The sequence below is a fragment of the Arachis hypogaea genome, chromosome 17 (assembly GCF_003086295.3).
Source record: "Arachis hypogaea cultivar Tifrunner chromosome 17, arahy.Tifrunner.gnm2.J5K5, whole genome shotgun sequence".
In the NCBI taxonomy this organism is placed as follows: domain Eukaryota; kingdom Viridiplantae; phylum Streptophyta; class Magnoliopsida; order Fabales; family Fabaceae; genus Arachis; species Arachis hypogaea.
The window spans coordinates 27445171-27517259 of NC_092052.1; the positions used below are offsets into that span (position 1 = coordinate 27445171).

The window sequence follows — 72089 nt, forward strand, 5'->3', positions numbered from 1 at the left end:
ACAGCTCCGGCCGCCACCAGCCAGCCAAACATGTCATCTCCGACCAGTACAGAAGATCTCATCCGAGATCGACCTACAGTTTCAGGTAACCCTCGAAACATTGGCGCCGTTGCCGCGGAACCTGGAAGTCATCTCATCACCATGGCGGACAAACAGGATAACGACCACAACTCAAATTTAGAGGACAGAACGCCGCACAAAAACACGGGTGCCACACCAAAAGACACTCCAGAATCTAACGGAGACAAAAACTCATCACATCCGGGAGTAATAGAAGCACTTCAAGATCGCCTAAAGCAACTCGAAAAAGAAAGCTAGTACCAGCAAGAAGTCGGCAAGGATCTACAAAGAGAGGTAAGGCGACGTCGAGAATTAGAAGATAAACTTCTACAATTTGAAGCCGATCTCAAAGCAAAGACTACCCGGACAACCCCTGAAGACAACTCTCGCAAAGATCAGGATCCATTCATTAGGGAAATCATGAAGACTAAAATCCCTAAAGACTTCAAACTTCTGGATATGACTTTGTATGATGGCACTACAGATCCCAACCATCACCTCAGCAACTTCAGAAGCAGAATGTACCTCACCGACGCCTCAGACGCCATTCGCTGCAAAGCTTTTCCAACGACTCTCACGAAGACAGAAATTAGATGGTTCGACAACCTACCTCCAAAGTCCATCTCCAACTTTGACGACCTGGCCAAAAAATTCTTGGCCAGATTCTCCATCCAAAAAGACAAGGCTAAGCACGCCCCCAGTCTACTAGGTATCAAGCAAGGAGATCGGGAAAGTCTCCGCAACTACATAGAAAGATTCATCAAAACGTGTCTAGACATACAAAGCTTACCAACAGAGGCTGCCGTCATGGGCCTCATCAACGGCCTACGAGAAGGACCCTTCAGCCAATCTATATCAAAAAAATATCCCACATCCCTAGATGAGGTACAAGAGCGGGCTGAGAAGTACATTAACATGGAAGAAAATTCTCGACTTGGAGAAGCCTCGAAATCCGGTTTCACCTACCGAGATAAAGATAAAGAATCCAAGAAGAAGGAAGATCGAACAGGCGAAAAAATTAAAAAGTATCATAATTACACCCCTCTTCGGGTGTCCCTTGTGGATATTTACAAAGAAGTCTGTAACACAGAAAAGATACCCCCAGCTCGACCACTCAAAGGCAAAAAAGAAGGAGAAAATCGGAACGGATACTGTGAATATCATCGGGTCCGAGGACATTCCACCAACGAGTGCTTCGACTTAAAAAACATCATAGAAAAGTTAGTAAGGGAAGGAAAACTAAATCGGTATCTAGCCACCCGAGATGATGAACAAAGAAAAAGACGAAGAGATGAAGACGTCGGACGAGCTGAGCGATCACCTCGTACGCCAGAAAGACATGTCCATATGATACACGAAGGATTTGCAGGAGGTGGAATCTCCAAATCATCCTGCAAAAGATATCTCAAAGAAGTATATCATGTCGAAGGGAAGGAGGAAGCACCCGACATCCCTGCAATCACGTTCACCAAAGAAGACGCATCCGGTATCATCTCAGGACACAACGATCCCATGGTCATCACCATCATACTGGCAAACGCCAATCTCCACCGCACATTAAAAGACCAAGGGAGTTCTGCCGACATCTTATTCAAAACTGCCTTCGACAAACTCAGCTTAGAAGAAAAGGAGCTTAGAGCATACCCGAACAGCCTGTTCGGACTGGGAGATACCCCAGTACAACCACTGGGATACATGTCACTACATACAACCTTCGGAAAAGGGAACCAATCCAGAACACTCAAGATAGACTACATTGTGGTCGACGTGAGTTCAGCCTACAATGCCCTAATAGGTCGGACAACACTAAATCAACTCGGCGCAATAGTCTCGACTCCACATCTATGCATGAAATTCCCAACTACAGAAAGGATAGCTACGATAAAAGCAGATCAAAAGATGGCATGCCGCTGTTATAATGAAAGTCTAAACCTCAGAGGTAGAGGAGAAGAGTTCCATACAATTGAGCTTGGTGGAGTTCAGAGACGTGAAGAACTCCGTCCACAACCCAAAGGAGAAATAGAGAAAGTTCAGATCGGGGATACCTCGGACAAAACAACTAATATTGGCACGATCCTGAAGGGATACGCAAAAGAATTACTAGTACAGTTCTTACGAGATAATGTCGATCTCTTCGCATAGAAATCCGCAGACATGCCAGGCATAGACCCCAAGTTAATGAGTCACAAGTTGGCGGTCTATCCAGGATCTCGGCCGGTACAGCAGAGACGAAGAAAACTTGGGCCAGAACGATCCCAAGCTGTGGAAGAACAAGTACAAGCACTACTGGAGGCAAGATTCATAAGAGAAGTCAAGTACCCACTATGGCTAGCTAACGTCGTCTTGGTGAAAAAATCAAATGGGAAGTGGCGAATGTGCACCGACTACACCGACCTCAACAAAGCCTGTCCCAAAGATCCTTACCCACTCCCAAGTATCGACGCCTTGGTAGATGCTTCCTCCGGATATAGATACCTCTCATTTATGGATGCATATTCCGGATACAACCAAATTTCCATGTATCCACCAGATCAAGAAAAGACATCGTTTTTTACGCCAAAAGCAAATTACTGCTACATTGTGATGCCTTTCGGTCTCAAAAATGCGGGAGCTACTTATCAAAGGCTAATGAATAAAGTCTTTTCAGATCATATCGGAAAAATCATGGAAGTCTACGTGGACGACATGTTAATAAAGACACAAAGCGAAGAAACATTATTGTCCGACCTAGCCTAAGTGTTCGACACTATAAGGAAGCATGACATGCGACTCAATCCCACAAAGTGCACCTTTGCAGTAGAAGCGGGCAAATTCTTATGTTTCATGCTCACACAAAGAGGAATTGAAGCAAATCCAGACAAATGCCAAGCTATACTCAACATGAAGAGCCCAACTTGTGTCAGAGAGGTACAACAACTTAACGGGAGATTGGCAGCCTTATCCAGATTCTTAGCAGGATCAGCGATAAAATCTCTCCCCTTCTATGCCACTTTAAGGAAAGGAAAGAAGTCCGAATGGACAACAGAATGCGAGCAAGCCTTCCAGGATTTCAAAAACTTCTTGGGACGACCACCTATCCTAGCTCGACCACGAGAGGAAGAACCACTCGTATTATACCTTGCAGTAGGAAGTCAGGTAGTAGCCTCAGCACTGGTTCGAGAGGACGACAAAGGGCAACAGCCTGTATGTTTCATCAGTAAAGCGCTGCAGGGATCCGAGATGAACTACCAAAAAATAGAAAAGTTCGCCTACACTCTCATACTGACATCTCGACGACTTCGCCCGTACTTCCAGGCCCACACCATTAAGGTTCGGACTGACCAGCCCATAAAGGGAATACTGTAGAAAACAGATCTAGCAGGCAGAATTTTACAATGGGCAGTCGAGTTGTCCGAATTCGACCTCCAATATGAAGCTCGGACAGCCATCAAATCACAATACTTGGACGACTTCATTGCAGAATTCACAGATACCCTGAAAACCCCCACAGAAAGGAATCTCTACGTGGACGGGTCTTCAAATAAGACTGGAAGCGGCGCAGGTGTGATAATAGAAAGCAACCAAGGAACCCAAGTTGAGCTTTCCCTCAAATTTGGGTTCCCGGCCTCAAACAACCAGGCAGAATATGAAGCGTTACTAGCTGGTTTGAAGCTGGCTAAGGAGGTTGGAGCTCAAAAACTCAACATCTTCAGCGACTCATAAGTAGTCACCTCACAGATAACAGGGAGTTACCAAGCCAAAGATCCCACCATGAAAAAGTATTTGGATATAACCAAAGAACAGCTCGGACAACTTAGGGAATATAGGATCTGCCACATACCCGCGAACAAAACGCCCGAGCTGATGCACTCTCAAAGCTAGCCAACACCAAACAGGGGGCAACAATAGAAGCCTCATCCAGGAAATGCTACAGAACCCGTCAATCTCGGAAGCAGAAAAAGTCATAGCTATAACAAGTCAGGATCAAGGATGGATGACCCCCATAATTAATTACCTCAAAAAAGAAACACTCCCCACAAATGAGAAGGAAGCAAAGAGGTTAAAACGGGAGGCTCAGTACTACACCATCATAAACAACACCCTATACAAAAGAGGAATTTCAATACCATTGTTAAAATGTGTGCCGACCTCTAACACAAGGGAAGTTTTAGAGGAAGTACACAACGGTATTTGTGGCAATCATCTCGGAGCACAAGCGCTCACTAAAAAGGTACTTTGGGTGGGATTTTACTGGCCAACTCTACAAAAGGAAGCTACAGAATTTGTAAAGACATGTCCCCCATGCCAGAAACATGCCAACTTTCACATCGCCCCGCCAGAAGAGCTCATCAGCTTAACTTTGCCTTGGCCATTTGCAAAATGGGGACTTGATCTTCTCGGACCCTTTCCCCAGGGATCAGGACAAGTCAAATTCCTCATAGTCGGAGTAGACTATTTCACAAAGTGGATTGAGGCAGAGCCCCTAGCCAATGCCACTACTCAAAGAAGCCGGAAATTCCTATATAGGAACATTGTCACAAGGTTCGGGGTTCCATATTACATCACCACAGACAATGGCACTCAATTCACAGATGCAGGCTTCAGGAAATTAGTAGCCGACTTGAACATAAAGCACCAGTTCACCTCCGTCGAACATCCTCAAGCCAACGGGCAAGCCGAAGCTGCCAACAAAGTCATATTGGCTGGGTTGAAACGAAAACTGTAAGATGCGAAGGGAGCTTGGGCTGAAGAACTTCCACAGGTCCTATGGGCATATCGAACTACGCCACATTCCACCACAAACGAATCACCGTTCCGATTAGCGTACGGAGTGGAGGCAATAATCCCAGTAGAGGTCGAAGAAGGGTCGCCTAGAGTAGTCCACTACAATGAAGAAGCCAACTCTCAACTTCAAAGAGAAGAACTCGACCTACTTCCGAAAATCCAAGAAAGAGCTCGGATCAGGGAAGAAGTGCTAAAGCGCCGAATGGCTTCAAGATATAATCAAAAGGTAGTGCCAAGAGTTTTCGCAGAGAATGATCTCATCCTAATCCGAAATGATATTGGAACAACTCGACCCGGAGAAGGAAAGTTGGCAGCAAACTGGAAAGGACCCTACCGAGTCATAGAAGTACTTGGGAAGGGCTACTACAGACTGTCCGAACTCGATGGACGAGAGCTTCCCAGATCGTGGCATGCCTGCAATCTAAGAAGGTACTATAGCTAGAAAAGGTAAAAGATCTCATCATAGGATGCACTCTTTTTCCTGAAAAAGTTTTTTAATGAGGCACCAAGTTGAGATCCAGATATTATCCGACTTAAAAGGATGAAAAACTCCAACATGTATATATTTGCGCTTTCTTTTGAATAAAAAAAATGTTTTAGATATTCTACAAATTCTCAAGACGCATTAATCTGAAGCATTCATCGTCCGATTATAAAGCAACAGATCGGCAGAAAGTGAAAAACAGATTCACTGCACGATCACGATAAAAAACCAATAAAGATGAAAATGCAATTCATCTAAAGGTCGACCAAAGAAAGATAGAAACCACCTTCTACAAATCGGCAAAGATGAACACAGAATAATGCAAGAAGTTATCGAAAGTGATCCGAAAAAAGAACCTGACGAGGTCTTATGGATTGCTAAATAATAACTTAAAGACTGGCCGACGTTGAGAAGTCGGACCAAGTCAACCCAAGTTATCAGCAAATCCCTGGAAAGAGGTCTGGCCAACCCTATAAAAGAGGAATTGCTATAACTTAGAAGAGATCGACCTAACGAAGTCGGTCTCCTACAAAAATAAGTTATATAAGTAATCCCTGAAAGAGACCTGACAAAGGTTCATGAAAGAGGATTACAAAAATAACTTAGAAGAGATCGACATAAAGAAGTCGGTCTCCTACAAAGACAAGTTATAAAAGTAATCCCTGAAAGAGACCTGACAAAGATCCAAGAAAGAGGATTACAAAAATAACTTGGAAAAGATCGACCTAACGAAGTCGGTCTCCTACCAAGACAAGTTATAAAAGTAATCCCTGAAAGAGACCTGACAAAGGTCCAAGAAAGAGGAATACAAAAATAACTTGGAAAAAGACGACGCAAAGAAGTCGATCTCCTGCAATTAACAAAGTTATAAAAGTAATCCCTGAAAGAGACCTGACAAAGGTCCAAGAAAGAGGATTACAAAAATAACTTAGAAAAAGATGACGTAAAGAAGTCGACCTCTCACAAACATGTTATAAAAGTAGTCCCTGAAAGAGACCTAGCAAAGGTCTAAGAAAGAGGACTACAAAGCTAACTAAGACGAGGACCAACGTAAAGAAATCGGCTATGGATTGCTAGAAATACAAGCAAGAGCAAGAAAATCGAGAAACAAGTTGGACCCGCCCATTCACGACCCCAAAGGAGTCAACCCACAAGCAACAGGTGCAAAGCGATCCAAAGAGGCCGAGAAGCAAGGCTCCAACATCTCCAAAAAGTGCTAAGACAAGCGCAAACGAGCAGGATATAAAATACAATATTATAACGAGCTTCAGGGTCAGCCCCAAAAGCTTGAAAACTACTTGTTATTTTTCAAAAATAAAAGTTGCTAAACAAGCAACCCAAAAGAATATCCACAGTCGAGCAAAATATTCAAACTACAAAAAAAGAGTTCAGAAGCCCACAAGCCGGGCTATTCACACAAAATATCCAAGAGAAATCAGCAAAGATCGGGAGCCTTTTCAGCATCAGTACAAGGAGAAGGAAGGCGAGTCTGAATAGGCACAGCATCCACGGTTCCATCATCCCGGTTCAGAATCTGGCAATCCAGATCAGACACAACTGGAGGAACTGAAGAGGTTGACACTTTGACAAAAGACACAGGGGGAGGTTCAACATTATCATCATCCTGGTCATCAGGGACAATCTTACCATCCCTCACAACATTATCCAGGCTGAAAAGAGTAAGGTCGGCCTCGGGAGCAGTAATCTGAACCTGCTCCTTCAGGTTCTCATAGGCAGCAGTTACGCTGCCAACAAGATGACCATGGAGCTCAGAGTAATTAGCTCGGGCATTCTCCAACTCCTCCCTCAGGCGCACCACCTCCCGATAAGACGTAACATAACCGTCCTTATGCCTCAATGTCATGTCCTCGGCCAACCGCACAGAAGCCGCCAGAGCAAGGGAACTCGCCTTTTCGTTCTTCAGATCCTTCTCCAACTTGGCTACCTTTACCTCATGCTCTTCCTTCAGGCCCTTCATCCGGTTGAACTCTTGTTTAGCCTCCTCCATAAATTCTTTGGTAGCATGGAGAGGAAGATTCTGAGCAATTTGATACAGGGCAACCCCCATATATGCCATTTTAACACTATTTCGAGTCATAAAATCCAGATGGCGAAGGATTGACACATCATCCATGGGGAGGGTACCGTAGGGACCGATTTGCTGATCTACGAACTCGATTGCATTAAAATTAGGGGCGTCAAGGTTAAAGGCCTCAATTATTTTCTGTTTCTTGTTGGGAGGAGCACCAGAAGTAATGGCAGAAGTCTGTGGAGGATCAGTCAAACGAACTCGAGGAGTGGGGATCACCTTCCTTGGCCTAGGAGAACTCGGCACAGGTGGCTTCACTGGAACTTGAGAAGATCCCTCTCCGGCCGCCTTGGCCGAGATGTTTTGAGCAGCAGCAGCCTTCTTCGCCTTCTTGTAGGCCTTCATGGAATCATTGTTTTTTGACATCTCTGAAAATACAGAATCAACCATAATGATGAGTTACAACATAGGAGAAGAAAAACTAAGAAACAAGTATAGAAACAAGTCAGACAGTACCCAAAGCAGTTCAAACCAAAGATGGATCACTCAAGAATCTTTTTGTATCCAGATGGGGTGGTTCCCCTCACAAATCTTCAAGAACAACTACAAAAGCCCGCTCAACCTCACTAAGCATCTCCCATGTATAACGTGGCACTCTCACATTCTTTTGCCACTCTAGAGGAAAAGCAGGCTCGCCATTCTCATCAAGAAAAAAGGCGCGGACCCCCTCAACAGCATGGACTCGGAAGAAATAATTCTTAAAATCTTTAAAAGACTCATCATACATGGCAAAAACTTTATGCCCCTGGGCCGATCTGAAATAAACCCAAGAAGCTTTCTTTTTGGAAGAACCTCCAGGCTTGGCCAAGACAAAAAGATAGAGGAAAAGAGTTTGAGAAGGTGTTATGCCTAACTCTTGGCAAAGCAGTTGAAATATCTTGATAAAACCCTAGGAATTTGGATGAAGCTGGGATGGAGCAATGTTACATGACCACGACAAGTCGATCTCGAAAGCAGTAAAAGAAAAAGTAACGTCCAACTGGCTAAAGAAATATTCATAGGCGTAGAAGAAGGGACGCTCCCCCTCGATGAAAGTAGGAAAACAAGCCCTCTCATCAGAGTCAGGAGCTACAAGCTCATAATCCCTCTCCCGAGCACTGGTACCACAAATCCTATGATGTTTTCTCAGCTCTACACAAAATTCAGCATCCACGACAGAGACACACATTAGGACAAGGGAGTCCAGCCAATCGGACATCCCCTCAGGAACTTTGGAAGACATCTCTACAACGTTATTGCGAGAAGACATGAGGCCAACTAATCCTATAAAAAGAAAAGAAGATTGGATTACTAAAAAACATCTCAGAGGAGGGGCAAAGCAACTCGACTAATATGATACAGACGAACAAACAGAAAAGAAAAACCCCAAGACTCAAACCAAAGTCCTGGGGCATCCTTTGGAGGCAGTGACAAAGCAAGGTTTCAAGAAAAATCTACAGCTTACGTCTCGGCATCTCCCAAACAAAACAGAAAAAGTACAAAAAGTCATCAAAGCCACTATCTTTTTACAAAAAGCTTCGACAACACCAAACATGCCAAGCAAAGAATCGTCAAAGACACAGCCTTTTCTCCAGAATCAAACAAAAACCATCATCGAAAGCACAAGCAAAAACGGTGATAACATGCAAAAGCCCTAAAAGCATCAAGCAACAGGAAAGACGAAAAAATTCATACAAAAGACGAAGAAACTCCAGAACACGCAACAATCAGGCGCAGTAAAAGCAGAAAGATCCAAACTTTCTCCAAGCAAAATCAAACTCAGACAAAAAAAAACGACAGAGGAGGAAAAATCGAACCTGGAAAATAGAAGAAAACCTCAAAAGAAAGCTGAAGAGCAAGAAGCGACAGAGCCACCCCTCGAACGAAAAATTCGCCGGAAGAAAACGGAGGGAGAAATCCAGAATCACTCCTTTTCCACAGAAAGCAGTAGTAGAGCAGGCGTCGCAGGAAGAAACTGTGAAGAACAGAAAACGAGAGAGTAAAGGGAGAAGTTACGAAGAGGAACGAAGAAGAGAAACCGTTTCTAATGGCAAAGTTCAAAATAAAACCCAAGGGAAACGGGGCAGTTGAAGCCAATTAATGAGGGTATTAAACCCTTGCACGTTCCCAAAGCGCCGATATAAAAGCGCGCGCTTTTAAAGGAAAACGTTCCACATTCAAAAAGGCTCTACAAAGAAAAGAATCGACAAAATGCTTGAGTTCAGCTTTACTGGAGAAGGACCGAAGTCAAGGACTCGACCTCAGCAAAAAAGACCGAGCTCAAGCAGGGGCACTGTTCACACCCTGGGTCGAGCTATCCGACCTGGGATGATTGGCGACAAAGCAACCGACCTCTTCAGGTCAGGCTACCCGACCTCTTCTCAAAGAGGTCGGCCAAATCGATAGGAAAGCCCAATAAAAGGCCCAAATAGAGGAACACGACCCAAATCCAAAGGCAGTCCAAGCCTAAAGAGATAAAGGCGGTTCCCTTGAAGATAAGCTGACCCCACCCAAAGATAAGATAAGATAAGATAACTAACTTATCTTATCGAAAATGTCAGCCCACACTACTATAAATACACTGGAGCACCCAGGTATAACTCATACTCTGATTCTACAATAAACCTGCTTAATACCCGTGCTAACTTAAGCATCGGAGTCTCTTGCAGGTACCCCCCACCCTCCGGTGACCAAGGATCAGAAGTCAGCCAACAAGTCGGACACAACAGCTCCGGCCGCCACCAGCCAGCCGGACACGTCATCTCCGACCAGTACAGAAGATCTCATCCGAGATCGACCTACAGTTTCAGGTAACCCTCGGAACACCTTCCAACCCCTAGTCAAGTACATCTAAAACTTCTTGATTTTACCCCACCTTAGACCCATTCGATAGGAATGCTCATTCTGAAAAATAACCAAAACAGAACCACGCCTGCTAGGGAATGATTTTTCTGCAAATCTTGAAGGAAGCGACTAATAGATGCAAAAAATAATAATCATTAATTACACATAACTGAGGCATTAAAGAATTGTTCAATATATTATAAAACAAACACAAAAATTACCAATGAGCATCTCTCTAATTGATTAGAGGTGAGGAGCTTCTCACATGTAATGACCTCAGGCTATGGCTTGATTGAATTGGTAGATGGCTGCTGAAAAGGGCTAGACATGTAACAATGATTAATTTTCTTCAAGGAATCTTCGACAAGTAACTGAAGCTTGTGATTGGAGTTCCCAAGAGATACAAAATTAAAACCCAAAGGATCACTATGCTGGAGTGGGAAAGGGGACTTAATTGAATTTTGGACAGGTGAGTAATTCATAATAGGATAAGCATGAATAAGTGGATTTTGTAAAACATGCTGTTGTTGTCCTTGATGAAAATTGTTCAAAGGATTATTTATTGAAACTAAAGAAGTATTAACACCATCATTAATAGGACCATTCGAAGGGATGGAATTAATAACATCCATGTCTGACATGACACCATCAATATAGAATTGGTCAAGAAAGGATGGGACATCAGAGTTCATGCTAGAATCTGATGAAATATTAATTACAACATTAGGATTGGGTTGTAATGACAAAACATTCAATGAAGGATCAGTGACGTTATTGTTAACAAAAGGATGGCACATAGGATCAAGAAAAAGCTTAGTGGGTGGATAAGGAAGGTGCTTCTTGAACATGCTAACATCTTTAACCTTGGTGATGATAAAGACAGTTTCACCTACATAGATTAACTTGAGCCAGCCACCATTCTCCAAATCAAACAATCTAATCAGATGATCGAATCCAAATAAAATATATCCAGCAGATTGGCACATTCCAATAATCAACTCAACCAAGTTCTCATTAAGGTCAATGAAGAAAACTCTCTCACTAAGTTGATCCTTATATCTCCTATAGAATATTAAAGGAAATTCAGGCTGAACCTACATGCAACAAAAAATAGAAATTCAAAATAAATTTGAACTAAATCAATTTTAATGAGATAATGATTGAAAAAAAATTATAAAATTGTATAAACATAGTATAGAAATATTGAAATAACTTAAACTGACCTCACTATGATCAACTTCAAAGTAAAAAATCCTATCATCTTGAAAATCAGCAGGAAGAAATCGTCGCTTATCTATTTCTATATGCAATAGATTGAACAAAAAAACATATCAAGAAGAAGATCATTCACATGAACATGATAAAAATAAAAATGTTTGATATGTTTAGAAAAATAAAAAACTTACTCTATTTGGAGGCCATTGTGTATATGCCGGTAGGCTGGGAAGTGTGTTGAATATTGGGAAAAGATATTTATAGACCTTTGAAATTAATGAATTACAGAAACTTCATAAGAAAGCCTCCTAAATTCTACGGTTAACATTAAATATAATTTAAGATAGCATGGGCATGAAAATATACCTTTTGATCCATTGAGAGATTTTTGCATGATTTGTCAGGTAAATCACAGTGTAATGAAAGCTATAATTGGACATAGATGTTGGCTATTGAGTAAAAGAAAATAAATATAAAGAGAGGATTAGAAACTACATATCACTCCTATTTTGACTCTTTATCCAACTCTGTCAGTGAGTGTTTCTCCACATTTATATGTTGCAACATTGTGCAAACCTTTTCTACCTTTGTCTGATTAATAAATATCATATCTAAATATTAAATGGAACATTTTTTAGCTTATTTAAAATATCTATTTAGTGAATAATAACACAGACAAAAAAATGTTATGCTTAAAGCAACCTCTGATGATAAGCAAAAGTGTGTAATGTTAGGCATGAAATAACTCTGCACGATTATAAAGGGGACTTTCTGCATATTCTCATTTTTTTTAAATTGTACATGAGGAAGAAAATTGCATTTACATGACAACTAAAGTAATACTCAGTAAAATATATAAAGGATATTGAAGGTAGACTAAACTAAACGTGAAAAATAAACTTCAGCAAATGAAATAATATATAAAAATCTATAAAGAAACATTGATTATTAACTACAACATCTATTAACATATATATGCTAAAATAAAGGGCATACATTTATTGATAAGGTAAGGACACAAATAAAAAATATTAATACGAAGTTCAAGATACATTTATATTGAGCGTTAATTTTTTTGCTATGGAAAAAATAGAATTAAATCTAACAGATGTAGATACCTAATAATAGATATATGCATGCAAAGAGTATTAACAATCGAATATCAATTTAATACAGAAATATAAAAGAACATCTAATTGATCATTAATGCTTCAAAGTACATTACAATATTGCCAACCTACATGTAATATCAAATAAAAAAAAAAGACAACATTGCACACATGCATAGAGAACTTAACTACAACAAAGTCATGCTAAATTAGCATGCATACATGCTTTATTCAAAGCAAAACCTAAAAACATACATTTATTTAATGGAAATTAATTACAATGTAGATGGCTAAAACATGAGAGATCCTTGAATCTAGTCAACGTGCTCTTTGCCGACAGAGATAGTAGGCTCCTTTGTAATTCTTCTGGATTTAGAGCATGAAAAGTTATCCAGATCAGAAAAACACTTCAGATAAATTTTTTGAACAATCTAACAACGTTATAGAACGCTTAGGGTAACAATGTCTTGAGTAGAATCAAGATTTATGATTTCACATTATTGGGAGCTATTGTTCTACAAAAATGAAAATATAGTTAGACACATATTTGATAAAGACAAATTTAAAATATAAAAAATATCTATACAGCTAAACTTATTATAGGAGTAACATCGAATTCAGATTGAGCCCTCTGTATTTCAGAGTTCTCTAGAGGCATGTTTTCCTGACATGAAAAAATAATTAGACATAATCATAAACAACTTAAAATATAACAAATTAAAAGCCATACATCATAAATCTTGTATTTAGATGCAAATAAAGTTATTAATTGCAAATCTTCACATAGCTTCAAAATCGTGATCTTGCATGGTTGAAAAGCATTAATGTCATCTAACTTTACAGAAATTTTAAACAAAAATTTCTTCCCTCTAAATGAATTAATCTCATCTAGAATATCATCCTTAGAAGATCCCTTAAAGACATGAAAAAAAAACAATAAAATGAATTACATTGTGAAAAGAAATTGATAATTGACGCATAAAACATGAAAATGTAAATAATGAAACCTTAGACAGCTGAGAAGCACGAATATCTGAAGCAGAAGTGCCAAGATAGCGAGAAGCTTCTTTGTCATATATGACAAATACTGCATTATCAGTATCATCACATATCCTGACTTGGACACAATCTGGATGGAAAAGTTTAATCAATTAGCATGAATACATTTACTTAAATATGATAAATGATGTTTGATAAGAACTGAATAACACAGTTTTTTAAGACCTCGGGACATGAGTGTTTGGGAAGGAATCATAAAACATGCAGTAATAAGAACTCTCATCCTCTTTCAAAGCACGATAGCACAACTTGCAACCCTTATACCACCATCCATTCTTGTTTTCAACAGAAATAACCGTACCAATAGTACAGTAAAATCCACCCTGAAAAAAATATAAGTCCATCAATTAAAGTATCAATAATAAATTAATAAAAAACCTATCTAAAAAAATACATAATAACATACATCAGTTAATTCCTTAATTTCACAAATAGGCTTGTAAGGAGTTCTATTCAGCAAATCATCCTCGATAGAGTATGCGGTGTGAGAAGTAATTTGAGTTAATGCATTTCTGGGCTGATCATTGCACATTATGAAATTGAAAATAAATAAAAACTACATTTAGAATCACTAAAATAAGAAGTAAAAAATAATAATATAATGTAGCTGATACATGTTGAACAATAATAGATTACCTCTGCCGAAAATCCTTCACTTCCTTAAAGTCAAGATTAATATACAATAAAGAATTATAATTGGTGTTTGATACACCCATAGCACCTGATATGAATATTAAAAAAATTATAATATATACATATGGTGATAATGGTGATAATATCCATTAAAACATATCTAAACAATAACACCAAAATATTACATATTCTTAAATAAATTAAACTTTGCAAACTAAATAATTAAAATGTATTCAGTAGTTGGATTATCCTGTATGTGCTGAACAAATTGAGTAGCAAACTCTTCCCAAAGAGTACATCTAATGGTACCATTTCCCCTGAAGATTAAAGACTCATAATTAAATTGAGTACAAAAATAAAAAGATGAAATACAACACTGTTGAATAGGAGAAAATAAAAAATACTTACTGCATGTCATCAAGCTCTACAACAATATAGATTGACTTCTTATCATTTTTAGAGAATTCAACTATGTCCCCTTTGGCAGTAATAAGACCCATAACATCTACATTTACAATTCAAACATAAAAGAAAATATAATCTACTAAAATATATAGTAAACTAAAAAATATTAAGAAAATTAAGTTAACAAATATGACAGAATGAGTTACCTATCAAGTGGGATTGTGGATTCTGTTGAGAGAGAATGAGTTCATTTGACACAAAATGAAACATATTAGTTGGGAAATTAATATCCTCCACATGGCGTAGCTGAGTGTCCCTCTTAAAATATATACGAAGAGAATGAGTAGTGGGCTTATATTTTTATCATTAATAGCAAGAGAGAAGTTTGATATGGAGTAGAGTCTTTCCTCAATAATGTCGTTCTCAAAAAGCCTTCTATGGGGGTTCCTAATGGAGCACTGGATTTGATGACCTTGAAATATGTTGACAGAAAGCTTAGAGTGACTTATTCTAAATGTTGTTGAAATTATTTTGCATAATTAAAAAATTTGTAAAAACAATAATATCAATTACCAGTTGGTCCATAACAATTAACTCAATCATTGGTTTCCTGTATTTGTCTTCAACAGCAAATAATGACCATATCTTAATCACTCTAACCTTGATTCGTCAATTCTGCTGGTCATAGGACACATCAAGATCCTGAAGCATATGGATGGAAGTTGCCATAAGTGGTGAAATGATGAAAATTTATGAAAGAAAAAGGATGTATAGAGTAAACAATGTTCAGAAAGTAAGAGTAAGCTCTAAATCAGCTATGGACCAACTGGAGAAGGAAAGAAGATTATTTATAGATACAACTACTGCACTTAAATATCAATAAACCTTAAGATTTAAATAATATATTTAACAAAGATACAAAGATAAAAAAAATAAAAACAATGTGACACATCTAATAAAGGTCACGTTAACAGTGAAAATCAGGAAATTAAACCTCTGAACACATGACCATTTATGACATAGTTGGTCACCATAGCAGAATGACATTATTTTTCTAATAGGAATAAGATATAAAGTAATCATAGCATGAAAAAAAAAGGAAAAGAACTTAAATTGTTAAAGTTGATAAGGGTAAAAAAAGGGTAACATCCAGGAGAAAAATTATAACCTTACCACATAGGTAATAGCTAAATGTATCATCACAAAACAACAAAAGATATAATCTATCTCTGAAAATGAAGAAATACAACATTAGCAGACGTGAAAAAGCATGCAATTGAGTGTAGCAGACAGCCAATGAAAAAGATATATTCAACTTGTAAGAAAAAATAATGATAACTATGCATTGTAAGGTGGAAACAAATCAAAATTTACTGAAAATGTAAACTTTAAGAACAAATTCATTGGCTCCATAAAAAGAAATTACATTTAAGATATAACTTATGCATAAAGAAAATAGTAAAATTCGTTGCATATAATTTTTTAATAGAAATTTTGAATATTAAAATGGAAATGGAATTCAATTTTAATTAATTCATAATTAATTATGAACCACTTATAGAAAAACATTATGATATGGAGCATACATATGCATGAAGAGAAATGGTAATTCACATTGTGATCATAATTTAAACTTCTAGACTATATAGAAAATTGGAACATGAGTGAGCTTTCTAAAGCTTTAACTTGTTATCAGGACATGAGTGAACTTCCAATCAATGTTTGTTAATTTTTTAACGAAAGCTAGGATAAATAGAATTTAATAGAAAAAAAATTAAAACCAGACCAATTCAAGCTTTGTATAATTCACTTATACCTGGATTATATCATATTTAAAACGGTTGAGTAAAACACTGCAAATAAAACATTATTATATCTATTTGATATCATGAACATGCATAATACTTAAACCTAAGATAAATACATGATTCTAAAAAACGTGAACTGTACTAATAAAAAAAGGCAAAACTTTATTATTCTTTATTGCATTCAATGTGAAACTATTGGTGAATTATCTGTTACAGCAGATAAACATTATGTTAAGTTTAGAAATTGCTACTGGTCAAAACCCCAATTGGTTAGAAGCACATCAGAAAAGGTAATGATTAGCATAGAGCACTGCAAAAATTAGTTGAATTTGAAAAAGCTGGGAAGTTCAACAAAAGAGCAAGGTAAGATTTATGAATAAATAAATGGTAAAAAAAGATAACATTAATTAATTTTTTTTTGAAGCAAAAAAAGCTCAACACATTAGAGTGGAGCAAAACAAACCAGACAACACAGTACTGCATACAAATTCATAAATCCCTTGTCATCTCCGGCATTGCCATCAACAACCAAAAGGATCACTGCCAGTCCATTCTTTGTAACTCAAAAACGTCCTCCTTTATATGATCTCAACACCTACTTCCTTGTTATTGAAAATCCTAGCATTACGTTCCAACATATCATCTAAAAATGTTGTATTAAGCTTTTACTCATGTAATACTAATAGTTAGAGTTATTTGTGATGTGAAAAATATATCAACTATAATAACTGCTATCTAAAATTAAATACACCTTATTAAGAAAAGTAAAAATATAGAGTGAACTTATTAGAGTTCCAACTTGAATCTGTAACCAAAACTATTTTATACAAAAAATTATGTTTTGGATAAAATCAAAGTGAGTTTCTCTTAAATATAAAGATTAACGGTCTGATGAAAGTATTGCAGTTAATGAAAATGCAGGCATTGAAAAAAGGTAATGTGGTAAAGCTATATATATAGCAAGACATGTAAAAAAAATGTATTTCATTATAACTGTGCATTATAAACACATGTTAATGCATGATAAAATGTATATAATGAAATTGAATGAAAAATCATAGAATGCAAAAAAAAAACATTGATCTGAAAAGGTACATAAGAATATAAGAATAAAACTAAAAAACACTTATAGAGCTAAGAATAAACTAATAAAACTATAGAAAAATGTGACATGTGCGAATAAATGGGTAAGTTCAAAGGAATAAGCAAAATAGAGTTTTATTATCTATATAAAGTAAAAATTAATATCACTCCTCTAATCAAGACAACGTGCAAAAATGAAAAAAAAATGGCAAAAGTTGAATATTTGTCAAACAACATAATAATCATGTAAATGGATAAAGCAGATAATTGTTAATTTTGTGGTCTAAATATGATAAGAGTAAAAGTTATTAATATATTAAAGCACTGAGAGGTTTAACTATTATAAAGTATTTGCATAGGTTCAGCTGAAACTTCTTGATTTTACCCCACCTTAGACCCATTCGGTAGGAATGCCCATTCTGAAAAGCAACCAACACAGAACCATGCCTGCTAGGGAATGCTTTGTCTGCAAATCTTGAAGGAAGCAACTAACAGATGCAAAAATTAATAATCATTAATTACACATAACTGAGGCATTAAAGATTGATTAGACAAATATTACACAATGCGCATATCTCTAATTGATTAGAGGTGAGCAGCTTCTAGCATGTAATGACCTCAGGCGATGGCTTGATTGAGTTGATAGGTGTCTGCTGAAAAGGGCTAGACATGTAACAATCATTGATTTTCTTCAAAGAATCTTTGACAGGTAACTGAAGCTTGTGATTGGAGTTTCCAAGAGATACGAAATTAAAACCCAAAGGATCACCATGCTAGATTGGGTAAGGGGGCTTAATTGAATTCTAGACATCAGGTGAGTAATTCAGAATAGGATAACCATGAATAAGTGGATTTTGTAAAACATGTTGTCCTTGATGAAAATTGTTCAAAGGATTATTTATTGAAACTAGAGAAGTATTAACACCATCATTAACAGTAGGGGTGTGCATGGCCCGGCCCGGCCGGAAGGCCCGGCCCGGCCGGAAGGCCCGGCCCCGAACACTTTAGGGGTTATTTTGGTGTGATTTCACTGGGTCTAGGGTTGGGTAAGGGTCTCAAAAATAGACCCGGTTATTATTTCGGGTCGGGTCCGGGTCATGGCTCGGGTCACCCGAAGTCGGCCCGGTGGTCCGGTCATCATACACAATTAATATTTTGTGTTATTAGTGATGGATGATGGCTATTCTTATGTGGAATTTAAGTATTGTAAAATTAATATTTTGTGTTATTAGTTATTATAAGGCTATAAGTTAATGTTTTATGTTTAAAATGCATAAGATTTTAGACTAATGCATAATATTGTGTTATTTATATTGATTTAAATATTTGGTGTTATTAGACAATATTAGTATTGATTATGGTTATGCTTTAATTTTAGAGAAGAGTTGGTTCTTGTTATATTTTTCTAAGTGAATTTTACCATGTCAAATAATGGTTGAAGTTTTGGAAATTTGGATATTTTCACATGCTAGCTTATAAGAAGGTATCAAGGTAATGTAGTGTTAACGGCCCAGTTTTCACCCGGTTTTTACCCGGTATAATCGTGGCCCGAAAGTGTATAGGTTTCATCGGGTCTAGGGTCGGGTTCGGGTCTAATAAATAGGCCTAGTATATATTTTGGGTCGGGTCTGGGTCACATTAAACCCGGTTTCACCCGGCCCATGCACACCCCTAATTAACAGGACCATTCGAAAGTGTGGAGTTAATAACATCCATGTCTGGCATGACACCACCAGACCAAATCAAGCTTTGTATAGTCACGAAAAAAAATCAAGCTTTGTATAATTCACTGATACCTTGATTATATCATATTTAAAAGTAATTGACATGAAAAAAATTTACATCTTTATATATGTTGAATTGAAATTAATGATTAACAACATGTTGAATGATTAAAACATATTAATTAAAGACAAATTCGAAGAACATATCCAAAAGACATAATGAAAAACATAGGGAGCTCACAGAAAAAACACATAATTAGATCAAATTAATACAACTGTTAAATTAACATGAAACTTCATTACATGAATAGAAAGTTAAAAACATATTCAACTGGAGAAAAACCATTGGACATTGATAAGAAACAAAATAAACATCTCCAAATGGTTACAAAAAAAAAGATACATCAACTTTAGTAAAAATCAAAGGCATGTAATATTAATTGACCTCGTAGTCTCATCAATGGATGACACACTAAAATGCAAGACGCTTCCTTCCACCAGCTTATGATTCCTGCAAAACTTGTGTTGTCCTTTTGTGAGAAACACCTCGTTGAGCCTAATACCATGCCATCGAAGCTTCATCCTTATAGACGGACCAGTTAGTTGAATAACATTTACAAAATCCAATTTTCTAGGAAACGCTCTGACAGCAAACCTGGCAGGAAGAAGCTGGAAATATACGAACATGATTAAATCAAAATTTAGCAAAAAAAAAATAATCAATATGCACTAATGATAAGAGTATATAAATGGATAAATGGATAGAAAACAATACCATTGCATAATGTTTAGATTGAAAAGGAGATAGGACCTTAACTATTGAATACACAACTGGAGAAACAATTGAGGACAGATGGGGAGGGGGAGGAGGAGGAAATTCATTCGGTGGGTTGGGGTTATGTGCAGGAACAAAATCATTGACTGAGTTCGAGATGTCATTGCCAATAGCGAAAGAATAATCATCATGAGAAAGACATCTAGTCTTATAAAGATCAAGAGAAAAATTAGACTGCTTCTCGTTATGAATAAAAGGAAAATGAAGAGGTTCTTGCTGGAATTGTGTTGGGTTATTACTGTAGTTAGCTCTGTCAAAAAGGTTGTCATTGGCAATGATGGAACATGAGTTGTGTTAAGAATTTGTGGTGTGCTTTGAACTTGAAGACAAATGTCTAATGGGACTACACTATTGTTATAAGATGGAAGGAGGTTTGTAGAGTTAACAGTATAAAATGATTCATGGATGGAATAAGGTTGAAGAATTTTATATGATAAATCTTTAACATGGACAGAGCTCAAGAGAGAAGAATCTTCAGATATATCAATGACACTATCAGACCCTACAGTGAGTTTAATATCTAGTGAAACCTTAAAAGGAGGAGATGAAAACTCCTTAACTTTCATGTTATGATCAATGACTTCATTAATTATGAAGCGGTTAGAACCTAAATAAGAAACCTTAAGCCAACCACCAAGTTTAAGGCCATAGAAGGATGAAAAATTCCGAAAACCATTAACAATAATGCCCATTCGGGGACTTTTCTCAATCAGAACTTGCAACTCATTGCCAGCACAATCAGCAAACGTTAACAATGAAGTGAGATCATCATGAAATCTCCTGTAAAAATTGCTTGGAAGCTCACCCATGTCCTGATAACAAACATTCAAAAATACAGTACAGGAAATAAGCATTTGATACAAAAAAATGACGCTCATAATAAATTTTGTTTAATAAATTTAAATGTTTGAAATAATAAACGATAGCATGAACCAAAATTCATACCATCTCAGAAGAAACCTCAAGAAAAAATGAACGCCCTTCCGTCGTCACCCCAACGCCGCACCACTGCCCCCTTGTCAACAACGTGCCGTCGCATTTCATCCTCAACCACCGCGCGTCGTTGCTCTTCTCACTAACCCACCTCAATTCTCTCGTTGCTTGGACGCCGCACCACGTCCGCTGTGTCACTGTTGCGCAGTCGCGTCTTCTCCCCATCCTTGGCGCACCGTTGCTCTACCCATTTCGAAGCCCACGAAATGACATCGCACAGTCACTGAGCCAGAGGTCTTGTTCTGCCGCTGCTCCAACGTTGCACCTTTGCCCTTGCTTCCAAGCCGCTGCATTGTGCCTTCGCCACTTCCATCGCGTGCCGCTTTGTTTCGTTCACGCAAATGGTATGACCCAAATAAGCATCCACATCTTAATGAAAAGAACTATCCGCATAACATAGTAAAATGAACATCTTGTGGAGCATGTGCATATAGAATCAAGCAAATCAAGTAAAATACTAATAATATACTCAAATAAACATTCATTTTAGAATGAAAAAAACCATTCACATACACAGTAAAATAAATATCCGAGTTAGTTGATAAGAAATAAGTAATAAGACAATAGCTACAGGGGCACCGGAGTCGCGATACAGCAACGGCGGCGGCAGCACAGAATTGCGAGAGAGCAGTTGCGGCAAAAAAAAAATCAAAATTATGATTAAACCTAATTAATTCAAATATTGATTTTTAAAATTAAAATTAAGTTTCTTTTTTTAACCTATTATTTAGGTTGTTTAGAAAAAAACGTTGTTTTCCTATAATTTCTCTAGTTTAAAAGAAGAATGTTAGAAGACTAGTAAAATTTATTATTTTTATCTAGTAGATAATGTTTATATATGTGGGTCAAAAGTATATTATTAAACTATTAGACTAAAAAATTAAATTAATGATTAAAAATAATGGTAAAAAATAATAAATTCTACAAATCTTTAAGTATTTTTTATTTTAAAATTAAAAAAAACTTTGGTATAAATTCATAACTCAGACACAACATGCATTCAAATATATTTATTTTGAATATATTATTTTTGACAAAATAAAAAATGTATAATTTAGATCAGGGATAGTAATGGAAACATATAAGAAAAGTTAAAATAAGAAATTCACTAGAAAAATATCTTGTAATAACTAAAAAATCACAAAAAAATAAAACAATAAAAAACCCATGAATCTCAAGCTGTTATTATTCCATTTTTTTTTGTTATATTATATATTACTGACCCTATATACTCATGTGCGTTCCTCTCAAAACATTTCATGTTCTTCTAGCCATAGCCGCTATAAGTCTCTATAAACCTCTCTTTCATCAACCCTGAAACAGAGCCACCACCATAACCAAAACAAAAAGATGGCAGTGTCCCATGTTGTTTATACCAATGGACACAAAAAAGAAAATGATGAATTTGATGCTAGTGCTCCTCCTCCATTCAAGATAGCAGATATAAGAGCTGCAATCCCAAGGCATTGCTGGGTCAAGAATCCATGGAGATCCCTCAGTTATGTTCTAAGAGATTTGGTTCTTGTTGCTACATTGTTAGCTTCAGCAATTCACTTCAATAGTTGGTTCTTTTGGCCAATCTATTGGCCTCTTCAGGGAACAATGTTCTGGGCACTCTTTGTTCTTGGTCATGATTGGTATGAACATTATTAAAAAAATGTTACATTAAAAAAGTATTCAAACAATATTGTCCGGTTTAGATTCATTCAATTTTCAGTATATATAGTATTTTATTTATGTTTTACCTTTGTTTTTGCTAATAATGTTATGTTAAATGTTATACATTTTCTATTGGCAATGAACAGTGGGCATGGAAGTTTTTCAAACAATGCAAAGCTGAATAGTATTGTGGGCCATATATTGCACTCCTCAATTCTTGTACCATACCATGGATGGTTCGTTCATTATTCTTAGCACCGTTGTGTTCATCTTCTTCATTTATTTAACAAATTTTTTTGTTTTATGTATTTCTTAATTTGATTTGACAATGAAACTGTGGAATTTTAATATTTTTTTCAGGAGAATTAGCCACAAGACCCACCACCAAAACCATGGACATGTTGAGAATGATGAGTCATGGGTTCCAGTAAGTGTTTTCTAGCTTCAACCTTGGTTTTTCATTGTATAGCAAAGAAAATTTATTATTTTCTTTTTTTTTTAATAAAAATAAATATTTTTATTACTTTCTTTTTTTTTTTTTTGTCATGTGTTAGTTGCCAGAGAAGATCTATAAAAGCCTAGACAATGTGACCAAACTCATGAGATTCACTGTACCTTTCCCTATTTTTGCTTATCCCTTTTACTTGGTAAGTGCTTTAATTTCTTTTTTGATTTTCATAGAAAGTAATAATAATAAACAAAGTTTGTGATATTTATTTATTTTAATATGAGAAATTGCATGTCTTATTATTTTCAGTGGAGAAGAAGCCCTGGAAAGGAAGGTTCTCATTTCAATCCATACAGCAATTTGTTCTCACCAAATGAGAGAAAAGATGTTATGATTTCAACAATGTGTTGGGTTGCCATGTTTTCTCTGCTTCTCTTTCTGTCCTTCATTGTCACTCCACTTTCCATTCTCAAGCTCTATGGAATCCCTTATTTGGTAATTTCATTCTTACTTTTTTTTTTTTAACTTTATCGTTTTCATCTCATTCCCTTTTCGTAAAATGGAATTTCATACCTTAATTTAAGGTCCAAACTTTTATTTTTTCTTACATTTTAGTGTATAAATAATAACAGTAATAAATTAATAATAATAAAATTACATTTTATTAAAAAAAGTAATACTTAAATCACATTTTGTATACTACTTAAAATATACATCCTTTTTAAAATAAATAATTGATGCAAATAACATATCTCTAAAGCCAATTCTTTCTCACTTGGTTTTGTTTTCACCGTGTATGTAGATCTTCATCATGTGGCTTGATTTTGTCACATACTTGCATCACCATGGTTACAAGCAGAAATTACCTTGGTACCGTGGAAAGGTAGTAATATATAACAATATAATCAAGTTGTATCAAATTTTGGTACTTGATATTATATTCTATTAATCTCAAATTCATGACCGTTACTCCTCAATATCAGGGCTTCTCTGTTTTATTCATCAACTTTATAATAAGATTAATGTTTGTATATGCGAATGCACATATCTCTAAACTTAGAAGTGTGTGCTGCTGCCTAATATCAAATATCAACAAGAATGTGTTACAATTTTGCAGGAATGGAGTTATCTAAGGGGTGGCCTTACAACGGTGGATCGTGACTATGGTTTGGTTAATAATATTCATCATGATATTGGCACTCATGTGATCCATCATCTTTTCCCTCAAATTCCTCACTATCACTTGCTTGAAGCGGTACTTTCTACTTTTCATCTTAATTTAATTTAATATAATAATGCACCGTGATAGATCAGAGTATATATATCAGCTTAATTAGATTGTACCATTTATTATTATATAGTCATTAATTATATTTTAAATTGAATGGACTTAGAGCATGAACTACTTTAGGGTTTCTATCGATTTCTTTATACTACTATTTAAAATACTAATTAATAAGTGTAAATATTATTTATTTTTGTTAATATATATGACAATATATAATTAAATATTGATATAAATTTTTTTTATATACATCAATCATTCTTTTATGATAATGGTTTCAAAGTCTCGACTCAAAATGATTGAGGAGCTCAAATACAAAGTTACATACATCCTCATATACTTTTATATATTTTCATCTAGTTGTACTCAATCTTTCAGAACATATGCTATTTTAACTAAATTAGTTATTTATATAAAATACATATTAAATATATAATATATATTAAAAATAATTAAACATTATCATATATATTTTAAATATAAATATATAATAACACATAGCTAATTTAGTGACGATTTTTTTTTAACAAATAACAATTATATATATTAATAATATGTAAGAGTAAAATAAGGGACTTCTTTTATTTGTATAAATATATCTTTTGTAACTAAAAAGGAGTTGATATTTAAAGAGAAAGATACTTTTAAAATGAATAATTTAAGCAAACAAAATAGAAGATAGACAAAGTGACAAACTCATAATGACAAATAATATAAAAATGTGGATACTTTGCAATTTGATAAAGATACGAAAAAAGAAAAGTCCAAAATTGAAATAATTGTTGTTATTAGTCCAAGAAAGTGAGTCCAATATTTTAATAATAAATTTGCAGACAGAAGCAGCAAAGCCAGTACTTGGAAAGTATTACCGGGAGCCAGAGAAATCTGGGCCACTTCCATTTCATCTCATAAAGTATTTGCTACAAAGCATTGGACAAGATCACTATGTCAGTGACAATGGAGATATTGTTTACTATCAATCTGATCCTTACCTTCTCAACAATAACAAGTCCAAGTAGTAAAATTTTATTTTATTTAAATGCTTTTTATTCTTGTTAATTTCATCTATACGAGTTTAATGTGGCTTTAATGCTAGGTGGCCACATGATTTTGCTTCTATTTTTCAGTGAAATGGGTCTCACTCTCTGATTTATTTCATTTACTATAATGGGACACACAAGAGTATAGTTGGCCTCATTGCTAAGAAGTACTTGTAATAACCTAAAATGGTAATAAATATTTGAATTGTCAGCTTCATTTTTTGAGTGTGATATGATTTCCACCACTTGCGCTGTAGCAGCACTCACATGACACATGTAGCTACTTCTAAATAAATAAATCTAAATCACCATGCCAATATGCCATGCCACTCAAATTGGAAAAAACAAATTAACATAATATTAACTACTTTGTCATTTACAAACATTACTCTACATTAATGTTATTTCTCATATGCTAAGCAAAGGAATATTCTTTTTTCTCTTTAATTTTTTCCCCTCTTTATTAGTAAAAAGTTTAATTTATTATTAAAGTTCAACTGCGTTTTCTAAGAATCAAAGTGGTGAGGTTCTTAGAATAATCAATTTTAGCATGTTTTATTACTACATAAGATTTTTTATATGTTACCAAACATTTCCGTTTTTATATATATAGAACATATATACATATACATCCATATGATTTATTTATTTATTGGGGGACATAAGCTTAATGGTATCTCAACCATAAAGATAGTAGCCATTGAAGTCTTGGGCCCTCGCTGTTATAATTGAAGGTTGGTGGCGTATATATTTGACTATTAGGGGCTATGAATGTAATTAATGTTGGTAATTACTTCAGTATTAATTCCAAACTATATATCAACCACTGGCGTGATTAACTACTTAACCATTATTTGGCATCTTTTTCACAGATATTACTGATAAATAATATACTATATGAGTTTCCTTATATGGGAAATGGATAGGTATTTGGGTATAGCGTAGGGTACCATATCAAGTTATCAACATAATTAATTATGTGTTATTAGTACCCCCTTTTTTGTTTAGGTTATTAGTTGGTTACAAATTAAAACCCTCCTCCTTGCATATACTAATATAACCCTATATATCTATAAAAAGAATTTGGAATTTACAACTTACCTGCTACATCATCTACTCCTTAACAGAGTTCTTACAAAAATTATTAGAATAAGTAGGAAAATAGATATGTAGCACTTTAAAATTTGATTTGGTAAAATTTTTATTTTTTGAAAGTAATTTATAAAAGTTATTTTTTTAAAGATAATTTTTAAAAATTATAACACTTATATTTAGTAAAATCTAACAAAAAATAATTTTTAATAATCACAAACACTACAATTGTATTTGATAAAATAACTTTTAAAATTAAAAAAAATCATAATAATATATAAATATAAAAGTTAAATTTAAAAATTAATTTATGTATAAAATTATTTTAGACATTTTAATTTTGATAATCACAAGTCAACTTTAAAAAATTTTGTCTTAGACACTTTTAAAAATATCCATATCTTTTAAAAACTGCAAGTATAAACATAGTCTTTTTAATTTATTAAATACAAAATGAAAAGAAAAATACAAACATCTTTTTAAAAAACTTTATCAAACCAAACCTTACTCAAACAATAAAAGTAAAGTAACCTTAAAATGATGTAAAATACAATTTCTTATTTTGTTTAAGAAATAATGAGTTAATTATGATTCTTTCCCTCAAAATTAAAGTTTAACAGAAATTTCAATTTAACTTATTTTAGTTTTTTTTAATATTAACTCTTATGTTATCATATATTTTTAATTATTTTTCTTTTTTGTTCTTTATCAATGGTATACATACACAATCACTTTTTATATTTAAATATTTTTCATGGTTGATAATAATATAAAATATTGATATATTTCATGTATTTTATTTCATAAATCATTATTATCTAAATATAACAAAATAACAATATTTTTATAATTTCATTATCAATTTTGTTTTAAAGCAAATGTATTTTCTCAACTATTGTACAATATGATGTATTGAGAAAAATTATTTGTTAATATTACAATTTGTTTTCTCTTTATATATATATATATATATATATATATATATATATATATATATATATATATATATATATATATATAAATTATAATAAAATAATTATGAAATAATAGAGTTAATTAATGGATACTTTACATGGTTAAAGCATAGCTTCTCTTATAATCTTTAAATATGAAAGGAGCAAATAAATGTTTTAGAAATAACAAAAAGACTGCAATGAAGTTAGCAATGACGGAAGGATATGTTGTATTTTTACTCAAAATATTATACTCCACAGTAAGATAATAATGGATCCAAATATTTCATTATTCAAAATAAATTGAATTACACTTGAAATTTTTAAAAATTTAACTTTAAATTATATATTCTCATTATATTTTATGAATTATTTATATTTTACAATAATTGATTATATTATTAAGCAATATTAATATCCAATAACTGAGATATTTTATGCTAAATTATGTAATTATTAGTTGGAGGTGGCGATTGGGGTTGGTGGCTGGGGTTAGCATTGTGTTTGTTAGAACTTGGAAATATTGAAGGATGGCATAATGATGAATTGATGGTGTAGGATACGGTAATATCGAAATTTATTTTAACTAATTTTTAACTAGTCATAAAATTTGAACGAAGGGTATAATTAAAATTTATTGAAAATTTTGGGAACAATTATTTTAAAAGATACTTTTAAAAATAAAATTGAATCAAATTAAATGTTAAAATTATTTTAACAATGATATTATATGACTAAGTCATTTTAATGACAAATTTTAACTATATTGATATAACAGCTTAATTATTAGCAAATAAAAATTAGTTGAAGGAAAAAAAAACCATATAAGTAGAATAAAAAAAATATTTATTGAACTTAATTACAAAAATAACGGGGATGCTACACATCCATATAACTATGTAACCAAGTTGGTCCAATACAAAAGAAAATCAATACCATTAAATGAAACGTGAAATACACGCGCCCAACACACACGAAATCGCTCTTGCTCAATGCTTCTTCTCCCCCACGCTTCTTCTTCTTCTTCTTCTTTTCACGCTCGTTTACGCACGGAGCGTCTTCTTCTTCTTCGCCTTCTTCTTCGCGTTCCTCCTTCTCCTCCTTCTCCTCCTTTTTCGCGTTCCTTCTTCTTCACGTGTTTTCTCCTTATCGTCATTCTTTTGTTGTTGTTGCTGCTGTATTTTTTTGTCTTTTTCTCCTTCTCTCTCTGGTGAAGAAGCAGTAGAAGGTGAGGAAGAAGAGTTTTGAATAGTGCAGAATGAACCGAATACAGTACTCATGGTGAACCGAACACAGTACTCATGGTGAACCGAACACAATACAATTGTATAGTACTGAGTGAATGAAACACAATCCATTATATAAAATCAAATTCAAACAGCTTTCTGCAGAATGAACCGAACACAGTACTCATTGTGAACCGTACACAGTACTCATGGTGAAACAATTGTATAGTACTGAGTGAACGAAACATAATCCATTGTATAAATCAAATTCAAATAACTCTTCCTACAATTTATATATTATCAATTCAATTCAATTCAGTACACCTCCGTCCATTTAATTCAATTCAAATTAGAAATTGCATTCCATTCAATTCGATTCAAAATTGCATAATCCAAACTTTGTCAGTTTGATTCGTTTTAGAAGAGTAATCCAAATCGCTCTCCTGTTTACCAAAAAATTATGAACCCCTAAACACTGAACCCTAAACCCTAATCCCTAAACACTAAAACCAGAACCCTGAACACTGAACCCTGAACCCATAAACCCTAAATTCCTAAAACATAAACCCTAAATCCTACACCCTAAAACCTAAACCCTAAACCCTAAACCCTGAACCCAAAAACTAACCCTGAACTCTGAACTCTGAACCCTGAACACTAAACCCTAAACCCTAAACCCTGAACCCGAGCCTTGAACACTGAACTCTGAACCCTGAATACGAAACCCTAAACCCTGAACCCTATCGTAAACCCTAAACCCCTAAAACCCTGAACCCTAAACCCTAGACCCTTAAACCCTAAACCCTTAACCATGAACACGGTGAACCAAAATTAATACACGGGACGAACCGAAAAGTTTGAAACACATTGAAACCTTGTACACTGAACCCTGAACCCATAAACCCTAAACCCTGAAATCCTATCGTCATTCTTTTGTTGTTGCTGCTGTATTTTTTTGTCTTTTCCTCTTTCTCTCTCTGGTGAAGAAACAGTAGAAGGTGAGGAAGGAGAGATTTGAATAGTGCAGAATGAACCGAACACAGTACTCATGGTGAACCAAATACAGTACTCATGGTGAATTGAACATAGTACTCATGGTGAGCCGAACACAATACAATTGTATAGTAGTGAGTGAACGAAACATAATCCATTATATAAAATCAAATTCAAACAGCTTTCTGCAGAATGAACCGAACACAGTACTCATGGTGAACCGAACACAGTACTCATGATGAACCGAACATAGTACTCATGGTGAACCGAACACAATACAATTGTATAGTACTGAGTAAATGAAACAAAATCCATTATATAAAATCAAATTCAAACAACTCTGCCTACAATTTACATATTATCAATTCAATTCAATTCAATTCAGTATACCTCCGTCCATTTAATTCAATTCAAATTAGCAATTGCATTCCATTCAATTCGATTCAAAATTGAATAATCCAAACTTTGCCAATTTGATTCGTTTCAGAAGACTAATCCAAATCGCTCTCCTGATTTGAAGTTGAGTCATTTATTGTTTCGATTCAGAAGTGCATATCGAAGAAGAATAGAAAGAAGCAACAAGATCGAAATTTGAAAACGAGAAGATGAACGCGACCAGAGGAGAACGACGAAGGCAATGCAGATCAATAAGAAAGAACGCGAGGAGAGAAGAAGAAGAAGAAGAAGAAGGAGAAGGAGAAGGAGAAGGAGGTTTACGTTGCAGCAGAAGGTTTACGTTGAATAAAACTTTAGGTTGCAGCACATTATATGTAGCGCGTGTATGACAAACAAGTGAGGGGTAGGGAACGCGTGTGTGGAGGAAATTACTTGGTTAACAACCATGTAAAAAATACATGGATGCAGAACTTTTCCGTAAAAAAAAACTTATTCACCTAATATTTCTCTTATTTTAAAATTTTTCAAAACCTATATAAAAAAGAATACTTCATAATTCTTTCATTACATACCCTAATCTCCTAACAAAAATTATTAGTTTACTAATTAAAATATGCAAGAAATATATTTTAAAAACACATAAGTATTTCTTATAAAAAACGACGGGTATAGTAGTGGCGTAGTGCTAAAAACTAAAAAGGAAAAGGAAAAGAAAATTACACTAACCTCTGTTAAAGTTTGTCGTAAGCATCCCTCTAATTGGACACCATGGATCATTGACCCCTCTTATTCTACCATTTTTTTACTGTAAATACCAAAATACCCTTTTTCTCTTCTCCTCCTCTATCAAACTACTCTTTTCTCCATCCTCAATGATATGAAACTAGACAATCTAATTCATAACAATTTCAATTCATATGTGTTCTTGGAAGTAGCCTTCATTGACATTGACAAATTTGTTAATTTATCATCTTGCCGGCATTTATAAGATTCAAGTCCATGGAGTGATTTTTGAGGCTATTACCGTATTTTCATAGTAATATCTGGTCCGGCCTTTTTGAGAACTATGACATAGCCGACCACGCCAACCATTAAGGTGGTGGTGGAGAGAAAGGTTGGAAGGGGTAGGACCATAAGAGACGAGAGGGGTATTTTTGGTATTTTATGTAAAATGAAGAAGAAAATTGTTTTCTCAAGAAAAACATATCTAGTACAACCCAAGAGACAATAATGTCACAAGTCCAAAATATAAATCCAAATCAAACGAGACTTTTAGGGGGTTGTCTACCCTTTGACCCTATCTATTGTTCTCTAGTTTCTCTTTTGGGCCTTTAACCCATTCTTTTACCAATAATTTTCAAAACAAGTCATTATAGCTAAGACAACAACTTAAAAATTTCAGGAGCTACTCATTTGAACCCAGCTTCAAGAGTGGACGAACCATAACCCAAAAAAAGAAAAAAAAAAGAAAAAAGAGTGGATGATCCTTTTGGTCGGAGGCTTGGTTTTATTATCGCACATTGGTTGTATCGGGAAAAAAATATTGAATTTTTCCGGCTTTAGCTTAAGGGCTAATTTTTTATATAAATATATTAAATATTTTATTCACACGAAATATGCATATTATTATAAAAAAATTAAATTAAAATAATATTAATTTAATTTTTATTTTTAAAATAATCTAATTTTTTAACATGTAATTACTCACATTTTGACACGGTTACTAATATTTTGAAGCAGCTCAATATAATTTAATTTCATACAACATTTTCAAGTTGAATTCTTTTTAAATCCAGTTAGTACTAAAAACCAAAAAAGTTTGTGGGAGAGATTTAAACAATGGATATATTTGAGCAATTAGTACTTAAAAACAAGTAATTTCTATTTACCCTAATTCTTTTAAAATAAGCGATTATCTTTCTCCACTCTTTTTTCTATTTTATTGGCCACGAATTTGTTACTCCCACTTTTATGTAGGAGTATCTTTAACCAACACAAAAATATTTACAAAATAAATTCCGTTTTTTAATTTTTAAAAATATCAATAATTAAATATTAACCCCTTTGTTTATTCTTTTTACACATTTTTCTTTTCCTTTTTCCAAAGTCAAAGAATAGACTAGAAATATATTTGCTCTGCTAAGTTTTCCTCTTTTAATCACCGTTATTCGTTCTCTCTTCCTCTCCCTCTTTGGTTGCTCGTTCTCTGATCCTCTCTCTGCGCTATTTTCTTGACAAAAGAAAACTGGCATCGCATCCATTTGTAAGTTGTAATTTCTAAAACTTCTTTGATAATTCTGTTGTTTGCTATTGTTTGGACTGCAATATTCTATCATTTTTCCAAACTTCAACTGTTTGTGCCGATTTGCAACGGAGGACACTGGTGGTTGTGGATTGCCAATGTCCAGAAGAAGGCATTCTATGTGCTTGACCCTGTCAACAAGAAGAAAAATCAAATACCTGGCTTGAGAATTAAATTGAACAAATTTGTTGTAAGTTATTTAAATCATACATATTTTGTTGTAAATTATTCAAACATGAGTAGAATTCGATTCATTAGAGTTTGTGATTTACATTCAGTTCATCCTTAAGTGTTCAGTTGAGTTCTTTTACATGCAGAAATATTTTCCTTGCTGATTGAATGTTTATCACGTTTTATTCAAACATGAACAGAGTTTGGTTCATTGTAGTTGCTGGATTACATTCACTTCATCCTTAAGTGCTCACTTGGGTTCTTTTGCATGCACAAAATATTTTTCTTGCTGATTGAATGTTTATCACGTTTTATTCAGACCATGAACAGAGTTCGGTTCATTGAGGTTGGTGATTTACATTCACTTCATCCTTACTTTTTGTATACTTTTCAGGGATTAATAGTCTCCCAGATGAGGGTTTACGCTGGGGCAGAACCCTTAATGGAGGACGGAGAGGGATTAAAAGCAGAGTATATCAGGCTCAATGGTCAACGAACAAAGTAAAAAAAATTTTCTGCTATAGTACTATTTTTAATGTGTTTTATTTTGTATACTATTAATCATATTTTACTTATTTCTTGCTTAACTATGATTGTGGGATATACGTTCTGAAATAGCTCAAAACAATTGATCCCCGAAAGATCAAAAAGGGAAAGAGGTATCAATATAAAAACTGGACACAAGTAAGTAATTTTTAAATTAATGAAATTCGGTTCACTTCTTATTTCAGTTGGGGTTCATTTCTTATGTAACAAATTCCTTTCAATTGAATTGTAGGAAGAAATTGATGCCTTCAAGCGCGAATATGGTCCAAACATTCTCTTGGACAAAATGAACAAAATCAGAGAGCAAGTGATTCGGAAATCTGAAGCCATAAGACTCCCAAGGCCATCTGTTTCTCTCTCCAGCCCTTTTAGTAAATTAACATTTGGGAATATAGATAGTAAATAGGATATACTTTATTTGACTGATTGTAATTAACACTATTTTGTTTAACTTGTTTAAAAAAGCAAACACTGCTTCTTTAATGTATATATGTGAATATTAATGTAAATTTTATTGGAAATCTAATGTTAATGGAAAATATAATGTTAATGTATATATCTGTTGGAACTGTCTGGATGCTGTTTCTTTCTAGGTTCACAGTGAATAGATTCAGGGTACTTATCAAACATTAAGAGCCCCAAAACACAAATGAACTGAAATTAATACACTAGATGAACCGAAAAAGTGCATATATCACTATAGCAGAGAGCTAATTTTAAAACAAATCTTTATATCAGTATTCAGTTTCAGAAACACCTGAACTCTTTGACATAACAGAGTGACTATTCAATAAACAAAAAAGTGACTATTCAATAAATAATTCCAGAAAGCTAATATCAAATACAAAAAAAGTGACTATTCAATCAAGACTAACACCAGCTAGAAATTAACCCTCCTATACGTTCAATGAACCAAAATTTGCTCATACATGAATAAAAATTTATGTTAATAAAACTGAAACTCTTGTAATCCTCTCCGGAATAATTCATATCCTATGCATTTTAAAGGCTGGAACTTGACTGAATCATTGATCTACTGTCTAAAAGGTTCAACTGCAAAAGAGAATATAAATCATATATTAGCAAAATGGACAGATGAATGTTTCCCTAATCGAAAACAAATCAATGTTACATCGCTTGGAGTTGGCTTTTTATTTTTCTTCGTGGCGTTTGAGATCTTTTTTTTTCAAGTTTGATCCTAGTCTGTTCTTGGGCCGGCCTCTTGTCCTAACATGTGGCGGGCTTTGAAGGTCGTTCATATCGTTCAACGTTGCTTCTTCGTGGGTTAACGAACTTTTTTCTTTGCTTCTCGTTTGATATTCTTGCATCTCGTCCATGACATTGTCAAGGGCCCGATGCAGAATTTGGTAAGTTCCTCGGACTCTAACGCAAATTCGCAAATATTGTGCGACTGAAACACCAAATCGTCAAATTCCTTACTTCTCGACTCTAGTAGAGGCTCGTCTTGACTGCTCTTGATGTGTGTGTGCCTCCTCTTTATGTTTTTGCTCCAGCATTCCAGTATATATTTTGGTGCCACGTTATCTACTTGCTCGAAGTTTAAGACGCACAGAGAATGGCGGCATAGTATGCCCCTTGATTTGAATAGCAGGCACTGACACTTTACATCTCATGATACTGCGTCGTAGGTGAAGAAAACTTGTTGAATGTGGAGTTAGAAACCTGCTCTAAGACTTCATATGTTGTAAAATGTAAGAATTGCGACTAATTAACTGTTTAACTAAATAATTAATATTGCCCAAAAATAGGATCCAAAAATTTAGAATGAGAATTTGAGGATTTAGATATGATTTTTGGACTCAGTAGATTTTTCTAAGTCAGAAAATGTATTTTCTACGAAAAACCGAGTAAAATCGCGAACCGACAGCTGAACCGGTCGAACCAGTTTAAGTCTGTCCGGTACTGTGCGAGAAAAATTAAAAACAGTAGAAAATCTTAGGAAAATATTTAAAGTTGAAAATCGGGCGTTAATTTTTAAAGGTTTAGGCCAAACGGGCTAAAAACGCTAACGGATTGGACCAGACATAAGTTGGGCTTGTTGGGCCCAAGCCCAACATATATATAGGTTCATTAAATGAACCCATCAGCCATAAACACAACACCACACAGCTTAAAAGAGAGGAGAGTGAGGGTTTCCATTGTCACTATTCATTATCAACTTCCCAAGCTCATAACTTGAGCTACGGAGATCCAATCGCCGCACCGTTTGCGGCCACGCGATTCTCGCGGAGAGCTCTACAAAACTCATCTAAGAAACTGGTATGAAAATCATGAAATCCCTCTCAGCCTTTCCTTCAAAAAATTCGAAAATCTAGTTTTGGGGTTTTTGATATTTTAGTGTTTTGATGTGTTTAGGATCAATCTAACTTGAGGAATCTATTGGGTTTTGCTTCCAAAACTGTTGGGTAAGGTGAGTTGTTCTTTACCCTTGTGAAATTATAATTATGATGAACCCTAGGTTGATTAGTTATAATTTGTGTGTATATAGCTTGATTATTGTGAGTTTGGAAGCTTTTGGAATTGAGTTGATGGCTTGTTGGTGATTGTTGATGCTTGTTGGAGTTGGTTGGTGACTTGGTTGTGGTTGGAAGCTCGAATTTCACTCAATTTGGGTTTTGTGCATATTGGAAATCGGTCAAGGTATGGTTTCAGTTTTCTCTATGTAGTATATAATATTTCTAGATACGTAGGCTAGTGACCCATAGGATAGGATCGAATTGTATTGGATGTTTGATTTGTTGAGATATGATGTATGATGAATTGATGAGTTTTGGCTATTTTGATGAATTGTGGTGTTAATGTTGATAAAATGATGTTGCAAAGTGAAATTAGGGTTGAATGAGTTTAATCATGAAGATTGTTAGTGATATGATGATGATGGATGATGATGTGAATTAAAAAAATAATTTGTGTGATATATTTGATATTTGAGGTTGATGATATTGTAATGTGAGTGGAAAATTGGTATAAAGGGTGGATTATGACACAAAAGGGTAGATTTTAATGTAAATTGGAGTTAAATTTGTGAATTTGGGTAAAAAATTGATTTTTAGTGAGCTTTGACGGATCATAACTTGAGTCTCAGTTTTCAAAATTTGCTGAAGTTTGCTTTAAATTAAAGTTCATTGAAAAATCTTTAAATTGATAAAAAGTTTGTAGAAAATGGATTTTGTAGTGGAAGTTATGATCATTCAAAGTTTGGTGTCAAAATCTAAATTCTGTGCATGCTGCAGAATTTATGATTTCTGGTTTGTGTGCGCACGCACAGCCTTGTGCGCATGCACACCCCGTGAATTTTTGAACCTGTGCGCACGCACAGCCTTGTGCGTATCCACACACGGGGACATGGCTACTGATGGGAGCGCTAGCACGCCCTGTGTGCACACACAACCAACGAAGTTCTGCAAGCTGTGCGCACGCACAGCCCTGTGCACACGCACACATTGGAAGGTGCATTCTATTAAGGGCGTTCGCACGCCTTGTGCGAGCGAACAGAATTGGAAAATTTTTCACTTGTGCGTACACACACTTCTATGCGTACGCACACTTTTTGAAAATCCTCCTGGGTGTGCGCACACACACCCTTGTGCGTATGCACATGCCCTATTTTTCAACTAAATTCTTGTTTTTTCTATTTCACCTTTTCAACAAGCTTGTAAACTTCTGTGACACCTATTTAAGACTCTTTGGCTTATTTTCGGGTATCAAAACATAGGAAAGGTCCTAGGAGATTTAATTTGGGTATACCTTGAAAAGTTAGAGAACGGAGGCTTAGGTTTCTGGTGTACTGAGGATGGGTTTGGTGGAGTGAGAAGGGAGAAAGATATATGAATTGAGAAATTGATGAACTAATGAGTTCGGAATGGAAATTATGAATTGATAGTGGTTGAGATGAGTCGAGGACTTGGAGTTGCAATGATGAAACATTGATATAATGAAATAGTGAATTTTTGAAAAAACCACTGATGTAACATTTTTAAATTGAGATTGTTGAGACGCTATGTGCCTGGCAGGGACGGCGGTTGGATCCCACCTGTCGAGGTAGCAGCGGCGGCGTAAGGGCGGTGGTTCGTCTCGCTTACCTTGAGATGTGAGATCCGTGGCAAGAGTATCCCGCTCGCATCCCTTCGGATCACTAGAGTGTGCAGGCACAAAATCCTGGACGGTGTTCCGAGCACCATATATCGAGGATTCCCAATTATGATTCCGAAAAGCGACATCTCCATGGAGATGTGTCGGGTTGGCAGTTGAACCGACAATGTGATATCACAGCCAATAGGACAGGCATTCATCATGTGCATCTTCTATTTGTTTGTTTGCTTTGCCGACTTGTAATTGCTTGTCTAATTGTATAACATGCCTAATTACCTACTTGAATTACTTGCCATATATGCATATACTTGTGTTTTACTTGCATTGATATTAATTGTGTTTTCTACTGGGATTGAGGAGGTTCGGACGGCGGTGGCGATAGGATCGCATGGAGGATAGGTTGGTAAAGTCTGTAGGATAGCGGAGAACTGTTAGACTAGAAAATCCCCTAAGTTAGATTACCCTTTTTATGTTATGGTTTTAAGTTACGCTTTACTGTTTTAGTTATGCTTTAAGATGAATCTTGTGATGGATATGAAGTTCTAGGATTGCCTCTGGCGTCCCGGGGTCTTATATCTTACATCACTGGGCACTGTTACCATACTGAGAACCTCCGGTTCTCATACTATATTTTGTTGTTATTTTTCAGATGCAGGTCGCAACCCACCTCGGTGAGTTGCTTTGATGGTGACAGAGCGGAGGATCCTGGATATGTTTTGGAGTATTTTTGGTTATTTTGTTTATATCTCTCACTTTTGTATTTACTTTTTCCTAGAGGCTTACTTTGAGAGAAAGATTTGTATAAGCTGTTTTAACTTCCAGATTTCTGTATGGTCTGTATATAGCTAGCCGGCTTAAACTCCGTGAGTCGTGGCTAGATCTTTATCTATTATACTCTGGTATTTTGTTATATCATATCTTTTCTTGTGCTTTAAGTTTGTAGCTTCGTGAGTACATTCTGCGCTTTTTAAATCCTATTTTTGAGCTATATTCTTCATCGGGTTTCTATACTATATTAATTTTTTCTATATATTATATGTATGAGCTTAAAACTGTTGTAACCTTTTATTGAACTTTGCTTTACGACACGAGGTAAGGTTTAGGGTAATTAGGGTGTTACATAAAACCTAGGGTGGTGCATTGATCTTGTGATGCAGTTCACCTTTTCTCTGAATTGTCCTTAAATTTTTCTAAACTTCTCGTGTGTATACACGTGCTAAAATTGAGCCTCTATTGCTGATTTTGTTGCGCACGGTATCACGATGTGAAAATCTGTATCACGAATTGACTCAAGGAGCTATTGTGTGTGCTGAACTTGTTGAAAAATGTGTGCATGCTCTCGCTCCTTTGTGTGTTTCTCATCCGTCCCAGAAGTGGTGATCCAGGTAAATTGGAATCCATATATGGCGATCTTCGTATAGCTCTGCAGAATGAACCAAAAACATGAGCTAACATAAACCAAAATCTGTGCATGTTTTAACCGAAAAAGTAACAACATGAAAATAATTCGAATTAAAACCTCAGTTACTTGAGAGCCACTTGTTGCCTCTGAGGCCGTACTTTGTGAGGAAATCGTTCCAGTTTCTGTCGAATGCGTCTTTTGTGAACGAGTTCCAAACGTTGTGTCTTATCTCTTGTTTGATTTTTTATGTCACTTGTAGCCGTTTAGTTTGCTTGGAATCTTCTTCATGATGTGCTAGATGCACCACCGGTGAATTGTTGTTGGAATGCACATCTCGATGGCCCTTTGCATCGATGCACATTGGTTGGTGAGAATGTCTTTTGGTGCCTTCCCTCCCAAGCAACAGAGCCAACATTCGAATATCCATTTGAATGATTGGATGTCCTCGTTTTTCATCAGGGCGCATCTGAAAAGTGTCGACTGACCGTGGTGATTCACGCCCACAAAAGAACCATAAACCAGATTGTGCCTGCATAAATAGACACACCCAAATAGTTGTGAACCGAAATGTGTGGATTCAATGAACCTAAAGACTTAATTTCGGTGAACCAAATACCTATTTGTGTTGTAGGTGGTGTCGAATGAAACCACGTCTCCGAAATACTCACATGCAGCCCTGCTTCTTACGTTGGCCCATAATGCATTTTTGATGGAGTAATCGCCTTCGAGGTTGAGCTCGAAAAAGAAATTTTGATTCTTCTCTTTCATTATTAATAAGTACTTCCAAAATTCTTTGGCATCGTCTTGTTCGGAAACATTCCGTACTTCCCTTGTGATGTAATTCCTCATGTCTTTTTTTTATAAAACTTAGTTCCCGATGACTGCCAGCTACTACTACGAATAATTGGTAAGTTTTGCTCGGTCTGATTCCGGCTTCCTCATTGGTTTCAATGGTGCGATGCACGAACATGCTTAGCTCCCTATATTATTTGAGCATCTTTGCCCAGTTTGGACAGCAGGGGTGTAAATGATTCAGAACAAAGACTGACATCTTTCAATATGTATACGTAGATCCTGGCTGGACAATTTATGCCGGCTAAAGGATTTGTCTTCAGAGTGGGAGATATCTTAGATTTCCACCTCCCCTCTCTGCTGCATACGATTAGTTGATTCTTAATCTCGTCTTCCTTCTGAGTCATGTTCCTTATTTTGGTAGAAAAACCGGCAAGTTTGGAATAATTTTTGTAGAACTTTCCAGCTTCTTCTAGTGTCTTGAGAGTCATCCCGATCTTTGGGACAAATTGTTCATCCACAACACACCTGGTCTGCATAATGAACCGAACATGTTACTAAGGTGAAACAATTGTATAGTACTAAATGAACAGAACATTATCTATTATATAAATTCAAATTCAAACAGCTATCTGCATAATGAACCGAACACGTCAATAAGGTGAAACAATTGTATAGTATTAAATGAACGGAACATTATCCATTATATAAAATCAAATTCAAAACACATGTGTCTACAATTTAGAGATTATCAATTCAATTCAATTCAGAACACCTACGTCCATTCAATTCAATTCAATTCAATTTAACAATTGCATTCCATTCAATTCGATTCAAAATTGAATATTCCAAACCTCTTCCGCTTGATAGGATTCAGAAGAATAATCCAAATCGCTCTCATTCAACTGATTTAAAGTTGAATCATTCATTGTTTCAATTCAAAAGATAAATGCTATGTGCAGATCGAAGAAGAAAACGAAGAAGATAAATGCAACGTAAGCAGATTGAAAGAAGAAAATAACGAAGAAGACGATGAACGCGAACAAAGAAAAATGACGAAGCTTATTATATTGAATACAATGCAGATCAATAAAAAAAATAAAGAAGAAAGATGCGAGCAGAGAAGAACTACGAAAGCTTTACGTTAAGCAGAAAAAATTTACGTTACAGCAGAAAAAATCTACATTCATATGTTAGAATGCATGTATCACAAACGAGTTGAAGAATGAACGAGACGCATCTAATAAAAATTGCTTAAATATATAACTTGGTTAGAATTTTTGCATAAATATAAAATATTATTCATCTAATTAATCCTAATGATACTCTAACACTTATTAGTGTCTTATTTTCTTGATACAATCTCCCATACATCTACCTCTACTTAAGCATAATTGCTAAATGTAGATGAGTTACATTGCATGAGAAATTAATTGAATACTACCATATTTATTTCCCTAAGTTCATGTAGCTAATAACATCCCTGAGTTTAATAATGTATATACATTTTTCGAAGTAAATCCCTCAGTAATTTATTATAATCATAGACACCTCGAAAAAATTTACCGTGTACTCAACAATTATTATGAGTTACTCCATTGGAAACAAATAAATCAAGCAAAAAAGTTAGTATCTTCGGCCACAGAACCCAAAAAAGAAAAAGAATTTCATCAGAACACTGACACAATCACAGAATCATCAATTTCTTTGACCTGAAAAAAAGTTAATGAAAAACACAAAAACACATTCAATCATTGTCTCTCCCAACACACAAAAAAACAAGTTTACACATTCACTGACTTGGTTACACCACTCAATAATAATCAAATGCCTTCCTCTTTGGAGCACTACTCATTTTCCACTTTCTACCATCACAACACCCTTTTGGTATCATAATCATAATCATCATCAATTCATCATCAAACCCAAGAAGAGAAAAATAGGACTCATAAAAACCATTTATTTTCAAGTGGAATCAGAGTCAGTAGTAATTAGTAGTAGTAATTACGCATTCAATAAGTAATAACTCTCTCTTTCCTTTTTTAGCTATATGGAGATTTAAAGAAGTGTGCTTTTGTTTGGTACAATGGAGGAAACAAAGGACAAAAACCTAAGAAAAAGAAGCATGACTTGTCAATGACCAAAAGCAAAAGCCATTCCAAACCTTAACTCCTTCTTATCAGTTTCTCAGTTTTTCACACATTCAAATGCCAAACCCGCCACCCTTTTATCTGATAAATCCAAACAAATTAAAAATTTCAAATCTTTTTTCTTTGTATTGCTCTTTTTTTTTCACTTTGGAAAGTTTGAGAATCTAAAAACACATAGAACCCTTCTCTTTTTTGCTTTTTCACCCTTTCCTTTTATCTCTTCGGCTCTGATCTTTCTTTCTTGTTTACCACTAAATCATTTATACTGACTATGAAGAACTTGACATCATCTCATTCAACATTTTCTTCTCCATCATCATCATCATCATCACCCTCATCATTATCAACACTAAGTTTGGAACCAACATTTTGCAACCCAAAGAGTGCAACTTCAGGGTGCATCAGTGCCATATTTCGAAGGATTCTATGCTCTCGTGCCCTTCCAACTCACGCTTCACGCCATATCAGACACCTTCATTCAATGGTGAGTTGCTATCATTCGAAAATATTATTAATTCTGTCTTAAACTTCTTAAATATGTGAGTTCTTTCATTGAGAACATAGACAAAAATACACGTGAAGGAGTTTATGATAGATAAAAGCACCCATTATAAATATTCATAAATATCAAAATACACTTCAGAAATTAATTTTTGATGGACAAAAATTTGATATTTACAAATATTTTGTGTATATGTTTGTCGATGAAAATAATCTCTCAAGGGTATTATTTTTAGGTAAAAATTTAGGTGCAGTCAACTTTACGTAAAGTTGATAATTAAGAGCTCTTAGATGAAAATTTAGCCAAATCATTCAAATCATTTAATGGCTCTCAACTATCAACTTCACGTGAATTTAGCCGTTGACTGAACCTAAGTTCTCATCTTATTTTTATTCTCCAAATTTTTTCATGCGTTTTTTTTTGTCTATTTATTCTTTTTAATTTGTTCACAGAATTGTGGTGTTTAAGTATCATAATCGAATTTAATACTTGTATTTTTGTATTTGCGAAATGTAGATGGCGAGTGACAAAGACGAAGAATTGAAGGCTAAGCATAAGAAGAAGGAAGGTGCATTTTGTGAAGCTGGGGTAGTGGCAAAGTTAATGGGATTGGAAACCACCATGGAAGGTTCAGTTTCATCATCAATGGAGTGCTTCTTGGGAGAGTTGAAGAAGCCAATGCATCATCAGGGTGTGGATAGGAGTGTAAAAGGTTCCTCATCATCTTCTTCGTTTCATGGGGTGCCAACAACTTTCCATTTGCATGAAAATGAGGACTTCTTGGTTTTCAGCTTCGGCGAGAAGAAGAAGAAGAAGAAGAAGAGAAACAAGAGTGTGTGTGATATGTGTGATGTTTCTTCCATCAATGTTGGTGAACTTGAAGAAGAGATTGTGAAGAGGAAGAAAAGAAATGATAATGCATGTTTGGCAAAGAACAAAGTTGCAAATGAGAGCAGCTCAGAAGATTCAAGCCCAGTTTCTGTCTTTGATTTTCACCGCCAACTTCTTCAAACAGGTTTCTTTCTTTTATTTTCAGTTCTGCTTTTGCTTTTTTCTTTTTCTGTCTATTATTATTGTCATAAGTTTGGAGAATAAAAATAAAGATTGCAAATATCAAAGTAAAAAAGTGGTCAAATATACAATTTTTTAGCTTTAGACTTTCTAATAAATTATTCATGCAAGAACAAAAATTCAATAATTATATCAAAATATTTTGATTCATCTAACAAATTTACTTGAAACTGTGTGATTTTTCATATGTATCTTGTTTTAATAAGATTTGAATTCCAACTTTTATGTTTACAAGTATATATGTGTATATATATGATATTGGAAGAGTTTCAAGTATACCTACTCATGTTCTATTTATTTTAACCGTTGATCTCAATTATAAAAAATATATATAATATATATTAATTAAAATCAACGAATTAAAAGTACTGGAAATAATATATATTAATTAAAATCAACGATTAAAAGTACTGGAACACCGAGGTACACTTGAAATTTTTTCTATAATATTTATATATGGTAGATTCTTTAGTGTTTATAAAATTTTTGTTTAATTTGTTTAAAAATAGAGATAGAGTGAAGTGGAATCCACATTTTTATTTTTAAATCTTACAGAGTAAATGTTAGACGCCATAGAAGTGATCTTTACATATTTTAAATATGTTTCTTATTTCAATAAAATAATTGATTTCTTTTATGCATGATTGTTGTTATTTATGAATAATTTTAATATTTCACTCTTTTTAATTATTTTTTCTACACTCAAATGCATGGTATTTACTTTTCGGTGAAATTTTTCACATAAGAATTTGATGTGTAAAATTATATATAGAACTCAACCATTAAAATTTCCTCTTCATTTTTACTCCACAACCAAACATGCCCAAATCTTTAAGTTTTGCTGATTTTGTTACAAATTATCCTTTTGCAGATAATGCAGATTCATTAGGAGTTGATTTGAATTGGAGAAGGAAATTGACACCAGAGCTTGAAAATGAAAAGCAGCATGTTCTGCATTCTGATAGTGACATTTTGTTGCTACTTGAAGAGGAAAAGCTTAATTTGGCAACTGAGAACAACAAACATAAAATGAAGCAAAGGCATAATAATGATTATGAAGATGTATGGGGTCAAATTTGCAAGCTAGTTGAACATGATTTGTTTGGATCAAATCAAATTGAGGCTGAAAGAATGAGAAAACAAGGTGAAATTGAAAACATAAGTGCAGATTTTGAGTCTCAAATTTTTTGTCACTTGTTAAATGAGCTGATAGATCAACTTGTTATTAGTTCCTAGTTTTAGTGAGAAAACTGCAAGTTTAATTAGAATCTTTATGTAAATTAAGTCAACTAGTGAAATGTAAAACAATTTTAGTCTTCAGTCTTTTGATTAGTTTTTCAGGTTATATATTTATATTTAGAGATTCATTAGAGAATTAATTATTTTTCAGTCAATATCAATCCATTTTTGAAATTATTTTTTTATTTTAAATTATAAATCATCAACTCTAGGTTTTAAACTCTAATCATAAATTTTAAGCATTTCAAAAAATAAAAACTAAAAAAAATATAATAAAAAATTAACTAATATTAATTAATTAAAAATAATCTTCTATACTTATTTTTATATTTATATTTATATTTTTATCTTCCATAATTTTAGCTTTTGCTAATCTCAATAAAGTGAATCATCTTAGTAACAAATTTATGGGAGAAACAGAAAGAAAAGAAATTAAAAGTTGAGTAATTACCCAAATTAGTCCCGAGAATTTTAGAATCGGACATTTTAGTTCCCAAGAAAATTAATACACAGATCAATCCCCAAGGTTTTACTCCGGCAGACAAATCAGTCCCCAGTTCATTTTTCGGCAAACTAATTACCCAAATAAGTCCCCAAAGATTTTAAAAACGGACATTTTAGTCCCAAAAAAAAAATAAAGTACAAATCAATCCCCAACGTTTCTCTCTATTAGACATAATAGTCATCCGTCTAAAAATAAAACAAATAAAATAATTATTATTATTAATTGCACAATAATATTGTACTATATTTTTTGTATTTTTTGGACAAAAATAATGATAAATTTATTCATTAAATTCTTATATATATAGTCACTTATTAATAATAATAATAATAATAATAATAATAATAATAATAATAATAATAATAATAATAATAATAATAATAATAATAATAATAATAATAATAAATTATTAGAAATTATTTTACAAGAAATTTAAGGTTAAAACCATTTGATATTTTTGTATTTAATATAATCAAAAATGTCCTATGTAAAAAAAAATATGTTTGTATTAAAAAATATGTATTAAAAAAATATTTTAATTTACATTTATATTAAATACATAATTTTTTTAATACAAACATTTTTTTAAAAATAGTACATCTTTTTATTATATTAAATAAAAAATATCAAGTAGTTTTAACCTTAAATTTCTTGTAAAATAATCTCTAATAATTTTATTGATTTATTATTATTATTATCATTATTATTATTATTATTATTATTATTATTATTATTATTATTATTATTATTATTATTGAGTGACTATATATATATATAAAAGAATCTAATGAATAAATTTATCATTATTTTTATCTAGAAAATACAAAAAATTATGGTATAATATTATTATGTAATTAATAATAATAATAATAATAATAATAATAATAATAATAATAATAATAATAATAATAATAATAATCAATAAAATTATTAGAGATTATTTTACAAGAAATTCAAGGTTAAAACTATTTGATATTTTTGTATTTAATATAATCAAAAGATGTAATATTTTAAAAAATATGTTTGTATTAAAAAAAATATATTTAATATAAATCCAAATTAAAATATTTTTTCTAATACATATTTTTTAATACAAACATATATATTTTTTTATATAGGACATCTTTTGATTATATTAAATACAAAAATATCAAATGGTTTTAATTTTAAATTTCTTATAAAATAATCTCTAATAATTTTATTATTATTATTATTATTATTATTATTATTATTATTATTATTATTATTATTATTATTGAGTGACTATATATATATATATAAGAATTTAATGAATAAATTTATCATTATTTTTGTCCAAAAAATATAGTACAATATTATTGTGTAATTAATAATAATAATAATTATTTTATTTTATTTTATTTTTGGACGGAGGACTATTATGTCTAACAGAGAGAAACGTTGGGATTAATTTGTACATTATTTTTTCTTGGGGACTAAAATGTCCGTTTTTAAAATCTTTGGGGACTGATATGAGTAATTAGTTTGCCGAAAAATGAACTGGGGACTGATTTGTCTGCCGGAGTAAAACCTTGGAGATTGATCTGTGTATTAATTTTCCTTGGGGACTAAAATGTCCGATTCTAAAATCTTCGGGGACTGATTTGGGTAATTACTCTTAAAAGTTTAGCGAGATTCTGTTCTTAACGCTATTATTTGTTTAATTATAAATTCTACAAAAAATGAATAATTTTGGGGGGTGGGGGGGGATTTTTCATTGAGACAAGGCAGTGGTACTTTTGGTCCAGACTCCGGACAAACATGTGTTATGATATTTCATTTATCTAAGAAGAAAATACACAGAAACTTCAAAAAGCCTTAGGCTTATTATTTAGTTATTACAATTACAAAAGTCGAGTTAAAACCCTAAAATAGTTTCTGAAATTGGCGTCGTGCACTAAAATCGTCCCTGAGATTTCAATTGCACCAATTACGTCACTGAGATTGAAAAAAATGCATCATATTAGTCTTTGACCTATTTTCCATTAACGACGTGATGACATGGCATGATGACGTGGACTGTAAGTGACACGTGTCACTTCATGATTTGATCACATGTAATGGTATGATGATGTGGTGACCAGTGACACGTGGCATGCTGACGTGGATGGTTGTGTCCCGTGTCACAATATTATTTGGCCACGTGTCCGTTTGTGCCACGTGTCGCAACAGTATTCGTCCACGTGTCATCTATTATGTCATCATTGTATATGCACCAAATTAGTCACTCACTTTGCATTAAGTGACTCATTTTAGTCACTAAAATTGAATGTCGTGCACCAAATTAGTCCCTTCACCAGTTTTTTTCTTTTTTTTTTTAAATTTAAAATTTTAATATCTTGGATACACTAATTTCAATTCTATTTTTTCATATATCGTTTAAATACAAGTGCTTTCATAAAAATTTTTAAGATTTTAGTTTTAATTATATAATTTTTTTTAATAATTTAACATTAGTAAATTTTGTAATATATAAGGAGCAAATGCCCAAAATAGTCCCTGAATTTCAAATCGGTATTCAATTTAGTCCTTAATTTTTAAAAATGACCAACTAAATCCCTTAAATTTAAAAACGTGCGTCTCCGTTAGTCCCTCACAGAAGTGCCGTCTAAACGTTGCTGATGTGGAACGTTAACTGCCATGTGGGCATTCCAGTTGTATACTGATGTATACCAAGGTTGAATTTGATTCAAATTGGTATATGGAATTATCTAATAATACCCAAATTGGTCCATTTCAATTAGAAAACCCTAATTGTCTTCTCTTCTTCGAACTGTATGATGTGTCCTTCTCTTCTTCGACTCTCCTTCTCTTCTTCGACCTCTCTTCTTCGCCCTAATACCCAAATTAATTTCTAGTCTGCGTGAGTGATGATGGGTGGTGGCGAGAGAAGGCAAAGTAGCTCAAGTAGGAACAACTCTGCAGGAAGACCTTATGGCAACAAAGGAATGCGCAATAGGGGAGGTAAAAACGCCGTTTTCTATAATTGCGGGCTTCGAACGGTGATGAAGTACCCAACGACGGCAGAAAATCTTGGTAGACCATTTTATGGTTGTCCGAACTATGAGGTAAGATTATGGCTGTGAAGAAAATGTTAACATGGTTTCACTTTGAGTTTGGATTCACCTGTATTTTTTACTTTGCAGTATGGAATCCATTGTAATTTTTTTTGCTGGACTGATGGATGTGAAGAACCAGTTTGTGCAACACCCATTCCACAAGAAATTTTGCATGAGTTAAATTGGAGGATGACAAGCTTGGAGAGTGATGTTAAGACGGTGAAGATGATGACAATGGTGCTGCTGGCTTTTGTAGTTACTTTTGGTGTGTGTTTAAGTGTTAGCTTGTTGGGGTTTATATTCAACAAATGATGATTATGTTATGAAATTTTAAATATCTTAAGTGGTATGTAATGTCTTGATGAAGATGGAATGAAATGAAACACTAATTTTACATGAGTTCAACTCTTGATGCTGCACTTGTTCTGCTAAAATTGTGCTCAATTAAACTAAAAAGAGATAAATCAAAACATGAATTAAACCAAAAACTTCATTAATTTAACATAACATAACTATTTCCGGAACATGGAACAAGTGTTGTTTGTGCTAAAGCACATTGTGCATAGCATACTATCACAACCCAAAACATCATAGGCCATAACAACATTCAAAGGCCATGCATACAGGTTTCAAAGGTTACATTACAAAAATACACATTGTTTAACCATAACATTCAACTACAACAACATGAACTCAAAAAGCCACTACACTTTGTGCTAGTTAGACATTTTTTCTTGGTGGGTTGAATCCTAGAGTTGGAACAAATTTCAAGAAGGAGGCCAGTTTTTCAGAGGTTGCTGCACTAGCTCCTTGAATAGTCTCTCTTGAAATCTCAGTTGGATGTGGAGCAGTCGCAGCAGTAGCAGCAGTGGATGAAGTTGTCCTCTTGACAGGGAGTTTGTCTATGCGTCTCTCACTTTTAGTTCTCAGAAGCCATTTCTTGGCAATCTTTGTAGTCTTTGCAGTCTATGATAGCAATAACAACAATAAAAAAGTGTCATTATATGTAAATGCACTAGTAAGATTAGCTAACCCATGTCCAATTAATGGAATCCTTTAACCATCCTAGATGATACGGTGCTTCTCTTTCGTTCATATCTCTCTCCGCTACTAGTAAGATTAGCTAACCCATGTCCAAATCACTATGCATCCTACTAATAACCTTTATCGACCAAATTAGGATGTAGAATTTGGGGACAAATTCTTTTTTTTATGGGGGTGATAATGTAACAACCACCCCTTCTAGAAACAAAATTAAATTCGAAATTTGAAAAAAATTAGTTAGGAGATAGGCTTAGAATTTTAAATTTATGGATAGGAATCTAGTAACCACCCTCCGTTTGAAATTAAAATTATCCCAACCACCCTATCCCCAAATGTATATAAATAGGGGTGCACCTATAGGTAGAAAATCACTCTTCTTAAATACCAAATCATCTCCCTTCTCTCTCTCTACAAAAATATATTCTGTGTGCAAACACAAGAGACAAGCTCAAAGAAGCGTTAGAAAAAGGATAGGGAATTATGTTTTTTTAATGCTTGGCATGTGTTATGTTCCATTTTTATTTTCTTCCATTCACGAATGTTATCATGGCATTAATTATCTTTCACTCATCCTTTATTCATGTTGATCATGTCTGTTCATCATGTCATTCATGTCTTCTTGAATCATTAGTATATGTCTCCTTATGATGTTCATTCAATTATTTACTATACTCATTTTGTGCTCTTTCATATGATTATATTCATAGTTATCAGAACCGAACCGGTAATTGACCCGGTCATATGACGGGGTTATTGGTTCAACCGGTGGGTCACTGATTTACCCGGTTGACTCGGTCATAATTAAATAAAAATATAAAATTATAAAAATAAAAATAAAACTAAAAAATTAAATGCATATTTTCAAAAAATATATTTATCATTAATCAAATATCAATTCTTAGATAATATTTATGGTGCAAAAATAGATAATAAATTAGTCACTAGTATAAAATATTTTCTCAATTTAAATGAACGAGAGAAAACAAAAGATAACATAATCAATATTAATATATCAATATGTTTGTATATTAGGTATTGTTATTTGTTTGGTATCTATGTCAATTCATGTTTAAAAGGATAAAAAAAATAAAAATTCATTTACGATTATTATATATTTAATTTTTGTAATATCAATTACAAAGATGCTTGATGGCATAGCGGCAGGGGCGAAGGTCTGCAAACTCATCACTTCGAGTTCGAATCTTCCTTGTTGCGGTTTTTGGAAATTGATGTGGACGGGAGCTCCTACTGTGGTTCAGCGGCGCGCATGTGTACCGTGGACCCGCACGGATTTGATGCGGTCTGGAGCTCAAACCGGCCGGTTTTCAACGGGTTTGACCACCGTTGACCGGTTCAATTGCATATTCGATTCAATTCACTTACCGAACCGGCCAGACCATCAGTTCACCGGTTTTTCGGTCAAATTGGCCGGTTCGGTCCGGTTCTGATAACTATAATATTCCCTTAGGTCATGCCTTCTTATAATGCTTATTCAATCTCCTATATTATTATATTATTAATATTCCCTTAGGGTCGAGAGTACATGCCTTCTTATAATGTCTTGTTCAACATACCATATTCTATTATATACATATATGTGATCTCTTATATTATTATATTATTATTTATAATATTTTATTCAAATATTTAATATACCCTATTCTATTATGTGCATCTATGTGACATGTTATATCATTATGTTATTATTACTCTTTTAAAGTCAAGAGTACATGCTTTCTTTATATTTTATTCAAATATTTAATATACCATATTCTATTATGTGCATTTATGTGACCTGTTATATCATTATGTTATTATTACTCCTTTAAAGTCAAGAGTACATGCTTTCTTAATATTTTATTCAAATATTTAATATATCCTATTCTATTATGTGCATCTATGTGATCTCTTATATCATTATTCCTTTAAGGTTAAGAGTACATGTTTTCTTATAATATTTTATTCAAATATTTAATATACCCTATTCTTATTATGTACACTTATATGATCGTTCGCACCATTATATTATTCCTTTATGATCGAGAATACATAACTTCTTTAATATTTTGTGCAATTATTTAAAATGCCCTATTTTCTGTACTTTGATATGACCTCTTTCAATCCATGCTATTATATTACCAAGATCTTTTAATTAGAAAATCCATACATATGCTATAGTCTCATGATTTTCATATATCCCTTTATCATCATAATTGTCCCTTTTCTTGCATGATCTTTTCTTATATGATTTTTCTCTCATGTATGTTTAAACAAACCTAATTGTAAATTGAACTGAGGGAATGATCCTTCAGTAAGGAAAGGTGACCCCAAAGACAAGATATCGAGATGATCCCTCGGTAAGGGAGGGTGATCGATCGAGATGATCCTTCGGTAAGGGAAGGTGATCGCCAAGACATTCGAGATAAGAACCTTCGGTAAGGGAAGGGGACTCTCATTTTATACTGGTTTGAGCTCAATACCCTCCATGAAAGTTATAAGTTAAGAAAGGAGAAAGCATAAATGAAAAGTTTGATTATGTTTTTTTAGATTTATTTATGACTATGTTGATGTTACTTAAGATGTTATCATTCTATTCTCTTTCTATGTTCTTTCCGTTTTACCTATATGTTTTACGCTTTATAAGAGGTTCATATTACATGCCATATTATACGACGTTCTTTTAAAATCCCGCACGTGGGCTGGAGATAGATATGGAGGTGTCGCATAGCACTCCTACTGAGACGTTAGGTTCTCATCCTTTTTCTTTTCCCATACTGTCTCCAGAGGAACATGGCACAGCGGATAGAGACGACGTAGTGCCCCCCGAAGGTAACTTCAAGTATGACCCCCTCGAAGCACGCGTGGGTAGTTACGACCACTACTACCGTGCTCCAAACTATCTACTTAGGTCGAGAGTTCGTGGAAGAAGAACCCCAGCTGCCCGTCGAGTCCTAGTTCATCCCACACAACAGAACCAGATATTCACTGCGCGAAAAGGTATTGGAGAAAAACTACGGATACCTCGATTCGTGAATAACTGAAGGGTCCTGATCAAGGATAGGATAGAACACAAGTATGGGAGCCTCTTCGACGAAATTAGTTAGGACGTATTAGTTTCTTTCCTTTGTTTAATTACCTCTAAGCATTTTATTTTGAACCGTACTCATGGATAAGTTTATTATTTCATATTTATTATCATTTTAGTACTGCTTGTTTTCCTCTTCACGCGCACTTCCTCTCTTCCTTGCATAACGATTAAGTTCAGTCTCTTTCTCTATCGAGTGTGGCACCTTATTTAAAGACCCTCAAAGATAGGATATAACTTAGGGTGTTACATTAATGGTATCAGAGCAAAGTCAATCCTAGGGATCCTATCTTAGGAGGTACGACTAATAAAACTTCTCCCTATGGTTACCATTGAACAGGAAACCTATGGCAAGCCGTGGACGCCCACGTGGTTCGAGCTCGAGCTCATCAAACCTAGCAAAGTACATGAAGGAGATGGCCAAGGCAATGAAGGAGTAGGCCCAAGCCACCACTCTGATGGCCCAATAACTATCCACTGGGGACAAGGATCCCAATATTCCCAGGCTGGAGGTAGGACAGACCCATACAACTTTTGCTTACTTCAAGAAGATTCGTCCGCCTGAGTTCCGTGGAGCCCTCGACCCTGATATGGCAGAAGAATGGCTGACGGAAATAGAAAAGGTATTCACAATTTTTTATGCACTGAGGAGCAGCATGTGAGCTACGCTACCTTCATGCTCAAAGCTGATGCCGAGTTCTGGTGGGATGGAGCAAGACGGTTGTTGGAGGATGCTGGAACAGATATCAGTTGGGTCACCTTCAAAGAAGCTTTCAACAAGAAGTATTTTCCCCTTTCTGTTCGAGAGTCCAAGGAGATGGAATTTCTTCAGCTGAGGCAAGATAGGATGAGTATTACAGAGTACATAGAGAAGTTTGAGAGACTCTGCAAATTTTTCGCCATGTATAAGACTAATCCAGATGAAAAGTGGAAGTGTATGAAGTATCAAGGAGGGCTCAGGGCAGAAGTCCTAACCGCTATAGCCCCACTGGATATCCGGGAGTTCTCCTCCCTCGTTAGCAAGTGCCAGGTGATCGAAGAATGCACCAAAAAACTAGCGTCGGAAAGAAGCGAGACTTTCAAGAAAAGGCAACTGAATCAAGAATCGTCTCAGCAGTCGCCGCAGAAGAAGGCCTTTCTTGAGAAACCTACAGGAAGACAACCTCAACAGGGCACGGATCGACAGGAACCTCCCACTGATACCTCACCAAAGACCACCGAACTCAAGGAGTGTGCTTCATGTGGAAAGCAACATAGGGGTAGGTGCCTTGCCGGACAAGATGTTTGCTTCCGGTGTTTTCAGCCGGGGCATATCGCCAGGGAATGCCCAGCAGTTCTCCCACCCCTTGCCAATCCATCACAGCGTCAAGGGCGAGTCTTTTCCCTCAGCAGCAAGGAAGTCCACGAGTCAGAAGATCGAATCGAGGGTAAATGCACAATTAATGGAATCCTTTAACCATCCTAGATGATACGGTGCTTCTCTTTCGTTCATATCTCTCTCCGCTAATAGTAAGATTAGCTAACACATGTCCAAATCACTATGCATCCTACTAATAACCTTTATCGACCAAATTAGGATGTAGAATTTGGGACAAATTCTTTTTTTTATGGGGGTGATAATGTAACAACCACCCCTTCTAAAAACAAAATTAAATTTGAAATTTGAAAAAAATCAGTTAGGAGATAGGCTTAGAATTTTAAATTTATGGATAGGAATCTAGTAACCACCCTCCGTTTGAAATTAAAATTATCCCAACCACCCTATCCCCAAATGTATATAAATAGGGGTGCACCTATAGGTAGAAAATCACTCTTCTCAAATACCAAATCCTCTCCCTTCTCTCTCTACAAAAATATATTCTGTGTGCAAACACAAGAGGCAAGCTCAAAGAAGCGCTAGAAAAAGGGTAGGGAATTATGTTTTTTTAATGTTTGGCATGTGTTATGTTCCATTTTTATTTTCTTCCATTCACGAATGTTATCATGGCATTAATTATCTTTCACTCATCCTTTATTCATGTTGATCATGTATGTCCATCATGTCATTCATGTCTTCTTGAATCATTAGTATATGTCTCCTTATGATGTTCATTCAATTATTTACTATACTCATTTTGTGCTCTTTCATATGATTATATTATTAATATTCCCTTAGGTCGAGAGTACATGCTTTCTTATAATGCTTATTCAATCTCCTATATTATTATATTATTAATATTCCCTTAGGGTCGAGAGTACATGCCTTCTTATAATGTCTTGTTCAACATACCATATTATATTATATACATATATGTGATCTCTTATATTATTATATTATTATTTATAATATTTTATTCAAATATTTAATATACCATATTCTATTATGTGCATCTATGTGACCTGTTATATCATTATATTATTATTACTCTTTTAAAGTCAAGAGTACATGCTTTCTTTATATTTTATTCAAATATTTAATATACCCTATTCTATTATGTGCATCTATGTGACCTGTTATATCATTATGTTATTATTACTCCTTTAAAGTCAAGAGTACATGCTTTCTTAATATTTTATTCAAATATTTAATATATCCTATTCTATTATGTACATCTATGTGATCTCTTATATCATTATTCCTTTAAGGTTAAGAGTACATGTTTTCTTATAATATTTTATTCAAATATTTAATATACCCTATTCTTATTATGTACACTTATATGATCGTTCGCACCATTATATTATTCCTTTAGGATCGAGAATACATAACTTCTTTAATATTTTATGCAATTATTTAAAATGCCCTATTTTCTGTACTTTGATATGGCCTCTTTCAATCCATGCTATTATATTACCAAGATCTTTTAATTAGAAAATCCATACATATGCTAGAGTCTCATGATTTTCATATATCCCTTTATCATCATAATTGTCCCTTTTTCTTGCATGATCTCTTCTTATATGATTTTTCTCTCATGTATGTTTAAACAAACCTAATTGTAAATTGAATTGAGGGAATGATCCTTCGGTAAGGGAAGGTGACCCCAAAGACAAGATATCGAGATGATCCCTCGGTAAGGGAGGGTGATCGATCGAGATGATCCTTCGGTAAGGGAAGGTGATCGCCAAGACATTCAAGATAAGAACCTTCGGTAAGGGAAGGGGACTCTCATTTTATACCGGTTTGAGCTCAATACCCTCCATGAAAGTTATAAGTTAAGAAAGGAGAAAGCATAAATGAAAAGTTTGATTATGTTTTTCTTTAGATTTATTTATAACTATGTTGATGTTACTTAAGATGTTATCATTCTATTCTCTTTCTATGTTCTTTCCGTTTTACCTATATGTTTTACGCTTTACAAGAGGTTCATATTACATGCCATATTATATGACGTTCTTTTAAAATCCCGCACGTGGGCTGGAGATAGATATGGAGGTGTCGCATAGCACTCCTACTGAGACGTTAGGTTCTCATCTCTTTTTCTTTTTTCATACTGTCTCCAGAGGAACATGGCACAGCGGATAGAGACGACGTAGTGCCCCCGAAGGTAACTTCTGAGTATGACCCCCTCGAAGCATGCGTGGGTAGTTACGACCACTACTACCGTGCTCCAAACTATCTACTTAGGTCGAGAGTTCGTGGAAGAAGAACCCCAGCTGCCCGTCGAGTCCTAGTTCATCCCACACAACGGAACCAGATCTTCACTGCGCGAAAAGGTATTGGAGGAAAACCACGGATACCTCGATTCGTGAATAACTGAAGGGTCCTGATCAAGGATAGGATAGAACACAAGTATGGGAGCCTCTTCGACGAAATTAGTTAGGACGTATTAGTTTCTTTCCTTTGTTTAATTATCTCTAAAAATTTTATTTTGAACCGTACTCATGGATAAGTTTATTATTTCATATTTATTATCATTTTAGTACTGCTTGTTTTCCTCTTCACGCGCACTTCCTCCCTTCCTTGCATAACGATTAAGTTCAGTCTCTTTCTCTATCGAGTGTGGCACCTTATTTAAAGACCCTCAAAGATAGGATATAACTTAGGGTGTTACAATATGGATGATGACACTGTCAAGAATCATATTAGCTGACCAAAAACATATCCTCTCAAGTTAACAAGAAAATGGATTTGTTTGTTTCCAGATTGATTAACTCAAGATCTAATTTTGATTAATATTTTTAATACTATTATTACCTGAGTTGTGGGTTCTTGTTCATCTCCTAGACCCCCTTCAGCAGCGACTTCAGTTTGAGTTTCAGTTTGTCCTCCTTCAGCACCAACCTCACATTCTACACTAACAACCTCACCTTCCTTACCTTTAGCACCAGCGTCACCCTCATGTGCTGCATCTTCAGCAGCCTTTGCAGCAGCTGCTAACTCATCAGCCTTTTATTTTTTTGCTATTTTACAACTCCTTGTTGTGTGATCAACATCTCCACATGTCTTACAGGTGAATTTGCCATATTTTCGCTTCAATTTTGTTGCAGTGCGCTCTTGGCTCCCCCGAACAGCGCGCTCTTGGCTCCCCGCAAATACGTCAAGATAGTCTTCATCGACTCCAACCTATTCATCATACAGGTCAGATGTGTAGATAAAATTTCTATCAGGATCTGTCTCAAACTTTTCACCATGATGAAAAACAAGTTTCAATCGATTTGGCATCTGAAGTTTATAGCACAATGCACAAAACAGACAGCATTAATCATTTTGTTGCAAAACAACCATATTGCAAAAAACTAGAAATCAACACTATATTTGTAATAAGAACGCATATATTTACTTCCTATTGACTATAACTTAAACCAGATTATGATTTATGTGGTTACAAGTTTCATATTAGAAACCCTAAACCCTAACATTTGCGCCATTAACAACCACAGCATTCTAAACCACTCCCTTACATATACAACAACGCATTCACACATAAGTATCAAGAACCCTCAATGAAATACAAAAAATAGAAGAGAATGATCAATATGAATTGTTACCTCTCACCGTCGGCAATGTACAAAGGTGATGCTTCGTCGATAACTCCTTCATTGACCGGAGAGAACAAATTCTTGGGATGATCCTCGGCAAGCAAATGTGAGTGGAAAGTATGGGAGAATGAACGGACAGAGAAGAAGAGAAAGCTTTTCTAAAGTTTTGGTGGGAAACGTTGAAGTGGAAGGGGGACCAACAAGAATAGTTTATGAAAAATGGGAGAAGATGTTATTTGAAACAACGTCGTTTTACACACTTAGGACATCCTCTCCTTCAACGACGTCGTTTAATGGAATGCCCACATGACAGTTAACGTTCCACATCAGCAACGTCTAGACGGTGCTTCTGCGAGGGACTAACGGAGATGCACGTTTTTTAATTTAAAAGATTTAGTTGGTCATTTTTAAAAATCAAGGACTAAATTGAATACCGATTTGAAATTCAGGGACCATTTTGGGCATTTACTCAATATATAAGTATGTTATTATAAAAAAATAATTATATGATTGATTAGACACATTTTTTTCATAAAAAATATGTGTTTTTAACAATAAATTAATAATTAAAATAAATATTTTTTGTCTTATGAAATACACGTTTTCGTTATGTGTAAATGAGCTAGATTGAAGGCACTTCAAGCACCCTCACTACCATCTTTGACCTCTGCAGTCTAGACGAAAGAGGTCGGAGATGGTAAGGAGAGAAGCTTGAAATGCCTTCACGTCAACTCCAAGACGACGGTTATTAGAGATATCCGCAAGAAAAAAAATATTTTATAAAAGTACTGAAAGATGTCAGAGATGGTAGTGAAGGTGTTTGAAAAACCTTCACGTCAACTCTAAGTCGACGGTTAGGGTATTCGCAAGAGAAAAAATATTTTATAAAAACACTTTTATTCGAAGAACATGTGAAAAAATAAAATTGAAATTAATGCATTAAAAAATATTGAGAATTTTGAATTTATAGAAAAAATTGAGAAAAAACTGGTGAAGGGACTAGTTTGGTGCACAACATTCAATTTCAGAGACTAAAATAAGTCACTTAATGCAAAGTTATGGACTAATTTGGTACATATACAACGATGACATAGTGGATGACACGTGGACGAATACTGTTGCGACACGTGGCACAAAAGGACACGTGGCCAAATAACATTGTGACACGTGGCACAACCATCCACGTCAGCATGCTACGTGTCACTGGTCACCACATCATCATACCATTACACGTGGCCAAATCATGAAGTGACACGTGTCACTTACAATCTACATCATCATGCCATGTCATCACGTCGTTAATGAAAAATAGGTCAGGGACTAATATGGTGCACTTTTTTCAATCTCAGGAACATAATTGGTGCAATTGGAATCTCAGGGACGATTTTAGTACACGACGCTAATCTCAGAGACTATTTTGGGATTTAACTCTACAAAAGTTACAAGTCAAATATAATTTATTTTCATGCAAAGCATGTTGGAAATGACATCACTTTGACCAAATGCATTACCCACTGAAAGCTCATCCAATAATCATTAATGGATTGTAGTTATCTTTAGCTTTTGAGTTTTTGTCCTACATTGAGACATTTATTATTATTATTATTATTATTTTAGCTTGGGAGATATGTTCACATGATACAGTGTACTAACATAGCACAGATGCACAATCAAGTTCAAGTCAACACTTCATTTTCCATGAGGCAATCAGAGAGTAGAGTGCAAATAAATGGGTTTTGGTTTTCAACACATGCTTACATAAAGGGGCAAGTGCAGTTTCCACTAAGGTACATTTTTGGAGATGGTATCATCCACCATTGAGAACAAATGCATTAATCATAATAATGAGTGCAATGGTTTAATTATGTAGATAACCGGGAGTGAATTCTTTTGGTAAAAAAATTTGGATGGTATCAATTGTTTAATTTAATTTTTTTTTAATTTATTTTTAGTTTCACTTATAGAATTAATAGTGAGAGATCATATTTTATTTTTTCAAGTGTAAAAAAAAATTTGAAAAAATTCATTTTCATAGATAACCAAATAAAATATTAGCACTCATTCAAATTTTATGTGAGCATTGAATTGGTTAAAGCTATGTTTTTCTTTTCTCCCTTACAAGATATAACATTTTTAATAATAATATTCATAATACTTACGTATAAAATTAATAACTATGTTATTATTAGTACATAAAAAATTAACTACAAAATTAATCGTTCCTATAAAATATGTATTGACACGTATTTATAGACATTAATAAATGTCAAGTTCATTTAAACTTTTAATTTAAAAAAGAAAAAGATATACCAAGATTGAAATTGGATTCATCACAAGCCCACTATCTAGTTGGACAATATTGAATGAAATACTCCAATCCCACGATGTCCCAAGTCCCAACAAACATTTAAACATGGAAGTCAAACATCATCCACATCACATAACAAGCATGCTAAAGCTTCGCTGGTCATAGCTTAATTTAGTTTGTGAAGCAACAAGCAAATAAGCAATTAACTGCGTTAGCTTGGAACCCAACAAATGAAGTTCTTCAAGCCTAAGCAGTTCCGATTCAGATTAACTCATTTTTACTCTTGCCTTAGTGCTTTCAACCATATTTAGAAACACTTCCCTTTTCATGTATCACTATTGAAGAAGTATGATCAATATAGGAAAATATTTTAATTGCCTGCAATAAAAGTTTTATGAATTTTCCGATATTTTTATATTTTTGGGATTGGTTTGGATTGACTTTTGAAAAAGTGTTTTTTTTTTAGAGTATATATCCATTTTGGTTCTCAAAGAATTTTAAACTGGATATTTTAGTCCCCAACTAAAATTAATTATTCGATTGTCCCTAATAATTAATTTCGTCAGTCACTTAGATCATTTATTTCGTTAACTCTAACGGAGGACAAAATAGTCCCTGACAACTCTAACAGGGGACAAAATGGTCCCTGACAACTCTAACAAAGGACAAAATAATCTCTGACCCCTTTATTCGAAAACGACACTGTTCTTTCCCAATTTTTATCATATCTCGCATAACCCTAACATTCATACTCTCCTTCTTCACCTTCACATTCTTCTTTTCCATCTTTTCCTTCCTCCTCTTTAGCTCCAAGATTAAGCTATGGTGTAATTGTCACACGTATCGCACCTATCTCAACATGTCATGGACCACACACTTCCTAAATCTTTGTGACTGGTACATCCACCTCCTCTGCACTTCACCCACCAAAAGCATCCACTTCCACGTCTTCAATAACATCACCGGCCTCCAACCCCGACACGTCACTATATCCTCAAGACCAAGTTCCACAACTACTCCAAGGCACGCCTTTCTCCACTCTTCGACAAGTAATATAGATTGTTGGACATTAGGACATCATGAGAAGATTCTCCTTCGACCTCATTTGAAATTGACACCAAGTGCTTCATTCCTTCTTTTTCAGAGTCCAAGTTAGCAGACAGGTTCGACCTCGCATCCAAGCTATCAGTACAATGAGTAATGTGGCTGTTGCTGCTCATATGAAAATTGAAGTAATTACTGAACATTGGTTCGGAGAAGAAGCTGAAGGAAGCGATCGGAGTGGTGAACAATGTGGTCATAGAGATGATAGGGCAGAGGAAGAGGGAGATGGCAACGACGATGACGGGTCTTAACAAATCAGATTTGCTGTCTAGATTCATAGGATCCATCGAAGACGATAACTAGTTGAGAGACATAGACATTGGTTTTCTGAGTATAAATTGGTTGAGAACAAGTTGAGGATTTTTTTTCTTGTGAACATTAAATTTATAGAGTGTGAATTGTGTAGTTTGAAATTACAGTGTTAAACTGCTAGTGTTATGCGAGATATGATGGAAATTGAGAGAGAACAGTATCGTTTCCGAACAGAGGAGATCAGGGACCATTTTGTCCCCTGTTAGAGTTATCAGGGACTATTTTGTCCTCCGTTAGAGTTAACGGAGTAAAGGATCTAAATGACTGACGGAATTAATTATTAGAGATCAATCGAGTAATTAATTTTAGTTAGGAACTAGAATGTCCAATCTAAAATTCTTTGAGAACCAAAATAGGTATATACTCTTTTTTTTATTTTATAAATTAAAAAAAAACAAAAATTATTTTATATTTAAATAGACTTTTAAAAAAAGTTTTTAAGTATTAAAAATATTTTTTGTTTTATTTTTTAAAAAAAATATTACTAGCTTTTTAGAAAAGTGAATAATTTATTTTTTAATAAAAATATATTTTTTTTAAAGACGTATTTAAATATATTTAAAATTGAACAACAATAATTTATTTAATTCAAACTAGCACTTTAATAGGTGAAATTATAGGTAATTTTTTGTTGAATATGGAATACAATTTTATTGGGCATTTGATGAGATACCATAGTCCATAGCAGATATGGTTTTCCTAACGCAAATTTTTCTATATTCCATATTTGAACGTAAAATTATTAGTTAAAAAACAAAAAGAGAAAGAAGTATTTGTAACTCTAACTCACTATGTGCTAGTTTAGATTGGTTTTATGAATTAAAAAAAGTAATTTTTTAAAAAATAAAATATTTTTATTTAAATTAAAATTTATTTGGATACATCTTTTTAAAAAATATTTTTATTAAAAATTATTTACTTTTTCTAAAAACTAATAATATTTTACTTTAAAAAAAATAAAAATAAAAGACGTTTTTAATACTTGAAAATTCTTTTTAAAAAGTTTATTTAAATATAAAATAATTTTTATTTATTAAAAAAATATTTTTAAAAAAAATAAATAAATAAATATTTTTTTCAAAAATCAATCCAAATAGATTAGATATGTTGGTGATTTTTTTTAGGGATAAGTATTGTTTTGGTTCCTGACGTTGAGGGTCCGAATCGAAACAGTCTCCATTGTAATTTTTTATTTAAAATCATCTTTAACGTTTTTTTTCGTATTAAAATAGTCCTTTTAATTTTTTTTAGACAAAAATACTCTCACCACTACCAACACAATTACCTCCTCCACCACTACACCACCAACACCAATACCACCACCAGCACCACCACCAGCAACATCAATACCAACACCAACACCAACACCAACACCACTACCACCGCCACCACCACCAACACCAACACCACTACCACCACCACCACCACCAACACCAACACAAACACCACCACCAACACCAACCACCAACACCAAGAACACCAAATAACAGCAAACAACACCAAATCAAGAAGCAAAAACAGAAAACAAGAAAGCAGAAGCAAGAAAGCAGGAAATAGAAAGCAAGAAAGCAGAAGCAAGAAAACAGGCGGCGAGGATGCGAGGCGGAGGCGGCGAGGCGGAGGCAGCAAGGCTGAGGCGGCGAGGCAGAGGCAGCAAGGCTGAGGCGGAGAGGCGGCGAGGTTGCGAGGCGGACGCCGTCCCCGTCCCCCTCCCCCCTCCCCGCGTCCCCTTCCTCTTCTTCTCCGGCTTCTTCACATACAGAGCCGCCGTCGCTGTCCCCCCCCCCCCCCTCCCCCCTTTCCCCCTCCCCCTCCCCGCGTCCTCTCCCCTTCCCCCCACCCCGAACCCGCGTCCCCTTCCTCTTCTTCTCCGGCTTTTTCCACTTTCCCTCCTCCCTCTCCTCCATCACCACCACCACAGAGCCGCCGTCGCAGTCCCCGGCCCCCTCCCCCCTTCCCCCCACCCCGAATCCGCGTCCCCTTCCTCTTCTTCTCTGGCTTCTTCTACTTCGCCTCCCCTCTCCTCCATCACCACCACCATAGAGCTGCCGTCGCCGTCCCCCTCCCCCCTACTCCCTTTCCTCCCATCCCCTTCGTATACCTTTTTCCTCCCCCCTCCCCACCCAAACGCGTTTTCTTTTTTTTTTAATTTTATAATTTTTTTAATATAGTAGGAGTAGTTTAGGAATAAATTAAAAAAATTTATTAGAAAGAACGATTTTAAAATGAAATGCAACATTAAGGACGATTTTAAGTTAAAAATTACATCAGAGACGATTTCGATTCTGATCCTCAACGTTAGGACCAAAACAATGCTTATCTTTTTTTTTTTACGATAAATCGTGTGTGCCATAAGTATATCTTTACATAAAATATTTTCAATTTCGTTACTTCTATATTATTTGTAATAAATACTGTTTTGATATTAGTATTTTTTTTAATAACTAAATACGATAAATCGTGTGTGCCATAAGTATATCTTTACATAAAATATTTTCAATTTCGTTACTTCTATATTATTTGTAATAAATACTGTTTTGAGATTAGTATTTTTTTAATAACTAAATGCGTTATCTTTTGTTTTGTTAATTAAAAATAACTTAAATACATAATTAATTAGTAATAACTTTATTTTTATATTGATATCAAAATATTTAATATATAAATATTATTTTTTTAAAATTTTATATATAACATTGTATATCCATTTCTATATCGGAGTTTATTGTGTTTAAAAATTTTAATTAGGTTCACAATCTTAAAATGATACAAAACCTTATCTAATTATTAATTTTGGACCTCCCTCTGTCCAACCTTGTACATGTTCACATACATATGTTAAGTTTCCGGTTACTTCACAACAGACCTAGCTAAGAATAACTTTAATTAAATTATTGTAAGCCAATGAACGAAATATCAACTTTTCATTGTCCATAGAGTTGTCAATTTTCGTTTTTCTGATAAAACATTGAGCTGGCAATCATGACCAAAATCATTTCAAAGGTCTAAATATGGTAGCGTTTGTTTTTATAAATTGGAACGAAGATAGAGATATTGAAATTTAATATTATATTTGATAGTTAGAGATTAGAATATAAATTTTAATTTTAGAATATAAAATTTTAATTTTTTTAATATTTTTAAAAAATTAAAATTTTTGAGATAAAAATTAAAATTTTAATAATATTTTTAAAAAAAATATTTTTATTTAGCTTTTTAAATTTTAAATTTATTCATCAATCTTAATATTTATCTTGAACTAAATATAATAATAAGATATAACTCAGTTCAGAATATTTTACACTAAAAATTTTACAGGCCTTAAGAAAGAGGATTTGAATCAAGATACTCTTTTAGAATTAAAAGCATAAAATAGAGCAAGTAATAGATTTTTTAGTTTCCTATAATTGTAAAAGATAAATGAAGAAAGAATAATACCAGCAAATATTCTGGTTCAACTTTGAGATGAGATACAATAAAATCTACGTTCAGTCTCCACCATAATTGTGGTGGAATTTCACTATATCAATCTCAAGATTACGATCATAGTTTCAAGACAAAGACAAAGACAATCAAACTAAACCGATTAACTGCCAAGACAAACAAAGCACTTCACTGTGCTTCACAAACTGATTTTCTAACAAAACAACCTCTCCAAAGCAGAACCAATCAAGACTCGAACAAACTAAAATTATGTAATTTTTTTTTTAATTTAAGATATCATTCATAGGCTTTTTCTAAATATTCTCTCACAATATCATATGTCTTTTGTTAGTACTAAAAAGACTCAAAATTGAATATAAAAAACAAACAAAGATAAAGAAAAATGACGCTCAATTGTGCAAAGTTTTCTTTTCGAATTATTCTTCTTGAGTGTCCTCCAATCTGATTCTTCTTCTTATGTCTAAAAACCAAGTTCATGCTAGCCGTTACAGCAGATTAATTTACATTTAAGATAAAATCCTTTCTTTTCTTTATGCAGCTGTAAATCTTTCCTTAAAGATGATACTATCCTTTCTTTTAACAGCAACACACCTTCATAATCACTTCAAATCTTGTTTTTAGTTTTAATTGATGATTCTTTCCAAATCTGTTCCAATTACTACAATAAGCTTACTTGCTGTCCATAATCATCATATTGTTATGTTTCCTTTTTTCATTTTTTGCAACAACAATGTCTTTTAATTTGACACTAAATAAGTATTTATATCCATTTTAAAGATGAAATTTTATAACATATTAAGTCAAGCTATTAATCAATCAATCAATATAATTAATTAAATGTTTATCATCACAAATAATTGTAAAATCATTTTTAGATTTAACATACACCAAATATAATAATTTAGTCTCTGTCTCTTAATTTCTATCTCGCAATCTTAGTCTCTCAGTTTCATTCTCTCTTTCAAACACAATCTAAGTGATGTTGTTCAATGTCTTAAGCAAAATAAATAAATAAATTGTTTTAGTTTTCCTTTTATTCATGTTGTCTCTTCTTATCGACTTAAACTTTTAGGATGAGTGATTTTATAACATAATATTAGAATTTTATGTTCGAAAGGTAAAAAATTTGATTCTTAGTAAGTCCAAAAAAAAATTTTTAGAATGAGTAATTTTATAACAAATTTTAAATAAAAAAAAAAAGTTAAACTTTTGTAATTTGTTTTCTTTATAATCTCATATCACTGAATAGGGAATATGTGAAAAAAAGAAAGAAAATTTTAGAATAACAAAATAAGTTGCAATTGAACAGCAACGGAAACTATTCTGATTTTCAAATAATTGAAAAAATAAAATAAATTTAGTTTGTTAAAAGCATATCTTTAACTAGCAAATGCAATTAAAGTTCTACATTCTTTGGGAGCTGCAACTGTAGCTGAGTCAACTTATGGTTATAGATGGAGCAAAATGAAACCAGAATCAGTGAATCACAAATGTATGCTCATTCACGATTCTGCGTGAATCCAAAAAGAAAAAATCAAACAAAAGTTGAAAACTAAATGGTTTTCTTTTTCAAAATTTTTATCTTACAAAAAGTAGTGTTGTTTACACATAACAAGTGGCATGCATATAGTAGCTCACTAGCTCAACAATGTTGAGAAAAAACCTCATTGGACCGACTTAAAAAGTTGTGTGGCTCAGAATTGTTTTACAATAAGAGAAAATCTTATGCCATCATAAGTACTTTTATTCAACACGACACACATAAAGACCTGTGTTAGGGGTAATTGGGTAAATACTATTTTCTTTAAAGAAAATGACAAATAGGTCCCTAACCTTTTGTCCAGCGGACATTTTTGTCCCTGATCATTGAAAAATACTTTTAAGTACCTGACCTTCACAAAACTTGGACGGATCAGTCCCTCCGTCCAAATGCCTCTGTCAGGGACTGATCTGTCCAAATGCTTCCGTTAGGGATTGATCTGTCCAAGTTTTGTGAAGGTGAAGGACTTAAAAGTATTTTTCAATGGTCAGGGACGAAAATGTCTGCGGAGCAAAAGGTCAAGGATCTATTTGTCCTTTTCTCTTTTCTTTATCTGCAAAGTATATCACTATATCATGTGAAAATTGGAAAGATTAAGTTTTGCCCAAGATGAATTAAGATTCTTATTCCATTGCTGCAATAATAAGAATAACTCAGAACGGCAGCAAAAACAGTTAAAACAGCATACAAAACAAACTTAGAAAGATGAAAGGGCCATGAATGAGTTAAAAGCAAATTGGGAATCGGCATTTATATAAAATATTACATCTTCACTACTTTGTTTAACTTTTGGCATAAATTGAGAGTTGTAACTTACAACTCAATAGATGATAACTAATAACAAAATAGGATTAGGGGAAAAAAAATCAAATTAATTAATTACCCTAGACTAAAGGGTAGTTGCTGACTTGCTGGAGCACAAAACAAGCATCCAGGTCTACATATTCTTGCATTTTGAGTCTAATCTTACCTTTGGTTTACACCTTTTCCATCTAATTAAGTTGTATAAAAACTCAAATAAATAAATTAGCAAATAAATGAAACTGTTGAGAGTTGCAAGGAAGAGCCGCAATCCAATAATTAGCATTTAATCTCATGCCACCAGTTGCTCCTGGTCAATGTACATTTGCTCCAACCATGCTGGAATCACATCTGTTCCATTGTTGAGATGACATTGCAGCTGTTGCTGATCTTCGGCGCTAAACTGGCCGGGCTCTGGCTGTGCCGGAGCGTCCTTCACAAGCGAGCTAACCCAAGACACGTCCGGCTCGTCAACTTTTGCAGCTGACATTCTGGTCGCAGCCCTGGGCGAGGGAATATTGCTGCTGCTTCGAAATCCAAAAGAAGCAGATTTCCTCAGCTTGTTCAGCTCTTCACCCTGCATCGGCCAGTCCAATTTTCCATCATGAGAGCCCCAATGAGAATATGCCAAAGAAGGCTTTGCTGCCACAGAGGTGGCCAGCGAAGGAACCTCAGAATGACGGTTTCCCATGCTGCGCTCGATGAAGCTCTGGCTCCGCTGTGAAAAGGCAGCAAGTCTTGGATTAAAAGCCAGTGAAGTCGGTTCCCCTGATGGATCAACCCTGGATTTTGGGGATCCAATCACTTTCGGAGAAGGAAGGCCAGAAGAATAGCCTCGCAGCTGCTGATTCATGTTCTGGCGCATCTGCAATCCAGTTGGAAGATGTAACTGAGGTCCTGCAGCATCAAATGAGATTCCATTGAATTTGGACAAAATTGACGGGTCGACAGACCCAAAAGTGTCGTCAAGGTTAGTAGGCGTCACTCCTGAAAGCCTATTTAGATCTGCAGCACGATCGCCCAAAGAATAGTGATAAGATGGATTATTATTAGTCAAGGAATTTCTCCAACCAGAAGGGGAGGAAAGACCAGTCATCTCATCCATCATTAGCATAAGCAATTCAGTATCCGAATTAATATCGCTAGCAGCTAAAGCAGTTTTCAATCTGCTGCTTCTAGGAAGCTGCAGGGTTGGGATGTTAGATTGAGTCTGCCACATGGATCCGGAGAGAGGAGAGGAAGATCCAGAAGGAGTCAAAGGCGGTGTTGAAGCGGGTGGTATCATAACGGATGGAGAACCAAGTGTTATTGGGCTAACTGGACCCATATCCAATGAAGAACCACTGGAGTAGGATCTAGGAGATGGCATAGCCGAACCAGTAGAAGCATAGAGGGGGCGAAGCTCCTCAGGCTTGTGAGCAAAGAAGCAAACTCTTCTTGTACATGCACCCTCGTCCTTGCAAAGCCGGGTCCGGTACTGGGCAGGATGAAGCCAGCACTCGAAAATACCATGTGCATACTCGCAAAAATCTCCCTTGCTGCATGACCCCTTACGGAATTCAGGACAAGGCACACAGCTATAATGGTATTTCCTTGGATCGCGTCGCCTGGCATTTTCCCCTGGGTGAACAAAGGGACACTCGGTCCAATCATGAGAATAAGCCCTTGAACAAGGCTTCACCTTGAATGTATACATCCTGAACTCGTCAGTACCATATATCCCGTTCTTTATGTCAGGAAGAGAGTGATCAACAGGATAATCCTTCCTCTCAGCCGCATCTTTCAACACACGGGGCATGTTCACCGCATTTTCCCTTTGTTGTTCCTCGATTTGGCCAACTACATCCTCTAACGTCTTGTCAGTACCAACTGTACCTTCCAGCATGGCTTGCAGCACCCTCTTCCTTGAATTGGGGATAGAGTTAGCCCCAGAGACAACCAAATCGCATGGCCGGTTACCATTTGAATCAACAGTACTAACATCTGCCAATGATTCAAGCAAAAGCTTGACAACCTCAAGGGAAGCAGCAGAACCCCCAGCAACAGCACAATGAATTGCAGTAGCCCCATCCGAGCCACTAGCCCTGTTAACATCAACACAGCCAGTTCCAAGAATATAAGCCAAAACTCTCAGGCTTCCAAACATAGCAGCAACCATAAGTGGTGTCCTCTCTTCATAACCCACTTTCTTTGAGCCAAGCCTCCTTCCAAACCACGACCCAGCCTCATCAACATCACAACCCTCTTTCTCAACTGCATCTTTGAACCCAATTAGGTCATCTGCAGCTGCAAGTTCAAGCAAAGCAGATATCTTTTGATGCTGCCCTTCTTCTCTTCCATAATCATCCTCCATAACCAAACCAGTTTGAGTAGGTTTCCTCTTGGAACCGCTGCACATGGATGTATCTTAATCTTCCCTTTAGGGCTCAAAAGAATCTGAAATTTTCACATAAAGAAAACAGGTTCAAGATACTGTTGCACCAAACATGTTATACTTCATATATAAAGCACAAAAAAAGTGAAAAACTCAGTTCAATCTAACAAAAACAGAAACAGATGATAGGAAAATTAAGGTGGCATATTATTCCCCCAGTTTGTAATCAGCAATTACTGTTTGAGCAAACCTAACTCGATTCATAAAATTATTATGAAATCATGCATATTATATCAAGCAACCAAGTTACCAAAATCGTGAATCACTAACGAATTTGTAACAAGCATCCTATTTTCACTCATTAAGATTATTTATAGTCACACATAAACAGATAATCATAAAAATCATTCAATTAAAAGAAGATAACAAGAAATCGCCGCAGACACAACCAAAAAAAGCAAATACAACCTGTTCTTAGTTTGAAAGAAGGGGGGGGGGGGGGGGGAGGGGGATGGGAAATAAAACATGTAAAATCATATCAACGATTCTCTTTCATCAATTAAAATACACTAATACCTTCCATTACCTCAATAATTTTCTTAGCAACCAAGGAAAAGGAAAGAAAAAGAGAAGGAAAAAAAACATATAAAAAAAAACATACAAAAAAAAAAGAGAAAAGTTCCTTTTCTATTTCTTTTCAGCTCAATTTTTCAGAGAGAGAGAGAGAGAGAGAAATAGAGAAAGCATACCTTAACAAGAGAAACACACAAAGCAAAAGAATGAAGCTTTGTGTTAAAGAATGAATGAAGCCCTTTGAGTCTGGTTTTGTTGCAACAGCTTTTAAATTGGTTGAGGGAGGGGAAGGGGGAGAGGGCTTTTTTTGAAGAGAGAAGCGAAGACTTTTCTTCTTCTACTTTTCCTTAGTTTAGTTTAGTTTTTGATTTTGTGTTATCCTTTTTTTTTTATTAATTTGATTTTATGGTTTTGGTCAAAAAGTGGAACCCACCTAGCTGCCTCACCAGTCACCGGTTCCTCCACCTCCATACCAATTCCATTTATTTGTTTAATTATTACCAGAAAAACATGAGTCACATAATCATAGTTTAAATTTGATGCACAATTAATATAATTTTTTAGCTTGTTATTGTGAAATTATGGATGGGTGGACAGATATGGATTGATAGATAAGTACTTCTCATAGTCAGACTTTTGTACTTCTTTTCTTTCCTGTTGTATGTGACATAATTAATGGAAGTAATATAAAAACTAAAAAATATATCAATAATATAGGTTTTGAATTTAAAATACAAAAATTCTATGAAGAGGAGTTAATAGTTTTAACTTTTTAAGAAGAGTAAATTACTATTTTTACTTATAAAAGTTGAAAATGTTGATATGTTTATCTATAGAAGATAAAAATTACTATTTGTACCTATAAAAATAGCTTTTGTAAATAAAAATGTAAAATTATTCAAACTCTAAAAAATTAAATAAAATCCTTAAACTATCATTTTATTCACCACTATTACCATCGTCTTCTCCTTCTCTCTCAATGTTTTCAGTGACCCAATCTCACCGCCTCGCCCTCCTCCTCAACCGTCACCCTAATCCCTTTGCCACATACTCCCCCATCGATGTCGGTCGCGACTCAACATTACCAGCACCACCATCACCAACATAATCATCTAACGTATGCTTATCTTCTAGATCTAAGGACGCTGCGAGCAGTGTGAGCGACCCATTGGGTTGGGTAAACCGTCACTATCGTTAACCTCATCATCCTCACCATCTTTCATCACTATCAAGCTTAACTGTCTAGCCCTGGAATTCATAGAACGTGTGAAAGAGGCTTCTGCATTACGTATCTTTGCTTCCACTATTCGACGATTTGGATCGGGTTTCAGAGAACCGGATTGGATTTTCTCCGCACACACACTCAAAGGCTGCGACTTTTTCAAGGGTTGATCGAAAAATAGTGTCTGAGAACGACCCAATTGAGTCCTTCTTCAATTCCATTCAAGTTGTGAAGGAATCGGTGTCCCCTTTAAAAATGGGTATTCGGAAAGCTGTAAAGGATCTTGGGCACAAGAATAAGGGTACGAAAGGTATTTATTTGATTGCCCAGGTGAAGCAAGATGGTGAATTTCATATCTGCGATGTGAAGAAGAAGAGAGTGTTGTCAATGAAGGTTCTCTTAAAGGCTTTCTTAGGTATTTTTCTCATAGAACTCAGTGAGTGATAATGGAAATGTGAATGTGAATGGTGTTGAGGTGGACAGAAGGGTGATAGGTCTTCTTCTTGCACCAATTGCTTGAAGTTTGTAGTGACTTGGTCTTTGTTGGTTAATGATTTTCTTCAAGCTCTTCCAGCTTCTTTCAAAGCTGGTAGGGGAGGAGGCGACGGGGTTGGAGTTTTGGAAGAGGTGGAAGGTGGGAGGAAAGTGAAGCCTGCGGTTGAGAGATCAGAGTCGAAGAGGTGGAGGGAGGAGGAAGAATGGTGATGGCGGTGGTAGTAATGGTAATGGCAGCAATGATGGTAGTAGTTGGGGAGGAAAGCGGTGGCAGAATTTGGGATTGGAGTAGCTGAGAACATTGAGAGAGAGAGAGAGGGGAGAAGGAGAGACGATAGTAGTGGTGGAGAAAAGGGTAGTTTAGAAATTTTATTTAATTTTTTAGAGTTTGGATAATTTTTCTTGCAAAAGTCATTTTTATAGGTACAAATGGTAATTTCCGTCTTCTATTGGTAGATATGTCATCATTTTCAACTTTCATAAATAGAAATGATAATTTACTCTTTTAAGAATAACAACAAAATACATAAATTTAAAAAAATAAAATATTTAATAAATACCTTAAAAATACTCGTTAACAAATTATAATAATACTGTATAAAAGAATAATTAGTTTTTGAATGAATAATATCAAAACTAAAAAATGAGTTTCACTTTAAAATAAATATGGCTTCGAATAATTTGTGTAGTATTTATAGATTTTCATCTAAATCTTTGTTTTATGTTTTTTGTGACTGTAAAATTGCATATAAAAACGTAAAAAAACAGATAACAAATTA

General features: G+C 34.5%; 3 protein-coding genes across 4 annotated transcripts; 2 read left to right on the forward strand and 1 right to left on the reverse strand.

Moving 5' to 3' along the window:
* Positions 1-22271: 22271 nt before the first annotated feature.
* LOC112766655 (omega-3 fatty acid desaturase, endoplasmic reticulum) lies at positions 22272-25733 on the forward strand. 2 transcript variants are annotated; one of them, XM_025812550.3, is made up of 8 exons: positions 22272-22721; positions 22890-22979; positions 23104-23170; positions 23298-23390; positions 23501-23686; positions 23994-24074; positions 24309-24446; positions 25310-25733. In XM_025812550.3, exons 1-8 carry the CDS (start codon positions 22435-22437, stop codon positions 25493-25495), a joined length of 1128 nt encoding a protein of 375 aa, XP_025668335.1. In that variant the 5' UTR covers positions 22272-22434; the 3' UTR covers positions 25496-25733. The 2 variants fall into 2 exon arrangements, with proteins under 2 accessions (XP_025668335.1, XP_025668336.1); XM_025812551.3 differs by lacking the exon at positions 23994-24074 and having other exon boundaries at positions 22314-22721.
* Positions 25734-41777: 16044 nt separating this feature from the next.
* LOC112762568 (uncharacterized) lies at positions 41778-44545 on the forward strand. The gene is made up of 3 exons (XM_025808440.3): positions 41778-42136; positions 42671-43169; positions 44097-44545. The coding sequence occupies exons 1-3, from the start codon at positions 41924-41926 to the stop codon at positions 44459-44461; spliced, it is 1077 nt and encodes a 358-aa protein (XP_025664225.1). The 5' UTR covers positions 41778-41923; the 3' UTR covers positions 44462-44545.
* Positions 44546-66566: 22021 nt separating this feature from the next.
* Positions 66567-70147, reverse strand: LOC112762424 (zinc finger CCCH domain-containing protein 66). The gene is made up of 2 exons (XM_025808257.3): positions 69770-70147; positions 66567-69082 (listed from the first exon to the last, which is right to left on the reverse strand). Exon 2 carries the CDS (start codon positions 69042-69044, stop codon positions 66939-66941), a length of 2106 nt encoding a protein of 701 aa, XP_025664042.1. The 5' UTR covers positions 69045-69082; positions 69770-70147; the 3' UTR covers positions 66567-66938.
* Between the last annotated feature and the right edge of the window lie 1942 nt (positions 70148-72089).

What these genes read in the sequence shown, in the direction of transcription:
- LOC112762424 (XM_025808257.3), bottom strand. Translation starts at nt 69,044, where the DNA reads ATGTGCAGCGGTTCCAAGAGGAAACCTACTCAAACTGGTTTGGTTATG.
- LOC112762568 (XM_025808440.3), top strand. Translation starts at nt 41,924, where the DNA reads ATGAAGAACTTGACATCATCTCATTCAACATTTTCTTCTCCATCATCA. An exon ending in TCAGACACCTTCATTCAATG is followed by an intron (nt 42,137 to 42,670) that starts GTGAGTTGCTAT and finishes TGCGAAATGTAG; the next exon opens with ATGGCGAGTGACAAAGACGA. An exon ending in CCGCCAACTTCTTCAAACAG is followed by an intron (nt 43,170 to 44,096) that starts GTTTCTTTCTTT and finishes ATCCTTTTGCAG; the next exon opens with ATAATGCAGATTCATTAGGA.
- LOC112766655 (XM_025812550.3), top strand. Translation starts at nt 22,435, where the DNA reads ATGGCAGTGTCCCATGTTGTTTATACCAATGGACACAAAAAAGAAAAT. An exon ending in ATGATGAGTCATGGGTTCCA is followed by an intron (nt 23,171 to 23,297) that starts GTAAGTGTTTTC and finishes GTCATGTGTTAG; the next exon opens with TTGCCAGAGAAGATCTATAA. An exon ending in TACCTTGGTACCGTGGAAAG is followed by an intron (nt 24,075 to 24,308) that starts GTAGTAATATAT and finishes ACAATTTTGCAG; the next exon opens with GAATGGAGTTATCTAAGGGG.